General features: G+C 39.8%; 1 protein-coding gene and 1 long non-coding RNA gene across 2 annotated transcripts; one reads left to right on the forward strand and one right to left on the reverse strand.

The window, feature by feature from the left end:
• Window positions 1-30,668: 30,668 nt before the first annotated feature.
• On the reverse strand, window positions 30,669-32,005 carry LOC134295572 (uncharacterized). Its single transcript, XM_062968514.1, has one exon. The coding sequence runs from the start codon at window positions 31,843-31,845 to the stop codon at window positions 30,943-30,945; it is 903 nt and encodes a 300-aa protein (XP_062824584.1). The 5' UTR covers window positions 31,846-32,005; the 3' UTR covers window positions 30,669-30,942.
• A 5,329-nt stretch (window positions 32,006-37,334) lies between these two features.
• On the forward strand, window positions 37,335-56,186 carry LOC134299411 (uncharacterized). The gene is made up of 3 exons (XR_010006620.1): window positions 37,335-37,457; window positions 38,853-38,925; window positions 55,428-56,186. It is a non-coding gene; the product is annotated as an uncharacterized LOC134299411 (long non-coding RNA).
• The last annotated feature ends 15,903 nt before the right edge of the window (window positions 56,187-72,089 follow it).

The following is a 72,089-nucleotide window of genomic DNA, read 5'->3' on the forward strand; positions in this document are numbered from 1 at the left end:
TATACTTTATTTTACTGACTTTTGTCTGTAATGCTTTTTTACTATACTGAAAAAATGAACAGCACTATCAGCTGTGATAGTGTTCATCACTCATCACAGGGAGGAATCAAAAAACCTTTGAAAATCGATTTCCACAGATATCAAAGATCTGTTTGATAAGAGTTATGAGGATAGGAATGTACAGGATGGTGTGCTATTTAGTTAAATGACATTCAGCATGTTTTGGCTGAGGCTGCACACTTTGCATTTTTGGACCGGTTGAAAAATCTGCCCTGCAGGCCATAAGGGCCTTCTGACCATTCCATGGCATCCAAACAGTTCTCAAATCCCCCCACTTTCCTACTTCATTAAAAAAAATAGCAAAAAAGGCCAGTAGTGCCCCCTAAAATTCAGAGATAGGTAAAGGTAAAGGTTTTCTCCTCACATTAAGTCTTGTTGTGCCTGACTCTGGGGGCTGCTGCTTATTTCCATTTCTAAGCCAAAGAACCAACATTGTCCGTAGGCACTTCCAAGGTAATGTGGCCAGCATAACTGCATGGAACGCTATTACCTCCCCACCAGAGCAGTACCTATTGATCTACTCACATTTGCATGTTTTTGAACTGCTAGGTTGGCAGAAGCTGGGTCTAATAGCAAGAGCTCACCCCACTTCCTGGATTCAAACTGCTGAGCTTTTAGTCAGCAAGTTCAGGAACTCAGCAGTTTAGCCCACTGCTCCACCAGGGCTCCCGAGGTAGTTATAACTAAGAGATATAACTGGCTATTTTAGTCCATGTTTTTAAAGGATGGAACTTGTTTTAGCCTTTCCTTAAAGCAGAACCCAACCTGTCTCTCCTTTATGTTTTTTTTAAAAAGTTAACTATATTTATAAATTAAGTGATGAGGCCAAACGTTCAGCAAATGTTCTTGGAGATACTGGTGGAATTTGGGGAACTTATCTCCCCCCTCTCCAGTGGAATTTGAGTGTATTGTGAGTCTACCAGTGATATTTTGAAGAATATATCTCCCCCCCCCCCTTTGGATATTGCTTACCCATGTTTTATATACTTTTTTCACAGTAACAGGTAGCTACAATAGTTTGGAATATCTAATATACTTACAGTGGCTCCACTTGGACAGTGTCTTGTAGAAGTTGTTTATGCTCTGTTAACTTCTGGTTAACTGTCTTGGTTATTGCAATGCACTACACATGAATCTGATCTTGAAAGTGTTTCAGAATCTTAGGGCACATCTGCATGGACTACTTAGATCAGTGTGAAACTGTCAGAGAAAGAAGTGACTTCATTTTGCAAATGATGATATGTAAAGTCCTGAAACTGGTTCGAGGTCTGGATGGTGCTTATACACATCTCAGAGTCTGGCCATCACAGTCATGGAGGCCTTGGGCATTGTTGTCTTCCCCCCCCCCCCTCCGCAGTGCACATGTGTGAAGTACCAGAGCACTTGTCCCTTAATTACTTTTGTCATGCAGTGTGGTTTACACTAAAACATGGTGATACTAATTAAGGGCTCTGATTCAGAAGATCTCTGACTTTAGTTATCCCAGTTTAAAGTCTTCAGTGTATTTTTAAACATTGCACTCAGAAGTTACCTTCAAACTGCATTCAATAGTCAGTGTAGATGTGCCCTTAGATATAAGACACCTAGAATGATAATTTGGACTAGGTAATATGATCATGTACTCTCAGTACTTTGCTGTCTCCACTGGCTGTCTACTCATTTCCAGACCTGCTTTTTCTAACCCAATTCACTTCAAAGCCCCAGCAGCTTAAGGGCTAGGTTATCTGATGGAGCATAACCTTCCATATATCCATAATCAGTCCTGTAGTCATTTCAGACCCTCCTTTAGTGACTCACTAAAGGGGATGACACAAATGTATACGAAAGAGGACTTTTTCTGGATGTTAATTAAGTTCTTGAACATCTTTCTTCATGCCTATGTTTGCTTTGCACCAAGATATGACTTTTTCATTTGGTCAGATTCTTTTTAGAGAACTCCTTTGGTGCTATTAGACCTTAATATCCTTCTGCATTGTTTTATTTTATGTAGAAATGAGCAAAATATATGACTTTTGCTTTATTCCGTATTCACATTTTGGAAATTTGGTTAAATTTTAATGTTATGATGTAAAATAAAATTATTCTCCATCCTTATATGAAGCATGGTCTTACTCAGTAGAGGCTGATGCTACTTAAAATATTAACTCAATCTTAATTGCATAGAGTAGGCATGAGACATGCTGGTGAATGTTTGTGAGCTTATGGGATAGAGAGGTGTGCAGATATATTTTTGATTTTCACTTATAAGTGAACAGTCACTAATATAGTGGGGCGGGCAGCTTTAAAATTTCCTCCAAGGTCCAAAAAGTGGACAATAGTGGGGGGATTCACCAGGAAGCAGGCAGTGGGGGAAGATCATCACCCTATGCCACATCTCAGCACTTTCCCCATTCTACGGGGGAAAGAATCACTGCCCAGCTTACCTCTGCATTGGCCCCATTCTTGGGAATGAGAACATGGGAGACTTCCTAGGACGCTGGGAGGACAGAGCTCCACTGGAAGTAACTGTGAGTCATCTGATGGAATCCAGCAGGCTCTGTCCTCCCAGTGTCCTGGAAGCATCCTAGAATGCTGAAAAAATGGAATGTCATGACGTCCTATATTTTTTTTCACAGCAGCAAAATCAGTTGAGAAAGCATATGGTCCATGATGAGGGCATTACCTACTCTGATCTAGTACAGCTTCTTTCAGTCATTCTGGGGATGCCAAAATGATATTAATGTCATATCTGAAAGACACTTTTAGATGATCTCTCTGTCCCATCAGATAAGCTTTCCCTGAAACAGTACAGGTCTCACTTCCACTCAATAGTTATATAGATCAATCATTTTCCTTAGTGAAGCTGAGGCCCCTTCTACATTACCATATAAAATCCAGATTATCTACTTTGAACTGGGTTATAATGTGAATTATCTGATTTGATAATCTGGATTATATGGCAGTGTAGAGGGGGCCTGAGATTTTGATTAGAAAGTCACCCTGTTTCAGGATAATAAATATTTATCGACTGGTGAGATTGGTTGAGTTCTAGTTGAATAAAGCTGAGCATCCTTCTTTCTTTTGTTATTTTAGTTTACATGGTTACCTAAAACTGATCTTCTCAGTATTTACATCTGTGCTTTCCCACTGTCCATATGACTAATCCCGTAAGAGTGAATGGGCAGTTTTCAGTGTCCAGCATCAAAATATGTTCATTTTCCAGTGTTCAGTATCAATTTCCTGTGCCAGCAGTATGTTACTGGAATCATGTAGACTGATGAAAAATGCTAGTCTTTGTGGTGTAGGAATTGTTTTCTGCATATCGATCATTCTAAGTAGATTGGTGTGTGTGTTTATAACAAAGATCATCAAAAAGTCTAAATTTATTTTTGTGTGACCTTTTGTAGTATAAATGCATGTATATCAATGTGGAATAGTGGCCCATATTTTAATAAATCACTTAACAAAACAAACAGCAATTTACCAAGTTGACAAGAAATCACACTATAATGAACTTTCAGAAAGCAAATTCTCACTGAGAAGTAATTACATGCAATCCTTATATGGAATATTTAAATATATTAGTCAAACTTGAAATTAATCGGTTCTATTTAATAGACACCAGAGTTCTCTTTCTTTTTGTCTGAAAAAACCCCACCCAACATCATTAATTTTGCAGCTAATTATAATATATCATAACTCTAAAGCCGTTCACTAAATTTTACTTTCCTTTTTACTAATTTTAATTAAGTAAGCAGCTTAGAATATATCACTACTTTGTGAGAAAAGAACTTTAAAAGGCTCAGGAAATATAGCACCATATGACAACATTAGTGGAGACCTTAGAATGGGTTTGTCACAAAGCATGAATACACTCCCCCCCCCCCCCCGCCTCTTGTCAAAATGTCTTGCAGAAGAAACTAAATAAAATACAAATAAAATGCAGGAAAATATTTACAAATAATGTGCTATGTGACAGGAAGATTTAATTTAGGATTATTATATAAAAACATTGTTGAAATAATCCATCCAGCTCCTTAAATCAGACAATATTTGCTTGCCAACTTCTTAGCTTATTCATATCATTTCAAAAGACAGAATTTAACCTAATAAGAGCTAATGCAAACAGCTGTATATGTGTGTGTATAAAGTATAGGCCATTTTGGAAAGAATGCAAGTTGTTCTGGAATGCAAACAAAATAAGAAATGCCTCCACAAGTGTATACTAGACTAGACATCGGATGACACTAGAGAGGAACACTAACACTAGATGTGGCTACTAGATTAGGTGTCACTAGATGACAAGGCATTGGCATGATCATTAAGTAAAGAGTTTTATTAATTGGTTAACAGACAAACTGACTGGTTGTAGGAAAATAATTTGGATGCAGCACAAGATCACAGAAGAAGGCATGTTTGGTAGTCTTATAGAAAGAAAGGCCATGTTAATGCATGTCATGGTGCTGCTGAGTACAGAAAGTGTGTGCATGTGGAGCTAGTAGGATTTTATGCTCAAATTACTACTAACCCCTCAGTTGACCTATCCTTCCATCTCAGGCACTAAGTTCCATCTAGAGCTCCATCTACATTGACCATTTAATGCAATTCAAAGTTAGCTTCAAACTGTGGTAGCTAGAAAACAAACACATGAAAAGAAGCCCTTAATGTGCACCAGTGCTCTGTGGTTTGCGTAATCACAATCTAGGCCTCAAACCAGTTTCAGGATTTCCTATGTAATTAGCTGAATTATTTCTTTTAAACTGACTAGAAACCCATTATGTAGCACCCCAAGGCAGCGTAAGCACTGGAAACCAAACAGAGACCAATAATCATATAATATCTTTATTAAAACAATTATAAATTTAGGAAAGAATAAGTGGAAAGGAGGAGTGAGCAATAGTCTTTTATGATTTGGTATGAATTAGTCCAAAGAGTTGAAGAAATATGTCCAATATTATTGTCCAAAGTCCAGAAACCGAAACACGCTCAAAACTGTTGGAAAGTTCTTGAGCGGGGAAACAACAAGAAAGCAGGAGTGAATAACAAGGTCCAAAGTCACTAGGAAGTCTTTGATATCAAGGCAGGCAGAAGATGAAGCTAAAAGCAATCTGGATTCAGGAACAAGGCAAGGATGTGAATTTACTCCGGATTAAATTGGGAGTCGTGGCTCGGCCCAGCCGCCAGGAACAGGAGACTTGGCTTGGTGAAATCAGGGAACTGGAATCGGTGAAGTGTTCTCGGAAGTCGCTACATTGACACCACAAATTTTTCACAGTGTAAGACACTTTTATGGAACTTAGATCTAATCACAGCGAAGGGAAACCAACTCCCCAAAGGTTCCCAAGGGAATCTCCTATCCTGTATCCCCTCTAGATGCCAATCATTGACTCCTTCAAAGCTCCTGTTTTTCTGATCTCTGGCGATGCAAAAACTCCCTTCTGTTAAAGGATACATTCCCTGGGGAATTCGGGACATCTGGTTCTACCTCGGGAGTAAAGTTTTCAGTATCTCTCCCAATTAAGGAAGCATCGGAGCTATCCACAGCTGGGGTCTGTAATTGAAAGGAGATCGTAGAACTGGGTAAAAGGTCAGAATAAGCTTCATCCTGGTCAAAGTTCATTTCTGAATCAGGTTCAAAACCCAAAAGTGGCTGGGGTATAAGTCTTCCTGGGAATGCGAGTGATCTACAGATAAGACTTGCAAAGAATAAGGGCTGAAAACCTGAAGATAGGGGCTGCTACTCAGAGTTAAATACAGTAGAGTCTCACTTATCCAAGCCTCGCTTATCCAAGCTTCTGGATAATCCAAGACATTTTTGTAGTCCATGTTTTCAATATATCGCGATATTTTGGTGCTAAATTCGTAAATACAGTAATTACAACATAACATTACTGCGTATTGAACTACTTTTTCTGTCAAATTTGTTGTATAACATGATGTTTTGCTGCTTAATTTGTAAAATCATAACCTAATTTGATGTTTAATAGGCTTTTCCTTAATCCCTCCTTATTATCCAAGATATTCACTTATCCAAGCTTCTGCCGGCCCATTTAGCTTGGATAAGTGAGATTCTACTGTATGTGAATCAGCTGACTTACTCAATATGGATTCCTGTGTCTTGGCCATTCATTTTCTCTCTCTCTGCATACTTTCTTCATAAAACTTTTGGAAAGTTACTGCTAATTCTAATATATAGGTAAGTCCAATAATCTTTTGTGTCCCCTCTGTAACCCCGCAGCCCCTGAACATTAATGGTACAGTGAGTGGTACAGTGAGTTGCTTCAAGATTGTCAAGTCAGTCCTTTTTATAATGAAGCTTACTTATGTTTCCAATTTGGAAATGGTTCATTTTTGCAACTAGGCACAAGTGCTGTCAGCTGAAAAATAAAATGTCTATTCTTATTGAAAAGGTAGGCTTGGAATATATAAATATATATGAATGTCTCCTTTCTTATACATAGATAAGATATTTCTCCTCTTAGGATCTTTCTTACACAGATATAAGATGAGAAAAATAGCCCAGATAAAAATAACATCAGAAGAGAAAAGATACAGGGGAGGGGAGGGAGAAAAAGTTTGGTGTGTGAAATATCTGAATATTTGAAATCTGAATCCTATAAGATCCCTTTATACTCCTCATTTTATGGTTGTCAAAGGATAAGCTAAGGGCAGCAAATTCAGTGGTTTTATTTTAGTCCATCTGTACAACGCTACCCAAAGGGATCTTTAAACTTTTCTTTAAAACTGATATTAAATAAGATCCCATAAGCATATCTCAAGGTAAGCTTCAACCTCAATTTGCATACATTCTTTAAGAAGCATCTAAGCATGATTAATCAGGTTATAAAATTACAAGCAATTGAACATAGCTCAACTTGCAAAGCCAGGATTTAGCATTTGGTTTTAAGGAAATTCACATCTGTCATAGGCTTGAAGGCTTAAAGCCACCTGGTATGCAAAAATGGTATTCAGGATTGCAGCCATTTTCCAACTCCTGTACCTGCATTAGTGCTCTTTCATACATTAATCAGAAGAAGGAGAAGCAGAAATGCTTCTATTCCAGTGTGTTAAACGAGGATGTGAACTGCAGTTGAAATCCATAATTATACGGTTTTGAATACAAATTTAGTAAACTCCTTATGTTCACCTTTCAGTCATGAATCGCTGAACTCTGATTAGAGCACCCACAAATGCAAACTTCTTTTCCTTATACTTCCACTAACTTTTTTTATTCTCTTCCTACTGCACTGGTCGCTGTAGCACCAGGAAGAGAGAAGAAAGGAAAATCCCAGATTATTTATCAGGCCCTCTTGGAAACATGGTTTTCCAAGGGTCCCAAAATTAATATGGATACCACATGATGTGGAATGTGCTCAAAGTTCCCTGATGGAAGGGTGGGTACAAGGAGAGGGCCTTATTGACGACTGCTTCCAGACTTTGGAAGTCTTTCCCTATGGAGTATTGGGCCCCATCTACACTGCCATACAATAAAGTTCGAAACTGCATTATATGGTCAATGTACACTCTTATAATGTGCTGAACTGTTTTTTCTGTGTAACAGAGATCCATACCTAATTCTCATCTGTATACTTACCTGCCATCACCAGAAATGCCAGTGCTAGAGAAGGTGCTGCCATTGTGTACTTCGGAGCTAGAAAAAAAATCCTATATTCTTCTCCAAGCTCTACTGAAGAAAAAAAAAGGAAGGCACACTTCTGTGGGATGTTTACTTGAGTTTCAAGGAACTGTCAGATATTGGTGGGCCATGCTGAACTTATGGAGGCTTTGGGAATCTGTGCCCACTCTGCCATTCTTGACCCTAATATACTTTTTACAAGTAAAAATGGGATGTTGAAAACTTCCCCCAATGCTTTTTATGTGGTTTGAGGAGCAAGTCTTCCAGGAAGCTTTTTCTGACTACTTTAGGCCAAGAAAGAACTTAAATAGAAACCAATAGCAGTAAATGACTAGATCAATTTCCAGATACTTTTTTGTTAGAAAAAGTTATGTCTCCTGAGCTTGAAAAGTGATGGTGGGAATATGGTCATTAAAATGTAGGTTCTTCAGTCATGAATCGATGAACTCATTTTATCAAATATGTTCTTACTGCTAACTTCCATGTAACTCTAATTTTCTCTGATCCAATCCATCTCTGTTTCATCATCAGTATTTTCAGCCACCTCTTAGATAAAACAAACTTTATATGTGGTCATGACATCAAGTACTTGAAATAATAGTTGGCTGTTAATCTTACCTTTTTTTTAGATGAGAGATATGTCGAGAACTATAGCCTGCTTACTATTAAACAATATCCCAGAATACTAGTAAAATATGCAAACAAATGCAATATAATATGTGCAATAGAAGAAATATAATAACCATATAGCATATAGTAACATCATAATCCTCAGTACAAAGCTCAATACAATACAATTCAAAATACAATAGATAAGGAGCAACTGCTTTCAAATAGAAAATGCATTTTATTTATTTATTTATTTGCCCTATCTATACCTCGCCTTTTTCACCTCGAAGGGGACTCAAGCCAGCTTACACATGGCACAATTCGATGCCCCAAAAACATAAAAAATTAACACTTGAAGTATTAAAAAAATTTAAAAAATTAAAACATAAAAATTTAAGATGTTACAGTTGAAAATCATGCCATCCAAAAAATTATGGTCTAAAGCCATTCTGAGGTCATTATACATATTAGACATCTATTATTGCATTGTGCAGTTATCTGAAAGCTTGGTCCCAGAGCCAGGTCTTCACTTTCCTTCTGAAGGCCAGAAGGGAAGGGGCTGATCTTATATTGCTGGGAAGGAAATTCCACAGCGGAGGGGACACCACCAAGAAGGTCTTCTCTCTCGTCCCCCCCAGCCACGTCTACAAAGCAGGCGGGACCGAGAGCAGGGCCTCCCCAGATGATCTTAATCTACGAGGTGGTTCATAAGGGGAGATAAGTTCAGACAGGTAAGCTGGGCCAGAACCTTTTAGGGCTTTATAGACTAAAGCCAGCACTTTGAATTGTGCTTGGTAGCAGACTGGCAGCCAGTGGAGCTGGCATAACAGGAAAGTTGTGTGCTCCTTGTATGCTGCTCCGATGACCAACCTGGCTGCCACCCATTGGACCAATTGAAGCTTCCAAACAGTCTTCAAAGGCAGCCCCACGTAGAGCACGTTGCAGTAAAATATCTCAGACTTATCTCAGTCCCAATGTAAGGAAGCTTCAGGGGTCCAAATCCAATGAAAAAAGCCTCCAAAAGGGAGTGAAAGTTCACTGGCGGTCGCTTAGGTAGCTGCTATGCAAGATAGACAGAATAAAGATGGAGCACAGCTCTCAAAACCAAAAGTCTGTGACACCTCAGGCAGCGTGAGCACTGGGAATCAGACATGAAGGCCAATAAACAATCTAATATCTTTATTAAGGAAATAAAGGAGGCAATAAATAAGCAGATTATATAGTCCAGCAGTAGACCTTTCAGGAAAGGTCAAATATAGTCCAGTAATATGTAAGCAGATGTCCAGTATTAGAGTTCAAAGTTTTAAATCCATTAACCGAAACACACTCAAACCTGTAGGCTGTTTGAGTGGGGAATTAAGGCAAGATCTGTCCAGAGTTCCAGGGCTCAATCCGAGGCTAGGATGCAAAGCAAGGCAAAGTTAGTCATGGTAAAGCTGAATCGCTGTCCAGGCTTGACAGGAAGACGAGAGGCAGCCGGTCTACTCGAGAGTAGCGCGCTGCAGAACTAGAGTCGATGTGAATCCCTCAACTGACACGTTGAACACCGCAAGATCTATTTGGTGCCCAGAACTTTTATGGGACTTTGCTTTCCTCCTCAGCCAGGTGTCCGAGCTCTTTCCCAAGGGAAAATGACCAAAGACAACCACTTTGCCAGATGCAGTCCTCCCTGAAAACTCTCAAGGGAACCAGCCTAATTAACACTGGCTTTTTCTGCTAAACGAGCACTCCTTCTCAAAATCTGTTTTTCCGCACGCAAAGCCTCCCAAAATAATCAGCGGTCAAAACTAACATTCTCTGGAGAACCGGGCTGAGAGCCAAGGCCCTTTCTTGTGAACTGTGGGCTAGAACAGTCCACAGTGGGCACCTGGAAATGGACAGAATCAAGCGGAAATGGCGGAAACCCCATCTCTTCTTCGGTCTGCTCCGTAATAGCGACAGGGTCATAACTCGGGGGTCTCTGAGACACTACAAAGTCTCCCCAAATGAAGTCACTTGTGATTCAAAAGGGCTGTAAAGGTCCACATGGGATGAAAATCATCCAGTAAAAGGAGCTATTGGAATGAAACTTGCTACAATGGTTGAACACATTTACCACTTGTTGTCCATCAAGTTTATAATGTTTCACTTATCCACAGGTTTTTGGGGATATTTCAAAGTTTTTATATACAACACACACACACACACACACACAAAATGTACAAGATAACCAGGGCATCAATCTCCGGAATTTCAGAATGAGTCACACATCTACAGATTTTTGGGGATTCTTAAAAATTTAGACGAAAACAATTTATCCCCTCGAAAAGTGACAACAGCAATCCCCTTGAATGTCTGTCTGTCTTTATGACACACAACCACTTAACTTCAACTTAGCACAGATTTCCTTACTTTAGTCCTCTTTGTAGGTTCAATAATTGTATTATCATGAATCTAACTCTTAAAGGCGGCTGTAGCATTTGGGTCCTTCAGCCCTCATTTGGGTCCTGAGCAGAATTGCATTCTGAGAAATGTAGTTAATGGCGGGGCCTTTTGCATTACCAGCCATTGGGGGCCTCACTTTCCAAGATTTAAGATGGCTGTGTTCTCAATCTCCATTAAGTTTAGTCACGCCACAGCATTTTCCTTATGGTGATGATGGGGCAAAACTCCAAGGTAAAAGAATTGTTTTGAAGCACTTTATGTTATCTTGGCTTTACCAAAGTTGTGAAAATTTTAACTGCATCATAGCAACTTACAAAGGAATCAAAAACTTAAGAAATGAAGCAATGAAAAGGTTCAATTTCTTAATGTTTGGTGCTCAGCAAATGAGTGCATCAGAATACACATTGTAAGTATAAAACATACGACTTACATCCGAGTAACTCACACTTCCGATGCAGATGCACATGCCTACTGCTTACCATCATTAATGAAGATTTAAGTAAAGATTATCATTCTAGTTAAGTTCCAATACAAAAAGAGAAAAATAAAGGAACCACATCTCCCAATGGTTCTTCCTTTCTCAATATAAACATTTAATGTGTATAAAGATTTTTTGTGATCAAGAAGTTGATTTATACTCTGATCTTATTTCTGCCACCTCAAAATATTTTTTTCTTGATATCATAGTTCACATTAACATCACAACCTAAATAGTGTTAACTTTTGTGAAAGTGCTTTTATCCTGTGTAATGCTATTCGACATTATTTATATCTCTTGACTTCAAGTCATAGAAAGGAGGGACCAGTTATCTCTTTGGCACTGACTTGTCATCATATTACACCATACACCTTTACAACACTGTATAAATGATTCACAGTGGTTGTTAAACTATGAATTAAGAAGGCAATCAAACCAAAGGTGTTCCATGTATCAATTAGTCTACAATATTTCAAGAGGAAGTCTTTATTTCACGCAAGGATGCATAACTGGCAAACACACATTTCAGTAGAAATCAGGCAGCATGCATCTTCATTTTTTGTCCTCTCTTCCTCTTTCTTCTGCTTTCTCTAAAAAGTGCTTTGTATACTGAGGTTGTTGTTAAACATGTGTGTGAAGAAGTGTATAATTATATTTTGTTTATAGATGATATGTGTATTTGATTTTGTTTAAACAGTCAGGTTTGGCTAAGTTTAAAATGGTGAGTATTTCAGTTGACCATATGTATGGGGGAAGGTAGCCATCTTAGAATGCTAGAACAGGTTACCATAGCAACAGGGGCGGAGCCAACCGCCGCTTGGAAAGAAAAAGGGGAATGTTTTAAAACCCAGCAGTCTGTGATTTCCATCCACAGCGAAGGAACTGATTCTCAGGTAGAGAATCAGGGTGACTCAGAAGAATTTGAGTCAGGCCTAAAATAAAAGGATTTATTTTAGGAGTCGGTGATTTTCCAGTCACAGTGGTGGATCTGATTCTTGTGTGGAGAATCAGGCTGACTTAAATAGGAAGATTTGAGTCAGATTTAGGTTAGACCAGACTAGGCAAGTTAGGTGATTTGTCTAGGGTCAGTTGTAGAGTCTGTGGATTAGGGAACATTAATCCCAGGGGATCCAGTAGGATCAGGGTTTAGTGTAATCCAGAGAAAGAAGTATTTTTGAAAGTTTAACCACCTCATATTTGTTTGTAACCATTAAGCGAAGTGCCTTTACCAAGTTATCTGAAACCATCAAGCTCTGTACCTGCAATAAACTTGTTTTGATTTTATTCAAATCAAGCCTCTGTCATACTCTCATATTAAGTTAAGTAACATCAACACCTGAAGTGGAACAAATAGAGAAAGCTTATAAGAACCAGTACCATCTGCCTGACGTCTCCATTGGTGGCAGCGAAGAAGAAGATAATCAAACAAAACATTAATTAACATCATCTCTCACAAAACATCTTTATTAAGTGGTGGTATCTGTGTGTGTGCGTGTGTGGGATCAAAAGGGTTCCATCCCGGCCTCACATTCCTGTCAGACACCTCACCTCTGTACAATATTGGTGGCAAAGCTGAGGGATTCTAAAAGGATTCCATTCCCTGTCACCTCAGCATCTCTACATTAATTGGTGACAGCGGTGGGATCTGAAGGGATTCCATTCCTCTGCCCCATTAAGTCTCCACATTATTTGGTGGCAGCGGTGGGATTCAAAGGGGATTCCATCCTCTGCCACATAAGCTCCCTACATAAATTGGTGGCAGCGGTGGGATCAAAAAGATTCCATTCCCTGCCACATCATCCTCAGTTCTCCACAATGGGTTGTTAAAACTATGAATTATTTCCTACACCCTTGTTTATAATCTTGGCTACCTCTCTGTAGTGTTGTGTATGGTTTGATCTAGGGTTCTCCATTCCTTTGTAAGTGTAAAATTCTACATGTTATAAACAGACTGGCATCTATTTAATACAATGTCTACTTTAGCCCTCAGATGCTTAGACATATTGAGAAAAACAAAATAGAATTGAAAAACATTGTTCAGTTTGAAATGATTAGAATGTATATTTCTCAAGTTTAAGGAATATGGCCACTGTTTTTGCAATGCCTGTTTTGCTTCTGCCTACACTAGACTATTATAGCTATCTAGTTCGGAGTACATTCCATTAAAAGCATGGTGATGTGCTCTCAAGAAAGTGTAGAATACAGAGTTGTGGGAAATGGATAAAGCAAATGTAAGCTATACTGAAAAATGGAAACATCTAACTGGTGAAATAGAGAGACGAAAGCCTTGGGGGGTAATGAAGTGTGGTAAGAATTCCCTAGCTTAAATGGAACATATAATGAAGGCTCTAGCTTATGCTCACAGGGAGGAAAGAGGTGAACTTTAGCACTGAGTTCAAGCATGAAAGCATTCTCATCTTTTTATCAAAGAATTTCCATTAAGATGGATAACACTCTTTCTGTATCTTCTACAAGATGCAACAAAATTTCCTGTTTGTTTGGAGATTGCACAAGCTTCAGGTAATTCAAAAGATTAGTATTCTATCTTTATGGATCCTTTTGTGATAGAATCCATAGGAAATTTAGTTGTCTAAAAATTAAAGTTATTATTTGGAGAACTGGACAATGGAACAAATGTGCACTGAAGCGAGATCTGGGTTAGAAAAGAATGATTTTTGTTAACCTGTTCATTTTTGGTAGAAATCCCAGAGTGCTAGATTATTTTTAGAGGAGATAAAAATGAGTTTTCTCAGATTATTTTTGTCACCTGAAAAAGGTGATAAGATGCTTTGCTTGCTTGAATAGGCTTGTTCTGAATAGGCACCTGTGACATGAGCAGTTTTCTCACTATCCTAATGGGCTAGGATAACACATATGAGCAGTCTAGAAAACACTGAGCTCACTCTCATTTGGCTTCACTCAATTTCACTGACACGGCAGATGACTAATTTTGTCCTTAGGAAGCAATTAATAGATGTATTTTATTTCTTTTTTTTTTTTTTACATTTTCTTCCCACTGCATGAAAGTGTTCCGAATTTGCACGGTTTTCAAAGACTAGTCACCGTTCAGGATGTATCCTTCACAAAATTCTCATTTTATATTGCTCAGAAAACATTTTGTGCACAGGAAAAAGTATTCTACAAAGAATATTTCTGTAAAACCGTTTGGTTTCATTTTTTTGGCAAGGCTATCAGCATTTGTACTGAGGAAACACCTTTTTTGCATTACTTATGTGGAGAGACTTTCTTTTCTGCAAAGAAAGTGCTGCTTCCTACATTGGTGTTGTTTTCTATCTAAACTAAGAATGTGCAAACTATGTTGATCTTGAAGTCTGAAGAGTCTCATTGATACAGGATTCTCAATGTTAAACATTTTCTGGCATGAGGAAAGAATACTATTAAATATTCCATCCATATTTGTCTGCCTAGGGAAGCACTGTGACAAAATGGTAATACTGCTATTGGTTGGGATTACTTTGAGATGGAGAAGTTCAGCAGACATTGAAAAGTAATTATGAATATTTTATATTTTCTGCACATTCACTTTGGTCAAGACGCATCACTATGTATCGTCAGTAAAATAAATAATACATTTTTTAGGATAAAGCAAAATTATACAGCATTATTTATAAGAATGAATGTATCACTGCTTGTTGTAATTAATATGCTACTATGGAGGAGAGAGTATAACAAAAGGGAATCAATACATTTTAGGAAATTTCAACTAATTTCATGTAAAAATGCAGGTCTTATTTTTCCTGTTGTTTAAAATTTAGTGTTAATACTCTATAAATGCCACAGTAAGGATTGTAATGTTTGGGGAAGCCTCTTCGAGTTTAATAAATGAAACTAGTCCTCCCCTCCCTCCCCCCCAACAGCCGCACCATAAAGACTTTTCTTATTTGAGTTAAAGAACCTTATCCCATGTGGGGGGGGGGTGTTGTAGCATTATCTAACCATGGTGCTTAGTCCTGTAGCATTGCAAATCACTATGTTCCATTGCTTATCACATATTGTCTAAATTTGCTGGTATAACCGTTATTATGAGTTTTCATCCTTATCCCACGAGTGGGCTAGCCACCCTCCGTTGTGCCTGACTTCGATATTGCAAAGAATCAAACTCTAACATTAAAGGCAAAAAAATGTAGAGATCTCCTAAAGTAGCGAAATGTTTTATTTTTAATATAATATATATATATGGTGCAAGGATTGGGCAGTTATATTATTGTACCATGAGTCACTACTGGTTAGGAGACTGCCCATAAGACAGCCTGTTTGCCCACATCAACAATTTGATATAATGTGCTTGATTCTGATAGCTGCCATCCCATATGTTTTTTGTAGTTTTAAAATGGAATATCACAGATCCTAAACTTCGGAGACAATCTCAGGCTGTCTTCTCTCCTCCCCCTTTTTTAATGACTGTTTTTGATGTTTGACTGATCAATCAGACAGGAAGCCCCACTGTGTCATGTGATGACCTATGTCACTTTTCCTTAGCACAATAGATTAGAACTGTTTTAAAACTGATGAGGCAGTATAGGTTAAAGTTCAAAATGACAATGCATTTTATGCTTTGTGTGTGTGTGTGTGTGTGTGTGTGTGTGTGTGTGTGTGTGTGTGTGTTATTATATTGGTTGGTTGAATTTGTAATGTCTGCCAGATATTTAGTGTATTTTCTTTTATTAAAACTGAAATTGAGAGAAATTTTAATTGCATTCTTTTTTGCTAAAAATGTTACTGTATGCCAGTTGTTCTGCATAATCATATGCTACAAAGAATAAACATTGAAAAGCAAACAACAAACAAAATCTTTATATATTTCTTTCCTGACAGGCAATTCTAATGGTGTTCATGAGAAAGACTAATTAAAAATGAACTCTCTTCTCCCTAGTATCTGATATGTGTTTGTAGCCTGCATGTTTATCACACTGTAATGGATTACTGTTTCCCTCCTCTTTCCCCCAACCCATTTAGCTGACATTTAAAGCAGAAGCAATTTGCATTTATGCCAATTACCACTGCCAACCATGTGGAGATAAATTAGAGATACTGTTATTATTAGGCAGAATGAGTATGTTCATGTTAATATGTGTGAGCCATGGTACATAAGACTGCTGGTCTCTCACAAGAAAATGCTGAAAACAATCTTTTGTCAAGTTGATTGAGCAGAATCACGGGGAGGAGGAAAGAGGTTAACAAGGCTTCCAACTGCTAAAGGTAATTATCTGACCTATCCTCATGGACTGGGCTTAGCGGAAAGAGTGAAGCCAAGATTTTCTATTAACCATGCAGCTATGTAATCACCATAGTTAAATAGCTACATAATGTCTCCTGATCCAACCACCCTTGGTCTTCACTTACCAGGCAGCAGTAGCTGTGATCAACAGGGGTTGATTCCCCTGTTAATCAGGAAACAGTTTACTGACTTTTCTTTCTTGCCATGAGGGATTTCCATTGTGACATGCAAAAGCATGGTCCTTGTTAGAATTCTTCTTTGCAAGAAGAGAGGATCTATTGCACCAGGGGGGTGGGAGCATCAGTGAGCTACTTGCTAGTTGATGTTTTTGTGTGTTTTCAAGTCATTTTCAAGGCATAGCCACTCTATCAGAGGGCTTTCTTGGCACAGTGTGTTCAAAGTTGGCTTGCCTTACTTTGTGGCTGAGAAAGTATGGCTTGTCCAAGGTGATCCAGTTTCCATGACCACATAGGGATTTGAACCCTAATCTCCAGAGTCATAAACTAATGCTCAAACTACTACAGTATACTGGGTCTCAGGGAATACATAGGGATCATGAATGCAAACCTAAAACAAAGATGTAACTCTGGGTTATATGCATTCATAATCACCTTAATGAACATCACCCAGATTTTCAATGTGAAGACAATGGTTGCATGTTTATCAAGGATAAAATGAACTCCAGTACTACTGGAGTCACATGTAGTTGTGTGCAAGTGTAGAAATGGCTTCAGTACTCCTTTGTTCTTGATTATTATATTGTTAATACTACTACTACTACTACTACTACTACTACTACTACTAATAATAATAATAATAATAATAATTGTATTTCTTACCCGCCTCTCCCCATGGAATGAGGTGGGTCACAGCATGATTAAAAAACACCCAAATACTATAAACATTCTACAAACACACATTAAAATTCAGTTCCATAAAAGATACACATCAAAGCATTTCTGTAAAATACACATTAATCACACAGGACAGAAAATGTCTCTTCATTCATTCATTACTATTTGATATAGGTTTTTTTATGTCTTGCCTTTCTCCAAATATGGACTTCATGGTGGCTTACAATTTTATGTTATGCCCTGTATATTTCACTTGTATCTGCCATTCATTTGGAATGCTCTTCTGGTCTCCACCACTTCAGTGTTTTGAATGTAAATGACATACTTTTTAGGAGATACTATTATCCCTTTATGGTAATATCTCTGCCTAAAGTCAGTAAGTAAGGATAGAAATTCTTCATGGTACAAAAACTGCCAGTATATTCTAACTACTATCTAAACTGATTGTAGGTAGATTTAAAATTTGCAGAAACATAACCAAAATAATGCAAGGAAATGAGTTAAAAATCTGCAATGAAGTGGTTGGGAAGTTGAAACAGTCCCTTGTGGACCCTGTGAAACACCACCTACTAACACAGACAAGGAATCAAACTCTGTTAGTCTTACTGATGCTTGCACAAGTCCCATTTAATTTCTATTATAATTGGAGGGTTCAGACTAGAAACAATGGCTGGGTTGGACATTTCAACTGCAATGAGCTAGGTTAAAAAAGTAGAGTAGATCCATTGAAATTTAGTTCAGTGATGAGTCAACCTTAATATCATTGATTTCAATACATCTGCTTAGGGCATGATGAAGTGTGGATACAACAGAAAGTGGCTGGATGGTAGACAGGAGATTTATACTGTCTATTTCCCTTTCTGTTCTTTCTCCCCTTTACTGTAACCTCAAGCTGACCTCTTCTGGTTGCTGGGAGAAAGGAAAATGAATGAAATAAACACAGAGATGCCCATTCAGAAATCTTTGATTCATTTTCTGATGTTTTATCATATTTTACTTTGTTTGTATTAACTATTGTTAGTCATTCTGAGCACCATTCAGTGCGAAAAGGATACACATTTAGCAGATAAATGAAAGGAAACATATTAATTTTGCTTTCATCTTTTCATTGAATTACTAGTGAAATAGGTCATAGAGCATTAATTTTTCCTGCTTATAAAATGTATATATCCTTGTCAATGTATATATAACAATAACAACTTATGGAATTCAGAAAAAAATAAACCATAGATTTATCTAACCCAGTATTGTAGACGTTCATTTGTTAAGGCTCTAAGGATATTATCAGATGTAGCTGACAAATAATGGCATGTTTGGCTGGTACTTATGACATCATGTAAAACCTGTTGCTGCTTTGCATTCGATTTGTTAGTGTACTTTTTCATTGATGAATAAAACTCATTAACAGCTCTTGTTATCATTGTTGTTTTCTTAAGTCCCATGAGCTCCAGTTGCAATACATCAGCAGTTGTCCCACCTACAGCTAAGCAAAACTTAAGTCATGGGGGGGGGGGGGTTGAATGGCCCCATGAAGGAGCTAGACTTATATGGCATGCATGTGAGGGGGTGGAGCAACAAGTTGGAGGAGGCTACTCAATTCCCCTCTTTCAGTTTGCCTCATGCCAGTGTCACCCACCCTCCCCTATGGACAGTGTGAGTATAAACTGGTTGTGCAAGGGCCGGGTAGGAATTTCTCAGCCCCTGTTGTAGTTCAGCCTGTGTTACTTGTGTTAGTGCCTGATATCAGTGTGGTTTGATAAAATGGGCGATACCTTTGGGGCTGGATTGAGGGTTCTCACTCTTAAAAAACTGTGGTTTGGGAGATAGTACCTCAGGATTGTCTTCTAACTATGATCAGCTGATAGGTGCAGCCAAAAAAATTTGGTTGGCCTTCAGGATCCTTGGTGCATGCATGTCCTTGAAGGTGGTCAGAGGGCCCAGGGACAAGGCTCATTGGGTGGCCATTAACCCATGAGTTACATTTTATGTGTTTACAGATTTTCCCTTTACAGGTTATTACGGGTTCTTTCAATAAATAGGTCAGAAAATGGCTTTTTCAATCCATTTTCCTATATCTGGTCTCTTTATTTCATGGTGGGAGTTCAAATGTGGCATCAATATATGTGACTCTCCTCCTTTCCTCCTTGCCCCTTCCTTTCACTATTTAGAAGCAGACTTATTTCTGTTTTTTCCTCTTCCTAAATCAATTATGAAATTGCAGTAAAATAACAATGCCACATTGGGGTGGGGCATAGGGCAGGAAAGCAAAGAAAATGCAGGGCTATATTTTGCCAAATCAGCACCATGATGCTAATGCAGAAATGCACGATAATGACTGTACCTATCCTGGGATATCTCCATTCCCCAAGTAAAGTAATTGTGATGAGACAGCAGGCTGTTGTGACCAAGTCCTAAGACCAGAAACTCTAGAGGTGAAGACCAATGCAGAAGACCAACTATAACTAAATATGGAGTTTTGAAACAAAGAATGAGTGGAGAAAAGAAAATGTCTAAGTTGCATACCTGTGCCTAAGCTATATTCAACATTTGTTTGGCCATAGTATATTTTCTACATTGTTCTTGTTCATATTCAACATATAACTCCCTTGTTTCTTTGATTTCCTGGTAGCTGGTGATAAATATTAATTCTTCATGGTCTGTGTAGTCTTTAATATTCTATCAAATGATTCCAATAGTCCACTATATTGTCATAATGTCACTCTTTTCACTTCATACTGTAACTTGCTTTTCCTATTAGGACATCTTTTTTTCTAAAATCTTTTCTGGTTACAAAATGGATTAAGAACCTCTCCTATGATATTGTATGTAGGTTATTGCATCTCTTCATCTTTGCAAGTGGCAGGAATGTAATGATTTTCCATTTCTCCTTGTGACTATAGTAGCTTTTAAATCAAAGGTGTGCAATTGTATTCTTCCCCGTGTTTTTGGTTCAGAGCTCTCAGCAGCCTCTAGCCAGCACAGTCAATTGTGAGGGGCTATGGAAACCTTATTGGGTGTAAATCACCCCTGTTTTAGATACTTAGCAATAAAAAGAAGAAAACATATCTTTGTGGTTTCCATCAATAGTGCTTAATCCTTGAAAGCCAGATAGGAGAGATCAGTCTCATGCTAATTCCTCTAGGACCTGAGATTATGAGCAACAATGAAACAGAAAGAATCTGTGATTGTGATCCTATCCTTTTTGTGTTGAGCCTTTATATAAAACAAAAGCACTGAAGGGTAAAACTTAATGAACCCAGATCTTTGGTTGCAGTTTTTTAAACCAACCAAACACTTGTGTGCAGTGAAAATAAGCATATTGTCTCAAAAGATTTTATTTTCTTAATCACAGATGACAAAATGAAATTCAGTTTTTATTATTTTATATCATTTTAAACCTTTATTTTCTGTTTTGTATTATGCCCTGGGGTGAGTCCTGATCTGTTAAACAATAAGACACCATTAATCATGTTTGAAGCAAAGTTGGCCACAACTTTTATTGGTTACATCTGCAGACAGATTTAACATGCACATGTGTTCAGATCCAAACACCTAACAAGCTACATGTTAATTATGATCTGTAACCCGTAGCCCAAGAGCTGGATATCACCATCATGACAAGTCTGGGGCACACATGAATTTACATCATTTTGTAGTTTTCCAGCTTCCAGGGAGTATAGAGAAACCACTCTCTTCTGTGCAGAGCATGACTACAGCCCCTCCTGAATCCTTCAGGGGACTTCCTATTCCTTATTAATGACTGAGTAAACCCTATATACTTGTATGCTGGATCTATATCCTAGGCCAAACTACCTTAACAAGTTGTGACAAAGTACACACAAAGATAACATCCCACAAGGAGGGAAACCATAAATTCACTGTACAGTCAGTAGAGAGTGCGAAGGTTTTGAAGATCTGGACTGCTGGGGACCTTACTTTATGTACCAGAGTGAAGCTTGCCCAGAGGTCACTCTGGTGCTTAGTGAATTCAGACTGTGGTCTGGCAGATTCATTGGCTGGCAGGTTCTGCCCATACCTAAGACCTTGTGTAAGCTGCATATCATTGAGAAGATGTCTCCTTGCTACTGTTGCCCACTATATCTTGGCACTCCACTATAGTCCAGGTCACAAAGCTCCCACATGATAAGTCATACATATTGCATAACTCTTTTTAAAAACATTCTTAAACTGAGGCATTACAAGAGAAAAATGCTTAAGATTGTCTCTCCATAGAGTACAAGTGCTGCATAGCTCCTTTATCCTGAAACATCATCATTTCCTGATGGAGATCAGAGTAAGGACTTCATCAGATAGGGTACTTTTCAATGGCTTGTGCTGGTTCCTTTTGCAACAGAGCCCACTGGATCCCATCTGATGATTTAGGACTACTTCGTAAAACTATAGAGGAAGCAGCGCATGCTGCCGTGTTGCATTGGATCAATGGGAGAAAGCTGTGCGGTGAATGCTCCCCCCCCCCCCCCACAAACAGGATGAGGTGGGGGGGAAGCCAGGTGATGCAGTTCCCCATGCCAGACTTTGCCAGATTTGCCATGATGCGTAGCGATTCTGGCAGCACATCTGATGAAGTTGCGAGATAGAAATAAGTATGTTTGAGGTTACAAGCATTTTACATTGCCTACAATTCATCAGAAATATGAAAGTTAAGGACATATATGTATGTACTTTCTAAAATGTTTCACTATTAAGGCAAAGTGCAGTGCATGGAAATCATTTCTTTTTACCCCCAACATCCCACATCAAGTTAAATTGTATGGAAGGAATGGTTACCACCTTCCTTTTATTCGAATACCCCTCTTTTCTGCATGATCCTTCTAAGCCGAGCTTTCATTTCCCATCACAAGTAAGATGAAAACAAAAATGGATAACAACTTGTAGCAACAAATTGTTCACCTTTAGCATGTTCATGTGAAGATGAATCACTGTTGTACACATAACAGGTTGAAATGAAGCAAACAGCTGTTTAATGAAGTTTGCTTTGCAGCAACTGTCACAGAAACCTCAAAGTAAATGGCAAAATTGGCCTAATGGCTTTGTTTATCACCCATTTTTCAACTATTTATACTTGTCTTGAAAATAATGAACTAACAACTAGCAACTAAGACTATTTAGAATGGTAATCTAGCTACAAAGACATTAATTGTAGGACTAAAATACTGGCCAAATATGTTTTATCTTCTTGGACAGGGAAACTTGTTCCTTTTTGCCTAGACACAAGATATATTAAGCTCATTAGAACTGAATACATCCATTTTCCTTAACAATGGGATATTTTAAGCAGTAACATCAATGAAGAGATGTTTTCATGAGCAGCCTCCACCTAAAATGAGATGAAACCTTGCAATTGGTCTCATTTTTCATCATTCCCCAAATCAGTTGGGAAGCAACCTCCAGTTTAATGGCTATGAGCTGGAGGTTGAAAGAAGGAAGCCTCAGTTTAAAAAATCACCCTGGTTTTGCCACCCTGACAACAGCTGAGCCTCAAAAATAGCCATTAGACCTTTATCTTAGTGAACAGGTTTTTTCCTTACGACTATCCATTTAGTGAGTAGATAATTTTAGGAGTCCATTGGAAAATTATTCTTTCATTGATGTCATGCTACAATGGCTTGAATTCAGAATGGACAAAAAGGACAATTTCTTTGCATATAAGTCGCAGATTGCATTGTCACAAAGTGAGGGTCACAATCTTAGTGGTTTAAATGGAGGAAATGTCTACCAGTTATTAAAAGTTTTGCAGTTTCTGTGATAACTCTAAATGTGTAGATTGCATGCTTCTGCACACTAGTTTTTGATGAACAATAGCAAAATATTGCACTGCTGTTCTGATTGCGAAAAAAGATACTCTACTATGCAGTCCTTTTCACTGTTTGGGAAATCTAACCTACTTTGGGAGCTACAATTCTCAAACTTTCTTATCCAGCTAGGTTGCACTGAGGGCTATGTTTTAAAAAGTCCTTTCTTCCAAGCTTTGGTCCTTTGGTCTGAACAAGTTGGGCTCTTGTAATCTTCTGTAGCATTTCATACAATTTGCAAACCCTGAATCATGATCAAACCTTCAACTCAAATCACAGAGTTTGAAAGATGAATTTGGCATTAAAAAGACATGTAAAACAGCCCTTAACATGATGAGGTTTTCAGAATATTGATTTATAGCAGAAATTTCTCTTTTTTTCCCCTTTCCCTTTTTCTTTTTGCATTATAGAGCATTATTTATTGCACACCGCTTTGAGTTTCTCGGTAAAACATAGGATGGAAGACATTTTCTAATTACAAAGAACACCAAAAACAAATAATTGAAACACCAGCCAAGAGCAGTGATGTGAGCATGTTTGGCTTTGTGTGAAAAGGAAAGAGAAAGGTTGAATTCACTAAGCTCAGTTACCTTACACAGTTCATACAACTGGCAGCAGTGGAGTGAGGAAAGGATTTGGCATTCCTTGCAGGGACAACCTGCAAAGATCCAACTTTCCATGATCATAGGAACCACTTTATCTTGCAGACAGCTTTGGCATACATTTTAAAAACACAAGCAATTTCCTTCCCAGAAACTGAACAGACAAATTTGTGATTGAACATATGTCATATATGTGATCTGAACCAGACACAGTTGCTTTGTTCATCAAATAAGGTTGATTAGATCTGATCCCATCTTCTTGCCCAGGTTTATTTTGTTGCCATGTTTTGTTTTGTGTGTATGTGTGTGTGTGTGTGTGTATACACACACACACACACACACCTTACAATCCCTTCATTTCCAACATGGAAACTGCATAAAAATTATGTCTCTCTTGGACAAAGTATTCACCGTGTTACCAGTCCTTTAAGTCCCTGCTATGCCTGCATTTTCTCACAAGTTCTCTGACACTTAAGCGTAGTCTTCTTCATTGTACATAATTACGGGATGCAGAAAAACATCTGCTCATAATGAGATTTCCACAGGTGATGCAAAATTAAATTGTATTTTAAAACTTGCTGCACTAATACTATAGGGGGAAAGACTCATTATTTTATTCTAAAATGTATTTTCTTTCTATTGTGTAAGGGTATAATAATTTTTGCAATAAGGAAGATTTAATGAGACATCAAATGAATGCTCAAATCAGGTAATGGACTTTTGTGGAGGCAGAACATGTGTGAGATTTGTTACAAGGTGATTTTTATTAATCAATAGTTCTGAATAACAATATATATATATGTTAATATCTGATTAGATCTCATTAAGGCACTGATGGGTTTTCGCATTTCATCCTTTAAAAGTCAAACCTAGTTAATCAAACAAGGTCAGCAAATGTGTTTGATCTTTCACCAGTTCAGAATATTGCTCTTTTCTTCCACATCAGTGTTACTTGTAGTAACCATCATATGGAACAGAGCTGTGCTTTGAAGCCCAGGGAGGGCCAGGTAGGAAAACAGATTCTTCTAGATTAGAACTTGCCTTTCCCAGGATAAAATAAAATGTTCCCTATTCCAATATAGCATTATCTATTTATTCCTTTCACTGATTTCTTTTCTACTTGCTGCTTTTGCTTCCCATATATAGCTCACATTAAAGTGCTTCAGGACAGAGCAGAGACTGAAAACACTCATGTAAAGGAAAGCTTTGTTGGAATGAAGTTATACATTGTGGCTGGATTCCAAAATGTGGAAAAGATGCCATACCTGAAAGTCTACTTTGTTTTTAACTAGCATGACACAGTCTACCAACCAGTGCCAAATCAATATTGTCCAAAAAGGCAGAGACATACCTGCTGAAAGGCTCCTGGGCACATATGTAGCTCAGGGATGTGTTTTCAGTACCAGAATTTTCAGACACAAATATATTTCTATTTTTCCTTATTTTAGCAGGTGAGCTTAAAATAAAAACTTTTTTGTCAATTTCATAAAGCATTTAGAGTCAGCAGCTCTTGCCAATTGACTGCAACTTGCTCAGAGAGCTTCAGATAGATCCAAAATTACTTTCTGCTTGTCTCTATTCATTTACAATGCTAAATGAAATATCTGCTATCTTGGCACCTCACTTTGTAGCTCTTGTGGTCATGGTGGCTAATGGCTATGGTAGATAGCTCACACATAAAGGCATATGGAATGGATGGATGTAGTGTTGCTATGTATTGCTTTGTCCTATTTATTACTTTGATCTAATTATTTTCCATCTCTGTGTCATTTATGTTTGTCTGCTATTTTCTATTTCATTTCTTCCTTTCTTCTTCTCCAAGTCATCTTTCACCACCGTTCCGCCTAGAAAAGACTTTTTCCTCTTTTTAAAAAACAGTCATAGGTTGCTTTCCAACTTATTTGGAGTGGGCCCTTGGTATCTTATGAGGATTGGTTTCAGGTACTCCTGCATCCTGGATATTCAGGTCCTAATATATGCAATTGCATAGTTCAGTGCAGCCTCTTATATAAAAAGTTGAAATCATTACTATTTTCAGTGGTTGAATATATGGATACTTAACCCAGGATACAGAAGCAAGTGTACAGGTGGGCTGCACTTACTGAAATCAAGATAATATTTGGTCATTCTCCTGATTAATTCCCATTAATTTTATTGGGCCTCCTCTAATATTAAATCCAACTGCAGATCTTTGGTTTCAGATCCCAACTGAAAGTGCACTTCAAATATTAGTAAAGCATTGTCACCTCACCCCCCCCCCCACCCCCTGAATTCATTCTCCTTTTTTAGTCTGGGCTAGTTTGTCCATAACTACAAAATATATGTGGTTGTGTAAACTCAAACAAATCATAAAACAAACCAACTTCCAATGGAAATACTCCCAATGCACCTCAATTATTATAATGTTTGCCTGGATATTTCCGTCCATCCAAATGCAGATAGTTTCACTGTGATATCTTCTGTAAAATGTACAAAACGAGCAGTGAGGGACCACAGGGAAAAAAATTCCTTGTATAAATATCTGCTTAAGATCAAGCTCAATTACTACTGGTTATCTCATCTAAGGAGATTGACTGAAGCTACACTATTAATATAAGAATCGATAACAATTCACATTGTACAATATGAAATTGACAGGCTTAGCTGATAGATGTAAGAGGAACTTTTTTGTAATTTTCATCCACTTCAGAGTGTGCAGAAGTGGACCTCATATAACTCTTCAAGCAAAAACATTTATGAGTTGAAATGGAGTTTTCTCTTGTAAAACTAGCATACTCCTTTTGTTGCATATATGTAGTATTTCCACCACACTTAGGAAATATATGACATGGCATTAACAACCCAATTGGTATTGTTACAGGCAAATAGTTGGGGAGGCATAAAAAGACAAATGTTTTTCATTGTTCACCAATGGATAATGTAAAGCATATTTGTCACAGACAGTAGGTCCCTAGGTTTTAATACGAGGACAGATTATTATGCTTTGCTTTAAATGGAAATGGTGAAGTTATTTACAAAAAGCTAAAACCTGTAATACTTTAAAATACTGCAAAGATTTACCAAGGAAAATGCTTAGACATAGATACTTCATTTTATCTTAGCATTGCAAGACTTAAATGTTCTCTATATTTAAAGAGGAAAAAACTTCCAATTCTGCAAAAACACCTAATCTTATTGGTAAAACACTAGTGTAGTCCATCCTATATGGACATATAAATCATGCATGTATATTAACTTTTTAAAATGACTCCAGTTCTAAGTTTAATTGAAGAGATTCTAAAAAGATTACTTGTACTGTAATGTAATTTGAAATTTAGTCAAATTGTTATATTATAGCTGTATGATTTTTCAATATTGTGGCATATGCAATAGATTTGACCAAACTTTGAAGTCCAAGATGAATTTGATCTCTTTAAATCAGTTTGAAGGACTTTCCCCCAAAATGCTAAAAGAAACAATCTTGAATCATGTCAACATGCATCAGACCTCGAATTTTGAAAAGACAGATAATCTGGTGGCAAAAATTACAGCTTTCTTTATATAACTTTCAAGAAGGGATAAAGTGACAGTTCCATATCTCATCAGATGTAAACGACTGTTGAGGTTAGGGAGCTGTATTCTGCCATCAACACCTTTGTTTCCCTTGAGGATTGTATTTCTGCAGCAACATCACACTTTTTAAATATTTATTTATTACAGTATTTATATTCCACCCTTCTCACCCCAAAGGGGACTCAGGGCGGATCACATTATATACATATAGGGCAAACATTCAATGCCCATACACATAGAACCGAGACAGACACAAACACAGAGGCAATTTAACCTTCTCCTGAGGGGATGTTCAATTCTGGCCACAGGGAGGAGCAGCTGCTTCATCATGCACTGTGACGGTACTTCCTCATTCCACATCGTAAATTAGTTAAATTTGCCTCCCCACTTTTTATATGTGGTACCTTATTTCCTACTTGATAGATGCAACTATATTTCGGGTTGCTAGGTCAGCAACGAGCAGGGGTTATTTTTTATTTTTTTAATTGACGGGTGCTCACCCCGCCACGGGCTGGCCTCGAACTCACGACCTCATGGTCAGAGTGATTTATTGCAGCAGGCTGCTCACCAGCCTGCGTCACAGCCCGGCCCCTAAATACTATTAGATACATGTGAGCATCATTGTATATTTTGGGGCCTCTGTGGGACATTTTAGCCCTTTGGAGGGTCATTATTTCCCAGAGTATTGCCTGTTAGGGAAAAATATTTTTTTCTGAATAAAATGGCCCTTGAGCAGACAAAATATGATAAAATTGTTTCCATACACACTGAGGATGTCCAACATGGTGTAGTAGTTTGAGCATTGGAATAGGACAGCATCTATACTGTACAATTAATGCAGTTTGACCCCACTTTAACTGCCATGACTCAATGCTATGGAATTGTTGATGTTATAGTTTGGTGAGGTACCAGCATTCTTTGGCAAAGAAAGCTAAAGACTTTTTAAAACTATAACTCGCATGATTCCATAACATTGAGTCATTGAAGTTAAATTGCATTAATTTTAAAATGTAGATGTATTCATAGTTATGCCATTAGTTAATTCCAACACAAGTCCACAGTGCTCCTATGGGGGAAATGCCACTACACAGGTGAAACACAGCAAACACAGCTTTTACATCATTTTAGGATATGTCTGTATGAGAATTAAGAAACTTAGTATCATCCCATGGATATATTTCTGGGAGAAATAAAGCTACCTAAGGAGAGTTTTTTGGCTATAGATACTAGTCAAGTGCATTTGGACCAAAAGGCATGCTGCTTTCGGATTCATTTTGGTTTGACCCCTCATTTTATTTACCAGAAAGTTACCCAAAAGGGGAGGGATATTTTCCATTTCATTAGGCAGAGATTTGGCCCATTGACTATAATGGAAAATTTTAAAGGCTCAATCCTCAGCCATTATAAGGCCTATCTGCATGAAACCTACCTCAGTTGTAGACCCTATTTACAACTGCAGGTCTGCCAAGTTTTGAAACAATTCATCAATCTACGGATTTTTTAAAGAATTGTTTTTTTAAAGTAAGACAAACCATAAGAGAGAGTTCTGAATTGTAGTTGCCGATTGTGTCCATTCTCAGCCAATCGGAGCATGGACACCACCAGGCTTTTAAACTGGCGGAGAGATACACAGAGATGAAAAAACTTCAACCCCCATTATGCTCTGAGAGGAACTTTCAATGGCCACCATATGCTAGTGTCACTGGGAAAGCAAATTCTAAGGGCCCTCTCTGGAGGAGGAGGTAACTTTCCAAGAGAAAAAATGGAGAAGGCTTCTTCTGCTGGGGAGAAAAAAAAGATGCCAGAGATCCCTCTGCCTCAAGTATTTTATGGACTTAACTCTTTCCAAAAATATTGTTTCTCTGAATTAATTTCACTAGTTTTTTCATCTCTCTCTTCCCCTTTCTATTTTTGGAAATTACACAAAAACTACAAATCTTTTCATTAACAGCAATTTGGGCCCAACTCTAAGAGATAACATAGATCAAATAAATGAATAGATTATTTCAAACATGACAAACTATATGTATGAATCATAGTGGGGAAAACTAGAAAAATCTGTAGTTCACTTGAATTTCATTAAAAGGAAGGGATAAATTTGAGTCATAGGTCATGATATCTTGGTTTGTTTGTTTCCTTAGTTGAATAAATTTGTATATATCCATAACTTCACAACTGTTATCAACAGTCTTCTGTTTGGAAGACTGCTTGGGATACTTCCAGTTACATGTGGTACTGCAGGCCCCACCTGCTATTTATAGCAGTTTGTGGTTTTTATACAGTAATTTAGGATGACTAGATTCAAAATGGCAGATGAGTATTGTTTTAGATATTAATTTGAAAAAGCTTTCTGGCAAAAATCAGCAGCTCTACACTAGAAATGACATACTGCTGAAAATTCTCAACACATATGAAAACATAACCCAATCTGTTCATGCTTCTTCCAAAAATGCTGATTATATTTTCAATATGATATCTAAAACCTTGTAGGAGTATTTTTATCACGCTACATAGAACTTTTCATATATATCTTTCATATTACTAATGAGTTCATCTTATAGTCAACTTTCTGCAATGTGCATATACAACAGCTTCCTTGCAAAAAGAGAAGAAAAGTGCATATTTGGTTTTTTGCAGTGGTATAATATAGGTTGGATTCATATCCATGGTAGAATATGTGCTGCATTGAGTTCTTATCCATAATGTCTGGAGACAGAAAGGTTCTGTATTTTGGATCTTAAAATACAGTATAGGTACCTGTGTATAAATTGTTATAGTCCATCATGGAAGGAGGCAGTAAGCCCTAGCCATAAGGCACACATTCCTTGGACTTCCCCACCTCCAGGTAGAGGAGAAGAGTGAATGGAGGGAGATGGCATGCCAGAATTAACAGCCCAATTTTGCAATAGCAATAGTTGCAATGGTAAATGCTGCTGCTGTTCCTCCACTGCCACCCCAGCAAAAATGAGGTCTAGAGTAGGATGCAGCAGTGGTAGTTCTTGGTGAGCATATCCAGGCTTGGCCTGGAGGAGAATCCCATGCCAACCACACTCTGCACTCCTTTCTTCTTCCATTACCTGACTTCAAATCCCAGTCAATGCTTATCCAACCCTAGTCGTCAGATAGGAATGCAGTAATTTCAGACAACTCTGGTGGTGTTACAACATCTGAGGTACTCTTGCCTCTTCATTTAGCTGGAAAGAGTCATGAGGATCTGTGAAATGGCAAAAGTCTTGGATTCCCAACATTTCACAGATCCTGATGTCAAGAGTCAGATGCCAGTTAGTTAGGTAAATTCAGTTTATTTAGTAATAACTCAAAAAAGCTCAACAAAAGGTCCTGGGAGCTTGCAACACTTTAACTTCAATGTGATTAAACAGTCTGAAACAAAGAAACCCCAAAAACGCAAACCGGAGTATTTATTTATTAATTTAATTTATATACCGCTCTTCTCCCCCAGGGGGACCCAGAGCGGTCTTACATAATGGCAAGATTAATGCCACATATAATACAAAATATAGTAAAACAAACAATCGTAAAAACACACTTAAAAACCAATATTATACCCCATTTAAAACAGTAAAGCACTGTGTGGCCATTACAACAGGGCCAGTAGCATTGGGCCAAAAGTCAGAGCCAGTCTGTATTCAATTACACATTAATCCAGCGAATACATCAGATTATATCGACCGTATCTTAGGATGGGCCAAAAGCTTGGTCCCACGTCCAGGTCTTCAGCTGCTTCCTAAAAGACATGAGTGAAGGGGCTTCCCTAATCTCCCTTGGCAAGGAGTTCCACAGCCGCGGAGCCACCACCGAAAAAGCCCTGTCCCTCGTTCCAGCCAAATGCACCTGTGACAGTGGCGGGACTGAGAGCAGGGCCTCACTGGAAGATCTTAATCTGCGGGGCGGCTCATAGGGGGAGATACGTTCGGAGAGGTAAGTTGGACCAAAGCCGTTTAAGGTTTTGTAGGCCAAAGCCAGCACTTTAAATTGTGCCCGGAAGCTAACAGGCAGCCAGTGAAGCTGCTTCAACAGAGGAGTTGTATGCTCCCTGTACGGCGCTCCAGTTAATAACCTGGCTGCGGAACGTTGGACTAGTTCCAGCTTCCAAACAGTCTTTGAAGGCAACCCCACGTAGAGCGCATTGCAATAGTCCAAACGAGATGTAACCAGAGCGTGGACCACCGTGGCCATGTCAGGCTTCCCAAGGTATGGGCGCAGTTGGCGCACAAGTTTGAGCTGTGCGAAGGCCCCCCTGGCCACCGCCGAAACCTGGGGTTCCAGGCTCAGCGATGAGTCCAGGAGGACACCCAAACTGCGAACCTGCGCCTTCAGGGGGAGTGCGACCCCATCCAGCACAGGCTGTAACCCTATACCCTGTTCGGCCTTACGACTGACCAGGAGGACCTCTGTCTTGTCTGGATTCAACTTCAATTTGTTCGCCCTCATCCAGTCCGACACAGCAGCCAGGCACCGGTTCAGGATCTGGACGGCCTCCTTGGAAGCTGGAGAAAAGGAGTGATAGAGTTGGACATCATCTGCGTACAGATGACACCGAACTCCAAAACTCCGGATGATCTCACCCAGCGGCTTCATGTAGATGTTAAACAACAAAGGGGACAGTACTGAACCCTGTGGGACTCCACAAGACAACGGTTGTGGAGCCGAACAGCTGTCCCCTATCAACACCTTCTGGGTACGGTCCTCAAGGAAGGACTGGAGCCACTGCAATGCAGTACCCCCAAGTGGGGTCAAGTGATGGCTTCTTCAACAGCGGTTTTATTACGGCTTGTTTGAGGCCGGCTGGAAGTCTGCCTTCCCGGAGGGAGGCGTTCACCACCACTCTTACCCACTCGACCAACCCCCCTCTGGTTTCTTTAACCAGCCAGGATGGGCAGGGGTCTAGGATGCATGTGGTCGCTCTCGCTTCTCCAAGGACCTTGTCCACATCATCGGGTTGCACAGATTGAAATGAATCCATCAAAATAGGACAAGCAGGTGCTCTTGCTACATCTTCGGAGATTGCATCAACTGTGGCGTCAAGCTCGGAACGAATCAAAGCGATTTTCTTTGAAAAGAACTGGGAAAAAGCTTCATATTTCTCTGCCACATCATCTGTGGGCGCAGTTTGAGGGGTGTTGTTAAGCAGCCCTCTGACAGTTTTAAGAAGCTCGGCAGGACCGTTTTTGGCTGCCTCAATTCTAGAACTATAATAGGTTTTTTTTACAGCAGCCATTGCTTTGCAATATGTTTTCCTTTGGGCTTTAACCCGTTCTAAATTTGATTCGCTCCGTCGCTTTCGCCACACACGCTCTAGACGCCTCGTCTCGCGCTTCATCGCTGCCAACTCCCCGGAGAACCAGGGCGCTAGTTTAGCTCTGCGCATTGCGAGGGGCCGCTCTGGAGCGATCGTGTCTATTGCCCTGGCCATCTCCCCATTGTAGAGAGTGACCAGAGAATCAACAGAATCACCTACCGAGGAGGCGGGAACATCTCCAAGAGCCATCAGGAATCCATCTGGATCCATAAGCCTCCTGGGGCGGACCATCTTAATGGGTCCACCACCCCCGCAGAGGTTAGGGGTTGCAGTAATTCTAAACTTGACCAAGTGGTGGTCAGTCCATGACAGTGGGACTAACGAGAGCTCTTCCACACCACCACCATTCTCCCATCCCTGGCAAAATACCAAGTCCAATGTATGTCCAGCACAGTGGGTAGGGCCAGAAATCACTTGGGACAGTCCCATGGTTGCCATGGTATCCATGAAAACCTGAGCCGCTCCCGACAGGGTGGTCTCTGCGTGTATGTTGAAGTCTCCCAGCACAAGAAGCCGCTGAGACTCCAACACCAAGCTCGAGATCACCCTGGCTAGCTCAGTCAGGGAGTTTGTAGTGTTGTGGGGTGGACGGTACACTACAAATATCCCTATACTGTCCCGGTCTCCTACCCGCAGGTGGACGCTTTCAAATGAGGTAGATTGCGGGATGAGGCATCTGGTCACGGGGATAGAATCCCTATAGATTATTGCAACCCCACCTCCCCTCCCTCCGGATCTTGGCTGGTGCTGAACAGAGTAACCTGGAGGACAGAGCTGAGTGAGGTTAGGCCCACCCGACTCGTCCAACCAGGTTTCTGTTATACAAGCCAGGTCTGCTCGCTCTTCTAATATCAGATCACTTATAGTGGTTGTTTTCCCATTAACTGATCTGGCATTCAACAGCACCAGCTTTAATCCATCAGGTCCGCCATCCTGGATACCCAGACTCACCTTGTCAGGAGACCCTTTTGGAATACGTTTTGGAACTAATAATGATCTCTGAAAGTCCCTAGGCCCAATTAACACATTTGGTCTCCTTTTCCCGTACCTCCCTTTTCCTATAACCGTCCCAATGGCGACTCCATGGCTGGCAGAACTCCCCCCATCCTCTGCACATCCCCCACTCTCCTCCCCTGACCATTGTTTAGCTGGGTCAGCCTGACTGGGCCAATTGAACAAGCCAGATGGTGGCACTTCCCACACTCTTCCCACCCCCCTTACATAGTCTCCAAAACCCTCCAACACTCCCCCCTCCCCTTTTACATTCACATCCACGTTCCAATTACTGAAAGTGACCTGTGCAGAGGAATGGGAGATATTGTAAAAGCAGAATCCTAGTAACAGTTGGAGGCTATAAAGTGCACAGTACATGAGTAACAATAAAACTAAGGGGCTGGAGGAGCCAATCCTATATCTAAAGTGCCTATCTGTTAAATACATTGAATAAATTTCTATTGCCAAAAAACCAATCTGGTTCCGGGGGGCAGTCCCGATCAGTGATTACAACACCACCACATTTTAACATTAGGTTAGCAGCCACACAGGATTTTTAGCAGCTATACAGTACTGCTCTCAACTTCCCAGTCACAAGAGGATTGACGGCTCAGTTTAACAAAGACAAATTAACCCCCCGTCTTCCCAGGTCCAACCAAATTTAGATTAAATTCTGGCAATGGGTCCAACCTCAGAAGTCAGCCAGTGGTGGTAATAGCTATGGTATGGGCCCAGCCCAGAAATTCCCAAAGTCTCAACCCCTTGACAGGCTGCCAGATGCAAAAAGATGTGATAAGATGTGAACAGCTGAAAATGAGCCCAAGGACAAACCAGTAGGCCACGCTTCGTAGCAGGCCGAGGGGCAGAGGGAACGGTAGGACTGAGAACGCGAATATTTTAAAGCCGGCTGCTCTGCCTTCTTCTCCAGAATGTTTATGGAGTTTTTAAAGTTTTCCCCTCTCTCTTTCCTCCTTACACCAGCAGAAGCAGGGCTGGGGGTGTGCTGGCAAGCAGCGATGGTAACAGCAAGAAGTGAGCAGCAGGCAGGTGTTTTAAGGCCTCCTCCTCCACCACCCTCTTCTTTTCCTCCTTTCCTCCTCACACGAGCAGAAGCAGGGCTGGGGGTGTGGCAGCAGGACTCACTTCTTGTGTGCTGGTAGCAACGATGGTAACAACAAGAAGTGAGCAGCAGGCAGGTGTTTTAAGGCCTCCTCCACCACCACCCTCTTCTTTTCCTCCTTTCCTCTTCACAGGAGCAGAAGCAGGGCTGGGGGTGTGGCAGCAGGACTCACTTCTTGTGTGCTGGTAGCAACGATGGTAACAACAAGAAGTGAGCAGCAGGCAGGTGTTTTAAGGCCTCCTCCACAACCACCCTCTTCTTTTCCTCCTTTCCTCCTCACAGGAGCAGAAGCAGGGCTGGGGGTGTGGCAGCAGGACTCACTTCTTGTGTGCTGGTAGCAGCGATGGTAACAACAAGAAGTGAGCAGCAGGCAGGTGTTTTAAGGCCTCCTCCTCCACCACCCTCTTCTTTTCCTCCTTTCCTCCTCACATGAGCAGAAGCAGGGCTGGGGGTGTGGCAGCAGGACTCACTTCTTGTGTGCTGGTAGCAACGATGGTAACAACAAGAAGTGAGCAGCAGGCAGGTGTTTTAAGGCCTCCTCCACCACCACCCTCTTCTTTTCCTCCTTTCCTCCTCACACGAGCAGAAGCAGGGCTGGGGGTGTGGCAGCAGGACTCACTTCTTGTGTGCTGGTAGCAGCAATGGTAACAGCCCAGAGATATCCAGAGATATAATCCGGATTAAAACTAGGTTGCTTAAATTCAGCTCAAAATTGCAGCACAGGGTTAAAATAGCAAAACAAACACAGGACAAAGCGCCCTGAAGTTCCAAAATGTTCTGAAACCCAAAATATACAGAAAGGGTCCCAAAACTGAAAGGAAGCCCAAACCGGGCTAGAATCAACCGCTAAAAGCAGTGTAAACAAACCAAAGCCAAAAACCGCTGAGAAGAAAGTGAAGAGTCGGAAGCCGGGCCAGTGGTCAAAGGAACGGACCATAGTCAAAGTAGTCGTAAGCCGGTCCGGAGTCAGGGCAGAAGAGTAACGTCGGGGTCAGAGACAAAGCCAACGGTCAGCACAGGAAGCAGCCACAGAGACGGGAATGAAGCGAAGCCAAATTCGGGAGCGAAGAGATACACCAGATCGTAGTCCAGTCCAGGGTCCAAGGAATGAAGTCATCACAGTAAGGTCCACGTCACAGGGTAACACAAAGAGCCAAAACGACAGAGGCGAGCAGCAGATCGGTTGCAAAGTCCCAAGCCAGTCTTCGGAGTCACGTATAGGAAACCCAATGGCGCCCAACAACACCTTGCCACACACAAAGAACAATGGTCAAAAATCCCCAATTTATTTAGGTTTCCTTGAGCATCCAAACAACCAACGCCTTAGGATCAGGTGTCCCAAGCTCCTCATCAGAGTCCGAGCTCCAAACAGCAAACGCCTTAGGATCAGGCATCCCAAGTTCCTCATTAGAGCCAGAATCACCCTACCCACGCCCAACCCTGTCCCCACCTGCGGAATTGCCCTCATTCCTCTAGACAAACCATGTGGGGTCTGCTTCTGAAGAACCCCAAGCGTCTCCTGCGTCCTCAGCATCCATGGGCCCAGTTTCCTCCCCAAGATCCTCCAGAGTCCGTGCCCAGTCTATGCCAACTCCTTCCGCCACCACCGGGTCCTCAACAGACATTTCCACCTCAGGATCCCCTTCCAAATCCCCAAATGAATCCTCATCTGAGGATTCCTCAAGTATCTCCCTGACCCTTTTCCTGTGTAAGTCTTCCAATGAGCCCTCCTCGTGAAGAGTCTTCCTTCCCTTCCTGATCCTACCATTGTCACTAACAGCTTTGGAAGATTCATTCACAACACCTGACTTCTCTCTCCAGTTTTATCTCTCTCAAGTATATATCTCTTCAGCCTAGCAAATTTATTACAGGTACATATATGGTGTAACTTCTATAGTTTGGATCATTTCAGATTTCTGAAATCCAGATAAGGTATAGTCAGCTTACACTAAAAATATTCTGGAATGTATCAAACCATTCTTTTGTTCACTTTTTCTATAAGATGAGATTTATGTACAGTTTAAGTGTCATAGGATCTTTTAAAGTAACAGCATCCTCAGTGTGATTATATAGTGAGTGGTTAAAAGCTGATGTAATATCCAGTTTCATATCCAGTCTTGTTAGTCAGCTAGGGGGAAATGGTGATAAGAAAATCACTGATCATGTAAATGCCAGTGGGTGCCTTTTTGAGCTACTCTGCCTCACACTGTGAGCACCTGTCATCCCATTTACTGCAATCTCCTTGCCTATGGCCATTCCTTATCACACCTCAGTACCTTCACCTCTGTCTGAAACCTAACTGTCAAATTGAATTACTAACTTTTCCTCTGATATTCCATGTCAACCTTTTCCTGAGTTACCTACATTAATGTCCCTGTCCTCTTCTACCTCTTTGTTGTTGCTTTAAAGGCACCCAGTGGCATTATCCCACTCATATTTTAAGTCTGGTTATGTACTATGTAAGATCACTTTTCTGAAAACCAGTGTTCTGTCCTTCATTGCGGCCTCTTGTGCCTGGAATCCTGTCTCAGAAAATAAATGTCTTGTCATCTCTCTCTCCCTCCCTCCCTCCCTCCCTTTCTCTCATCCTTTCAATCTCTTCTCACAGCATTTCTTTTACAATTTACTTTGATTTCTTTTTTTCTCCCCCCCCCCCCCACATAGATTATGACAACACAGGAAGCCTCTCATGTTGCCGTGGCGGCATGCCGATTCTACCCTCCTTCACCCACAGAGGTGGCACACTGTGTGCCGTCAATTCCAGCCCCATATGATGAGGTATTTATTTATTTTATTTATTTCCAATATTTCTATCCTGCCCTTCTCACCTGAAGGGACTCAGGGCAGTGTACAATTGGCAACAATTCAATGCCGACACATCAATAAAACAAACAGCATATAAAATCTATTACATACAGTTAAATACAGTATAAAATATAAAACATATGGTTAAAATCCGTTCATCCAATATCCTCGTGCTTTATCCATACATCAGTCTGGGTGGTCTTTGTCGTTTATTCGTTAAAAGCCTGAGCACATAGCCATGTTTTTAAGGCTTTTCTAAAACTCAAAAGGGTTGGGGCTTGCCGTATATCTTTGGGGAGGGTGTTCCACAGCCGGGGAGCCACCACCGAGAAGGCCCTGTCCCTTGTTCCCACCAGCCGCGCTTGTGAGGCAGGCGGGACAGAGAGCAGGGCCTCAGCAGATGACCTTAGGGATCTTCCTGGCTCATAGGAAGAGATACGTTCGGACAAGTAGATTGGGCCAGAACCGTTTAGGGCTTTATAGGTCAAAACCAGTACTTTGAATTGGGCTCGGTAGCATGTCGGCAGCCAGTGGAGCTGGCTTAGCAGAAGGGTGGTGCGTTCCCTGTATGCCGCCTCAGTTATTAATCTGGCTGCCGTCCGTTGTACTAATTGGAGCTTCCGGGCCGTCTTCAAAGGCAACCCCACGTAGAGAGCATTGCAGTAGTCCAGACGGGATGTAACCAGAGCGTGGACCACTGTGGCCAAGTCAGACTTCCCAAGGAACGGGCGCAGCTGGTGCACAAGTCTGAATTGTGCGAAGGCTCCCCTGGCCACCACCGAAACCTGGGGCTCCAAGCTCAGCGATGAGTGCAAGAGAACCCCCAGACTGCAAACCTGTGTCTTCAGGGGGAGTGCGACCCCGTCCAACACAGGCTGTAACCCTATTCGGCCCTACGACTGACCAGGAGGACCTCTGTCTTGTCTGGATTCAATTTCAATTTGTTAGTAGTAATAAGTATCTCATAAAATGTCATCTTATTTATATTAATGAAGTAAGACGTATGATACAGATGTGTTGCTTTAACAGTTACAGTTTACAATCAGTTGTGAGCTTGTGTGAACATGGAGTACAGGTACCTTAAACAGAACACATGAAACTGGAATCTCTCATTGTTCTTGATTCTGAAATCTGTAAATATGTAGTGATCAAGGCAGTAACAGATATTATAATAATAGAGATTCGTCCCTTTACCTCTTCGAGGATTTTAATAATAAATGGATACCAAGACTTTGAGGTTCACCCTTTTACCCCTCCAAGAGTTTTAACAAAAAATGGATAGAAACTTTTAAAAAATGTGTAGTATAATAAAATGGCATGATACTTTTCTGCTGAAAATAATTTTCATCTTAAATCTCTTGCATTCAGCTGGGAAAAGAGCAGACAGCCTTGTCACTCTGTCTCACTTCTGGAGAGTACCACTGCCCAGAACAAAGTTAAGGTCAAATTCTTTTTTGCTCTTGTTAAATTGATCAGTGTGTCCAAGTGAGGACTTTTAAATAGAGGAAATAATTGAATTTTACTCTCTATAGAACCATTTGGCTCAAAGGCTATTTTGCGTATTGAAGATTTAAAAAAATAGCAGCTAGTGACAAGGAATATGACAATGTCTGAAGTATAACCTTCTAACCAGACTAGCTGTCACTATGTTCTTTTGTTCCCTTTCTTGCTGACATTTCAATGCATGCTGAACACCACCTACATCCAGTACCTTTTAAAAAGTCACAAAAGGGGCAGATTCTGCCCTTCTGTATATTATAAAGCTCACAATGGCTTCATTGATGCTTATATGGACTTAACTATAAGACTCTATGAGAGATTATAAACTATTTTATTTTTGCCAAAGACTTAATTTTGCTGAGAAAAATTGACACAATTGATAATAATATTAGAATATAATAATAAAACTTTATTTGTATATTGCTCTATCTCCCTGAAGGGACTCAAGGTGGGTTCCAGCATAGGTAAAGCTTTCAATTACCAACACAGAAACATGGAGAGTGGGGAAGATAATACAGTTCAAATATTTGCCACAAAAATAGTGTGTGCAGATTTGATAAATGTGGATTTGGCATGTGTGGATTTGAATGAACTGTATGGAAGGAATGAATGAGAGCTAATAATTTCAGAGACACCATTCAAAGATATTAAGGCCTGCAATGACTAACTGTCTGCTTGCTGAATTGTAAATAAAACCGACTAATGAGAGCTGAAAAAGTTGACCTTCCTGGTAAACTGTGATAAGAACTGTGACAGTGATAAGAGAAATGTTTACATCTGTCAACATTTGCTGACTTGATGAACTTTTGAGGCAGAGACAATTGTTCTTTCAAATTAAGGAAATGTTTACAACTGTTAAGAAGAAAGTCAACACTAGGCCAACACCAATCAGGAAGACTCACCATCAGGTCCAGGTAAATGAGATGGAGCCAGGATGGAAGATGTCTATCATTCATTTACAATTTTGGGACAACATCAGAAAATATTGCTATATAAGTTACCTTATGAGTCCAGAAATTGTGACAGACAGCCACACTGTTCACCTGCCATGCTCAGTGGAGATGGTGTATGGCATTGGCAGACAAGGGCGGTTCAACCGGTAGGCAAACTACGTGGTTTCTGAAGGTGCCATCCTCTGGAGGGCGCGGTTGAGGCACCCCCAAGTTCCCTAAGGCTAATGAGCAGCTTCTTTTTGTCTTTTTTTTTCTTTTTTACCCTCCCCACTGGGAGGGGGCATGTCCTCTGAGTGCGCTTCGCCTTCCCCCTCCCGTGTGCATGCATGCATGCATGCATGCACACCCCTGCCTCCTCCTCCCAGGCTCGCGTAATGGTCAGAGACGCCGAGAGGAGGAGGAGGCGGAATAGGCAGAGGTGGTGAGGACAAAGCAGTGAAAGGAGAGGAAGGCCATGCCTGGGCCTCCCTCCTGGTCCTCCTCCTACAGCGTGGCCTTCCTCTCCTTCCGTTGCTTTGTCCCCGTCGCCTCCGTGGCCGCGGCCTGGCCTGCCTCCATGGCCGCAGCCTGGCCTGCCTCTGCGGCCACGGCCTGGCCTTTGCCTCCTCGAGGCCAGATCTCTGGGCTGCCTGGCCATGTTCCAGAAGCTTTCTCTCCTGATGGTTAACTCCACCTATGGCAGGCATCCTCAGAGGTTGTGAGGTCTGTTGGAATTGAGGTAAGTGAGGTTTATATATTTGTGGAATGATGTTCGGGGTGGGAGAAAGGAAGAACTCTTGTCTGCCGGAGACAGGTGTGGATTATGCCATTGGCCATTTTGATTAGCATGCAATGGCCTTGCAGCTTCAAAGCCTGGTTGCTTCCTCCCTGGGGTCATGCTTGGTTGGGAGGTGTTAGCTGGCCCTGATTGTTTCCGGTCTGGATTTCCCCTGTTTTCAGAGTGTTGTTCTTCATTTATTGTCCTGATTTTAGAGTTTTTTTAAATACCGGGGGCCGGATTCCCTTTTGGTGGCCTTTTAATTCCTATGGATTCCTAAGAACCCTCAGGACTCTTCCAATTCCTATGGATTCCTAAGAACCCTCAGGACTCTTCTATATAATCTAATTCAAAGCAGATAATGTGGATTATCTGCCTTGATATTCTGGGTTATATGGCTGTGTGGAAGGACCCTCAGTGCTTTTCCACACAGCCATATAACCCAGAATATCCCACAATATCTGCCTGGATCTGGGTTATCTGAGTACACACTTCTATATAATCCAGTTCAAAGCAACTATTGTGGATTATCTGCCTTGATATTCTGGGTTATACGGCTGTGTAGAAGGACCCTCAGTGCTCTTCCACACAGCCATATAACTCAGAATATCAAAGCAGAATAACCCACAATAACTGCCTTTATCTGGGTTATCTGAGTCCACACTTCTATATAATCCAGTTCAAAGCAGTTATTGTGGATTATCTGCCTTGATATTCTGGGTTATACGGCTGTGTGGAAAGACCCTAAGGTCTTTTCCACACAGCTGTATAACCCAGAATATCAAAGCAGAACAACCCACAATATCTGCTTTGAACTGGGTTATCTGAGTCCACACTGCCATATAATCCAGTTCAAAGCAGATAATGTGGATTATCTGCCTTGATATTCTGGGTTATATGGCTGTGTGGAAGGACCCTCAGGTCTCTTGCACACAGCCATATAACCCAGAATATCAAAGCAGAATAACCCACAATATCTGCTTTGAACTGGGTTGTCTGAGTCCACACTGTCCTATATCACAGTTCAATGTTTGGTGCTAAATTTGCAAATATAGTAATTACCATGCATCGAACTGCTTTTTCTGTTGATTTGTTGTAGAACAGGATGTTTTGGTGTTTAATTTGTAAAATAATAATGTAATTTGATGTTTAATAGGCTTTTCCGTAATCCCTCCTTATTATCCAACATTTTTGCTTATCCAACGCTTTTATTTTTCAGTGATTAGTTTGGAGGGGGGTGCGCCAAAATTCTGTTCACTTACAATTGAAAATTACCTAGGGCCAGCCCTGGTGGCAGATAATGCAATGGAACACAGAGTCTAGTCACTTTGGTTCTTCTTTTTTCAAAGGAAGAGGAAGGAGTGCATATTGGAGTCATGATAATGTATCACTTCTGCTGTATGGAAACAGGGGTCTGATCCTTGGTGTTGTTCTTAGGAAGAAAAGATGCATTTGCAGTTTTGAAGTTTTGGCATTTTGACATTTTGGAACTATGTGTTGGCAGACTGCAGAGAAAGCAGGGCCTGGCCTAAGCAGGTGCTTCTCCAAGGAGAGGGGGGATATAGTAATATTTGGATGTGTGTATGAGGATGAATGCATGAACATGTGTGTGAATGCTGAGTAAAAATGTAATCCCTCCATCTGTTTGTTGTTATTCAACTGTAGGGTGTTTCTGAATCCAATGTAGTTGCATAGAATCTGTATATGTCTATATGTCCAATGTCATTCTTTGTTGTTCTGTGAAAGTTCTGATATACCTCTTACACTGAAATTGCAAAAAAGAACCTATGCTTTAAATTATTGAAAAGTTACTCTTAACATATTCATGTATTTCATGTATTCTACAATCACCCTGCAACAATTTATTTAAATATTTTCTCATGTATAACTAGATGTCACTCAATGAAGTCACATTAAAATAATCCAAAATAATTTGAATAAACTATTTAAAACAATATCATAAGATCAAAAACCAAACTGTTACCTCAATAGGAGTAAGATTCCCAGATAGAGAGACATCAAAACAAAGGCCATGTCAGTATTTCCACAGGAAAAGAATTACATAGTGTATGAAAGTTGAGAAAAGTTTTACCCATGGTTTCATGTATGTAGTATGCTGTTTCTAGTGTTGTGACACAAATGAACAATCTGTCAGTGTAAGATTCCTACATTCAGCTTATTTCATGATCCATGCTAGTCTGTATATGTGCCATACAACCAAACTTCAGCTGAAAATGCTGAAGACTATCAAAGGTAATCTCACAACGTTCTTCTAAAAAGCATAGGGATCAACTTTTCATCTCTCTTCCCTTTCAATTAGAGATAAAAAAATTTGCATTAATCAAGGGTTTTAATGTATGCATGTATCCAAAGCATGATCTTTGAGTTTATTAACATAAAAAAAAATACGTTTCAGATTTCTATTCTTGTGATCACAGAGAATGGGCAAGAAGATGAAAGGGGGCTTGAATGGCTTTTAATCGAAACCAGACAGTTCTAACAAGTGCTAAACGGCCAATTAGGGTCAGAGCAGATATCTTCAACACTACAATTATACTAGCAATGTTATATGCACCTGAAACATGGGAAGCAACAAAGTTAGAGGAGGAAAAACAGGCAGTGACTCAGAGAGCAATGGAAAGAAGGATGTGTGGCATGACAATAAGAGAAAAATTCAGTAACAAAGAACTGTGTCAAAGAACCAGGGTACTTGACATGGTCAATGAGATCTATGAGGCATAAAGATAATGGGCAGGGCATATAGCATAAACAAATGACAGCTGATGGACACGTCAACTAACGAATTTGATACCAAGAGACCACAAGTGGCCCTTTGGCAGATCTTGTATTCGATGGGATAAACCAATGGTTTATTCAGCCAGAAATGGGGAAAAAAGCAGAGGATTATATATTTTGGCAAATAGTAGATTTGCATGAAGCCTAAAGGAGTGGACCAACAACAATCAGATTGAATAGAATAGCTCATAGGCAACTGCAAGTGACAGGTTCTTTTTTATAATTTTGAAAAATACACATAGGTTCATTTTAGCCACTGTGGGAAAACACAAAGGTTGAGAAAAATGTGTTAATAAGGATACTGTAGGAATAGGATGTGCCTAAATATGCCCAAATTTCTGTGAAGGAACAAAATTACCACAATATGAAAAAGCACAGGCACAAGGTTTAGATTTTATTTGTTTATTGCATCATAAGCAAATTGAGAATACAGTTATAATGTATAAAAATCTCAAACAATGGATTCAGATGTGAAATGGAAAAACACAACACACTCAGGAATGAGATTTTCATATCCTCAGATGCCATAGAAAAAAATAGTTGAATTTATGGTTTTACAATTGATTAGAATAAATATCCTATCCTCAGCAGAGTTGCTACCAGTGACAATTTTTAATATACAGATAAAAACCTTTTCCCAGACTGCAGAGAAAGCCCACCCTACGTTTGCTGGTGTTTGATTCCTCAGCAGAAATCAATAAGTTGATGGGTACATGGTGCCAGTGCCATATCAGATCCTGGTCTAATGATGAATGGCACAGCACTGTTAGTCTATTACAGACAAGAAGGTGCACTCTCATTTTTAACCGGTTTCTGTGGAGATGACACCTTTACAATCCCTTATCACTTTCATGTTTGCTTTGGCAATGTCAGACACTTATTTCTTAGGCAGAAATTGGCTTTAAAAAGAGGGTTCACAGTACTATGAGTATGTATTCACAACCAAACTGTCAGGTAAATATCCCAGCAAGATGAACAATTGATTCAAGCTCATGCTCCAAATGACAGGGTGCAAGAGGGTGGGATAATTTTAAGCAAATGACAAGTACCTTTTTTCACTTCCAAAGTAACCAAAACAATGTTGTCAGAGACCTGTCAAAAAAGGTAAAGGGAGCAGGTCACCCTAAGTTTTGAGATCTTTTTCCAAAGCTACTCACATTGGCATCATTCCCTCCTGTCATCTTACTCTGTTTCCTTAGTATGTCTACAATGGGAAGATACAATTCTGATCTACATTAATGGGTGGTTGGAAGTATTCCTTAGAATATGTTAGTGGAAAACATACTGTAAAGGCACTACACAAATTCAAAGTGTTATGGTTTTGGATGAAAAGTGAGATACAGTGTCGGTATATAAAACAAGCAGTAAATGCAACACAAGGCCAGACAAAATAACTTTCTTGTTCAAAGAGATTGTTATTCTCTTGAAAAAGAAAAAAACTCAATTTGACAAAGTATTCCCCATTTTTACAATTAGTACAGTTTAAGATTCTGCTGTATTTGGATATTGTACCACCTTACCCCGTATATTAACTATTTCATGTTAAGTCAGTTCACTTCCTGAGAACTATACTTCACCTTCACTCTCCTACCATAAATGCTTTTTTAAATGTAGAAATATTTGTAGATCACCATTATTTTTCCAGTATTACTCAATATAGGAGCTAAACAGGGAAATTTGTTTTTGTCTACCTGCTAGGGGTTGTTGTTGTTGTTGTTGTTGTTGTTGTTAAATTATGCCAAAAGAAAGAAAAGGAAAATAATGCAAGTAATGGCTTCAAACAAAAGAAAATTGTGGTGATTGTTTGTATCAGAAAATATTTGAACTAACCATTATGATTCATGCCCCCCGTCGTCGCCCCCCCCCCCAAAAAAGCTTTATACTGATAACACAAAGCTAATATCCACCTAATATCACTACAGCCGGGCACTTACAATACTCTAGCAATGTCACAGCAGTGTGTTTACTACTTTCACTTTTTCCCCACATTTGAAAAAATGTGATAGAAGGCAAAGTTGCAGTCTGCCTTGGTAGAAGGGAGAAAAGGTCTGGGGCACAATATATCAGAGTATCAATTGGTTTGTTTGTTGGAGAAGGCAACATTAATTATATAGAAGCTGTGTTAATCCTGGAAGTCCGATGCACATAGAGCTCCATCAGAGCAGGCTCAAGGATACTCAAGAAGAAACTGAACTAGTTTTATGAAAGAATAACACAATGTGTATTGATTACAGCACTAGAAAGTGGATACAGCTTATCAATGATAAAAGCCAAATATAGCTTCCAAACATCCTTCAGTGTCATTGCAGAAACCTTCTGGAGTGCTTTTACATTACACAGCATTATGAATTGAATTCATCTAGGCCAGGTTTGGGACTCTGGCTGGCTTGCCCTTATGGGATCCTGCAGCAGGCTGGACCTGCAGGTCATTGATCAACAGATATTGATTCTCTAGCCAGTGTGAAATTTCTGTTAGAATCTAAATGGCTGAATAGGATGAATGAGTGTAGAGCAGACTGAACTTTGACATTTGAGGAACAGAGCTGCAGCATCTAAATACACTGATACATATGTCAGTCAAAATAATAGAGCAATGCAGGAAGCAGGTTTTGAGAAGGGTCATTGATCAGACCCCAGAGAACCAAAAAGAGACTTGTATGTAGATAAGGGGAAAATACTTTCATGATGGAGTGACTCAAATAGGTATCCCTCAGTGTTTTAAGTGTGTGGTTCAAAAGGACTTAAACAAGGAACACATTTCTTTTGTCTCAGTGCTTGCTTTCAACCAGCCAACTAGACGAATACTACATAGGAGGTTGCTCTATAGCCACTTCCCAAATTACTAGCAATATTGATACAGATCTTCTGTTTTGTGCAACATTGAGTGCATCTTTTTAAAAAAACAAATTATAGACACAAGTAGAGTAATACAAATCTCGATAACGAAATTCTACTTACATTTTCACTCAACATCATGTATCTTATTTACTTAACCTTACCAATCCCAAATTCATTCTTATCCACCACTTGTGTCCAGCAGTTTTTCTCCCCCACCCCTTTCAAACCCCACCCACTGGGAACAGATGTATCTTCAATTTGAGTATTATTTGGATCAATCGTGAAGAAAGTGTGATTTAATTATTTGTATTTTCTTTTTCCTTTTGCTCTATCAGAGTTCCCCAATTCAAGTCCCAATTCTTCTTACAAGAGCTTGTTGAATGTTTCATCCTCCTTTAAAAAATATAATCCTGGAGCATATCATCTGCTAAATATTCAAACCATTTTTAATTCCCATTTTTCCTGCTCTTTCCAGCCCAAGGCTACTGTTGTTTGGGCCTCTTATATCATATGTTTTATGATATCTGCCCATTTGTTAGTGCTACTCTTGCCTTCAATTTTCTGAATAAAAAAATCTTTTATTCAGCTGTACCTTTGCCCTAATAGTTCTTCCATCTCTTTATTTTATTATATTTTTGGGTCTTCTCACAGTTCCACCACATATGCCAAATTTCGCCACATTTTTGCCAACATAGCTTTACAATAATTTAGTCATATGGGCTAATTTAATTGGGGATCTGTACTATTTGGTCAATATTTTCTGTTGTGTTTCTCTGGTCCTAATATGTTAAATTTTTTAGATTGAATTAATCCAGAGTTCAGTGTCTGACTTGTTGCATTTTAAATCCTCTTTCCATATCTAAACTAATGTTTGTTTCAGCTTATATTATTTTTCAACTATTTTCTTATAATTGAAATTTATCAAGCCTTTCTCCTTCTTTAATTTCCATTTTAATATCTGATCAAAATCTGTTTCTGAACTTTCCCTTTTCCTCCACTCTGTAATCCTTTGTTTCAAATCACTCCATAACAGCCAATTGCTTTGTCCACACTTATCATTATCATATCCCAATATTTAATTGTCCCATCTGTGTTTAAGAGATGCAACATTAAGTGCACCTACACTGTAAAAGTAATGTAGTTTGATACCACATGGACTTCTAGGGTTCAGTGCTATAGATTCTTGGGATTTGTAGTTTGGTAGGTCACCAGCACTCTCTAGCTGGGAAGGTAAAAGATGTTGCACAATCACAGCTCTCATGATTCCTGGAAATTAAACTGCATTAATTCTACAGTATAGATTTCCTGAAAGTTGCACCATGACTTAATTCCATCATATTTGTGTAATATTATTGTGTGAGGTGTGAAAATCACCATGCTATTAGGTTGCATCACTGTCCAGTTAAAAAATAAAGAAAAAAATAGATTAACACAATAATGGTGTGTGATTTTAAAAAATAACCAGATAACTAGATTAAACTGTGTAGTGGAGTTCAATATAGAACTTCTGACTCTTAACCAAAGTCTTATCATGTGTTGATCAATGAAATTCACATTACTTGTTTGATATCATGAGGTACAGAGAAAGGGAAAGTTGTTTAGTCATACAAAATCCCCAAAGATGTTTGAAAGACTTAAAACTCATACAAAAAAACTCATACAAAAAAACTTATCATGTGTTGATCAATGAAATTCACATTACTTGTTTGATATCATGAGGTACAGAGAAAGGGAAAGTTGTTTAGTCATACAAAATCCCCAAAGATGTTTGAAAGACTTAAAACTCATACAAAAAAACCCAATTTTTACTTACTTGTATTTAAACCAACAAGGAAAAAAAAGGGGGTTTTCCAATATTCTGGGCATCTTTGATGCAAATTGCCAACAACTGAGGAGCAGATAAAAGAACATCTTGGTCAAACTAACCCCAAAGTAAAAGACCATACTTGGAAACAGCTGTGGTTTGTTATTATAAATCACAATTATTATCTCAGTTCTTGTAGGTAAGACCAAGGAAAAACTCACAAAAGGCCACTAGCTATTTAATTGCCTATTCTTCTGAAGAAACCATTTTCCCAATTTTTTTCAAAATACCGCCTGAGTTGCGCTAACAGATAAAATGGGAGGGTTATCTGAAGGCCCACATTCTCCTATATGAGTCCACCTTGTCTTTGAGATTGGAGGATACTTTTCTCTCATCCCTACCACTAATGTAGTTCACCTGGGAGAATACTATGGCACTCTCCTTATAGAAAAGCTACAAACTCCTCCCCGGCAATGATGTTATAATCATAGAATCATATATCTTTCCACCATGTCTCCTTTACCATCAGATGGGAGCACCCCCCCCCTCCAAGGTCTAACTGCCATTCTGGAGCAGAATGAAGAAGACGGGGCCAGGAAGACATCTTTTCACCATGTCTCCTGTATCAATTTAATGATATAATAATATATAATAATATTATACTATACTAATATTATAATACATTGTATATACATGTAATATTAATAATAATATTATGATGTAATACAATGTAATAATAATTATAATTCACTATTATAATTGTATATTTATATTACGTGCAATATTACTAATAATATTGCAATATAGTTGTATAATATAATAGATTGTATGTATATATACTTGTAAACTGCCCTGAGTCCCCTTCGGGGTGAGTGTCACGACCCAGGCTGCAGAGCACCAATAACCATACACAGAGGCCAGAATCTATCTAATATCTTTATTAAGGAAATATGTAAAATCAATAAAAATAAGTGTAGAATATAGTTCAGAAGAAGACCTTTCAGGAAAGGTCAATTATAGTCCAGGAAAACAATGTCCAATACAAAATATTAAGGTCCAAAGTTGTAATCCAATAACCGAAACACTCACTTTGCCAAGCAAGGTGAGGGGAGATGACAAGGTTCTTAGTCCAAGGAACTTGATGCAAGGCTAGGAAGTAAACTTGATTCTTGAAACACAAGGCTTGATACGAGGCAACAAGGAACGAGGATCAGGGACAAAATCCGTGGTAAATACTTGGCAAGGTCCTGGAAAGCAAGGCTGAGTCCTAGGAAGCAAGGCAAGGTCCGTGGAGCAAAACAAGGCTGGAAACGGGAAAGAAGGCTTGGAAGCGGGAACGAATGCTTGGAAGCGGGAGTAGCGCTGTCCACACACAACCTACTCCAGTTGCTGACGAATTGACTCCGCAAGATTCCTACAGGGCAAAGAACCTAAATAGGGTCTCGTTTTCCCACCAAAGAACACTTCTCTGGGGAAACAGAACCGAAAGTCAATCCCTGTGTCCAGATGCATAACTCCCTAAAGTTTCTCATGAAAGCAGGCTTAATCAGCTGAATGCCTGGCTGCGATTCTCAGGCTTCTGCGATTAGCCTGTTGAACTCCTTTTTGTTGTTGATAATAATTACGGCGAGAAAATGGGGGAGATTTTGACTCAGGGCTTGTTTGGCAGATTTCTGGAAGACAAACCTCCTGCAGGTGCAAGGGCTCCAATTCAGGCTGGGAAAGTTTCAATTCTGGCTGAAACGGTGGAAAACCCAAGTTTTCCTCTTCATCTGTCACAACAGCGCTAGGAACGGGACTACATGGCCCATGAGTCATCACAGTGAGAAGGACGGTATATAAATGTTGCAAATAAATAAAATAAATAATATATGTTGTTGAAGGCTTTCATGGCCGGGATCACAGGGTTGTTGTATGTTTTCCGAGCTGTATGGCCATGTTCCAGAAGTTTTCCCCACATCTATGGCAGGCATCCTCAGAGGATCCTCACAACCTCTGAGGATGCCTGCCATAGATGTGGGCGAAATGTCAGGAGAGAATACTTCTGGAACATGGCCATACAACCTGAAAAACATACAACAACCCATAGAATCATATAGTTGGAGGAGACTGAGAGGGCTACCCAGTCCATCAAATTTTATTCCAAAAGGATAGATTCTTTTGGAACTGACCTTTATAGGGAAAGTTCTCTGTATTCTCTGCATTGTTGTTTATATTTCTTGATGTTTAATGAATATATTGTTTAGATTGCTTTATATTATAGCGATCATTCAATTACTTGAGAATTCTTGTGTAATTTCAAATTGCTGCAAGATTTTATCTTTTATAATTTGTATCCCATCCCTCTATACCCATGTGGAAAAGTGCCTGTGAAAAAGATTGACATTAATGAATTGTGAAAAGAATATTGAAGGCTTTTAACATTTTCCCATTGTTACCAAGAAATTGATCTGACCACCACCACAATAATTTTAATTAAGCATATGGAGCATGTTATGAATATATTTACTGACTCATACAAGTAGATCATACAAGCAGATCTTGGTTGGGTTTCAAGCAACTCAGTCAAGCCAAGGCATTCCTGAAAGGATTAACTCAATCATGTACCAAGGCCAAAACCCTGTGGAGATGGAAGAGAAATGTTCTTCAAGACAATGGGATAATCCCCAGCCCTCTCAACCAGAGGGTTTCATCATAACTAAACACTCTGAATTTTCCCATTGAGTTGTCTACATTTGTATAAGCCTCTTCGTTGTCTCTGAGGCTAACTCCTTTTGTATATTCATATAATTCCATTCTAGACTGTTTGAATATTGCCTCAGACCATTTGCCGAGTCTCACCATTTCCTCCCTGGGAGGATCCTCCATCCAACTCCAGCTTCAAAAGGACTAATGACAGCTCTACATTTTCCTGCCACAAGGGAGACTCTTTCCACTTCTGACATCACAGGAAGTCTCCAGCCAATGAAAACCCAGATTCTGACTTGACTATTTCTGAGCCGATCAGGAGAGGGAGTGGATTTTTTTGAATGGCCGTCAAAGGGGGGTAAAATGTCTTACATTGTATTGCATGGCTATGTCTGATTCCTTTTGAGCAGAGACTTTGTATCAGACATCCTTTCGGGCCTGTAAGTTTTTAAACTGGGCAACAAATCCACACTGTTCCTTAAGCAGTTCGCTGAATTTTGGTATCGCCATGATTGCGTCTACACTGTAGAATTTATCCACTTTGCCCCTGCCTTATGGAATGCCTTGCCGCCCTATATGAGAGCCATGCATGAGTTAGGGCCTTTTACCCTAGCACTCAAGACCTGGCTCAAGACTCAAGAGCTTTAAATCTATGTTAGTTTTATCAATATTTGTATGTATGTATTTTTATCCTTTACAATTTTATCTTGTAAATCGCCTAGAGCATCTTGGATGGAGGGCGATTAATAAGTAATTAATGATGATGATGATGATGATGATGATGATGATGATGATGATGATGATGATGATGATGATGATTTGAAGCAACTTCACCTGCTATGGCTCAATGCAATGGGATTCTGGAATTTGTCATTTGGTGAGACACCAGTAATAATTGACAGAGAAGGCTAAAGATCATATAAACTACAACTCCCAGGATTTCATATCATTTATCCATGGCAATTTCAAATTATAATTAATTTTCATGACTAATTTGTACTTACATTTACCACATAACCACTACTTTAGAGGATACATAACAACCAAGAAAATGTCCTAGTCATCAGTCAATGTAAGCAACAGGTTCTATTTCCCTATCAACTGAGGAGAAGCTGACTGACATTCGCACAAGCCTTGTCCAGCAAGCAACACTCAGCACATGGGGGAAATTTCACAGAGATCCTGTTTCCAACTTCTGCACTAAAATCACGTATGTGATGGAACGATAATGAGATGCAGCTCCTTCACACTGATGAAAATGCACCATTGACATTCACACTGGGGGAGCCCTCGGTGGCACATTGGGTTAAACCCTTGTGCCAGCAAGACTGATGATCTGAAGGTTGCATTGCTGGTCCAAATCCAATCAGAAAGAGCATGGATGAGCTCCCTCAATTAGCTCCAGCTCCATACGAGAACATGAGAGAAGCCTCCCACAAGGATGGTAAAAACATTGAATACATCTGGGTGTCCCCTGGGTAACGTCCTTGCAGACAGCCAATTCTCTCACACCAGAAGTGACTTGCAGTTCCTCAATTTGCTCCTGGCATGAAAAAAAATCACAGTGGGAATGGGAGGGATGTCTGCCTAGGAAACACTAATAATTATGTAACTAAAGTGGTTACATAGTTAATAGGTGATACAGAATTATGAATATTATTCCTACAACATCAACAGCATTTGGCATATGGAATATGTCAAGAACATCACCCTTCTATCAGTTACATTAATGGTACAGTAGGCGCTTGGTGTTGTGGCTCAGCCATCTCGGCCTATATTTCATCAGGAGTTGGATTTGGAAACAGACTATGCTACGGATCCAGGAGACATTCCTGGCCCGGAACGGGGCCCCTTGGTCTTGCAGCTGCCTGATGTTATAACGCCAGAGGATCCACTAATTGGAGAACATTCCGATGCCTCGTCAATCTTGCCTACACCAAATGGTGTTGTTTTGAGCGAAGATGGGCTTTTCAATCAGAGGGAGTGTTTTACAACAGATAGAAGCAAAAAGGAGGGGGTTAGCTCTTAGGCTCAATAATGCAAGAGGTTAGTTCTTAGGCTCAATAATGACTAACTGTTCCCGTGTGAAGTTTTTTGGGTCCTGCACTCCCTTAATCTTGCAACCTTGGGATCTCCTTAAAGGTGTTCCTCTTTGTGTTCTCATTGCAGTTTCAACTTTGCCTCTCCTTGGAAGAGGTTCCAGTATCTTGTGTCTTGTCTGGAAACCACGCCAGGTTCCCAGTTCTGTGATGCCTAGGGCACCTTTGACCCTGGACCCTGTGCCCTTTCCTGACCAGGATGAAGAAAATTTGGGTTTTCTCCCAAGTCAGCAAGATTCAACACCCTTCCAGATGCCTCATGTTGACAATTCCAAGCCAGAGCCAATTAAGAATGCCCTTGAGACAATGCCGGCTCGCCCAGATTCGACAGAAAACTTGGTGTTTGATCGTAGGGCATTTGTACATACAGACAGATCAACCAGACAAAGCTATGGCTAAGCCCAGTTCTCTTGGGAAGAATTGGGGAGTTAGACACCTGGTGTAATAACTGTAACAAGCTCAGTTCTCTTGGGAAGTTTTAGGGAATTAGGCACCTGGTTTGGGGGAGTTTATGAACTTCAATAAAAGTGTTGTGTTGAGAACTTGCCTTTGTGGTGACAACTTTACTTCTCACTGAGAAACATCATTGTCTCCAGCTCCTGGATTCCAAGAGGCCTGATGGTGCGCTTACTCTTGAGTAGACCAGGTGTTGGTCTACCTCCTTGCCAAGTTTGGACTGCGTTTCAGCTCCTGAACATCTAGCTTCTGCCTTGCCCTGAAATCCTGTATTGGACATTTATTCTAGAGGACTCTTTTTGCTACTTGCTGTTTTCCCCACTCAAAACTCAGGCGGAGATTTGAATGTGTTTCGGTTTCTGGATTTTAAACTCTAATACTGGACATAAGACTTTTTCATATTGGACTAAATTTGATATTTTCTGGGAGGTCAGTTACCTATTCAACTTTGCTGCTTATTTCCTTTTGGAACTTTACTTGCTTTAATAAAGATATTATATTGTTATTGGTCTTTGTGTTGGTTTTCGGTGCTCCAGCTGCCTAGGGCATAACAAGTTCCATGCAAGCTGCGCCATGCCGTGACTCCCGAGTAGACCTCACCTTGTTACCTTGCTTTCCCTGTTCCTGAGTCGAGACTGACTTTGCCTTGTTTACATCGCTTTCCTTGTTTGGTAACGGGACTCTCCAAGTGGATTATTGTTGCAGTTTGCAGAGCTTGGTTCTTGGCTCTTTCTGAAGGACTATTCTTGACTTTGCTGTGAAAATATCGAGTTTCACTGGTGGATTATAAAAAGGACATTGCTGAACTTGTTTTGAATTGCTAAAGACTTCATATTAAGGACTAATACTTTTACTGACTTATTTTGCTAACTGTGCGCATAGATATATATATGCTTCAATAAACCACTTGTGTGTTATACTGGCTCCTGTCTGGTTTTCAGGGTGCTCCTGCAGCCTTGGGGTGTGACACTTGGCATCCACTGGAGCTTGTTTTCAGAACCTCACATAGATACCAAAATCCATGCATTCTCAAGTTCCATTATATACAATGGCAGGTAATTTGGTGTCCCTTATAAAATGCCAAAATTAAGGCTTGCTTTTCACTAAAAAAAACAAAAAGAAAAAGAAAATCCAAGCCACTGATAGCTGAATTCATGGATATAGACTCTGGATACATAGGAGCAGCTATACAGTTTTGTTTTCTGTTGTACTCTGGTTCATTGTTCTATTGCTTCTGAGGAAAGATTTGTGTGTATTAATTTCTGCATTCCTATGCATATATAATGAGATTTTTGTTCTTTTTAGTAAGATTTGCTCGTAGATAAGTGTGCACAGGACAATACCACATGCTGTATGAGCCATATTTCATTTTGTATAATTATCTGTGCAGGAATCAAAGAATCTATTTGTGCAACTAGTTTACTGTAGACTGCCCACTTGATCATTTTTCTTCTTCTGTACAGTGCCTAGCATATTGTTCTCGATATATAATGCTAAGTGCTAAAACAAGAAAAGCATTACATGTACAACATTCTGTGCCATGTTTTAAACAATTACTTTGCATAGCCATTGACAAGCTTAAAGCTTCATGTGTTGCCCCATGTTAGAAAAACTGGTACATGCTGTTGAAAAAAGTGTGATCAGCAACTGGTGGGAGAAATTATGCTAATCTACATGAATGTTCCACTTTAATTTTAAACACACCATTGAAAATCAAATTGAATACATATGGCTTTCGTATTTTTTTCCTGCTGAGAAACTATTTTCACTGCCTCTGTGTGTTCTTAAAAACATTTATTTGGTACATTTCTCTTTATAGGCCCATTGTACAATATGTTAATTCTGAGAACCCCTTTTCCACTGGAAACTAAAATATTTAAACAATTTCACATTGTATATAATGAAAATAATTAACATTGCAAAATCCATTATTGCACGCTTAGAGTTAATAAATGCTGTGTAATCAGAATATCAATAATCTTCAGCATTAAAAGCAAAATGGAAAATCTATAGCATTTTAATGGGTGTTGTTTGCTTTTGTTTGTATTCCAGGAAAATGAAATTGAACATGTTGGCTTGACAGCATAAAAGGGTTGAAAATGAATTCACTAGTGGAAGGAGTAAAGACTTCAGGCTTACTGGCTCACAAGAATATTGATGCACAGAATGCTGTTAAAATGTTCCATGTTTGTGCGTTTTTAAAAAATGGCTTCCAGCTAATTTAAGGGGTACAACAGCAGGAACTTCATCCTAGCTTCCTCAACCATCATGACAGCTGAATATTATTCTGTCCTTGCAAATTCTGTTGACATCGAAAAAACCTCAGAGGCTGTTCATGTCTTTCAATAGATTATACCACCAACTGCAACTGATGTAGAATGCTCTATGCATTTAGGAATTGTGCCTGTGAGGAAGGCAGAAAATTCTAGCACCATTTAGATTATTTTAAATTTGACATTTAAAGGAAGAAATGCATTCAAAACCAACAGTGAAATGCATTTAAAATAGCTATGAACATGAAGTCTGCATATTGTTACAAAACATCTGAAAAATAGAAGTGAACACATAAATGAGAAATGGCAAATAGGGACCCATAGACAGAACACATTGCTTTGCATGCCATTCATGATCTCCATAGCTCTTAATGGGAATGAAAAAGTTTTGTGATAAAACTATTCCTAATTTTCAAATGATAATTTGAGAATGCTGTCACAAATTTTGGTGGTAGAACAATTGGGAAGATGGCAATTTCACTCATTCATTTTGACTTTTCTTCCAAAATTTATAAAGTTTCACACTGTTTTAAAAAGAAATACAGTTTGAATGTTACTTATTCAAAATGCTTGGGACTGAAAGTGTTTTGAATTTCTGTCTACTGATTTTTTTAAAAAACCAATTTAAGCACATGGGATTAATCTATACTGAGATTTTAATGTAGGCAGTCCTGTTCTTCTGATATGAGCAGAATTCTGGGAAATGTAGTTTAGGGTGAGGCCTTTTGAATATTCTGCTACAAGGGTCCCAGCCTTCCCAAACTACATTTCCCAGAATTCTGCTTGCGCCAGAAGGACAGGATTGCAGTTTTAAGAAAACAAAGGGGAAGGTAAGGGCTATAAAGTTTGGGAAGGGACCAGGAATTTGGAAAATATAAGGTTTGGGTGAGCTACACAAATGCTGGGGGGGGGGGTTGACAATGAGAAGAAAGGGGCTACTAGGCCTCGCTCCGTCCCTCCTCCCACCTCCCACCCACCAAAAATTATTTCTCTCAGCCAAATCCATTAACTCCTGTTGCCCATTTTTACCTCAGACAGGAGCTTTGGCCTCAGTTCTGGGAGAAACCACCAATTGAGGAGGAGGCGGTGTGGTCCTTCATTCGCCTCAGGAAGTGGGAACAATTACCAGCAGTATCAGCCTAGCTCCGAAACAATAAATCTTTATTAGTCTCTCCAAAAGTTTTGGAGGCTGATGTTTCTATTTGTAAATGCTTTGGAAGATCCCTTTCCGATTAGTAATTTGGAGATTCATATTAACGAATCTGAAGTATGACACAGAGGTCCGAAGCTTTGCACACCCCTAACACGTACATAATGAGATATCTTGGAGATGGGATTCAAGTCTATATAGAAGTCGTTAATGTTTTATGTTTAATACATATATCCCATATTGAATTTATACAATATTTTTGAAAATTTTGTGCACATAAGAAGTTAGTGTACATTGAACCATCAGCAAACAAAGGTGTCATTTTCTCAGTCACCAATTTGGATAATTCTTGGGTTTGGAATGTTTCAAATTTCAGAATTCTATATAAGGGGTTTTCAACCTCTACTTTCATATCTGAGCCATTTTAGTGGATTGAGAGGGGAGAATCTCAATAACGCACTATAACAGTGGCCACATTTTTCTGTAGTTAATACCTATAAAGCTCTAAACGGTTTGGGACCTGCCTATCTTTGTGACCGTGCCGTCCCCTATGAACCTACGCGCTCTTTGAGATCTTCCGGGGAGTCCCTCCTCTCGCTTCTGCCTTCCTCACAGTTACGTTTGGTGGGGACGCAAGAGAGGGCCTTCTCGGCTGTGGCCCCTTGGCTCTGGAACTCCCTCCCTAGGGAGATTAGGTTGACGTCCTCCCTACCATCCTTTAAGAAACAATTGAAAACCTGGATGTTTGGGCTGGCCTTTGGAGAGACAGCTATTGGATGACCAGCCTCATTATAATTCTATTCTGAATGTTATTAGGTTCCTTTCATTGGGGTATTTTAATCTAATGATTTTATCTTATATTGCTGCTATAGTCCCCCCCACCCACCCACCTTTGAAGTTGACTGAATTGCATTGGTGGTTGTTTGATATTATTACTGTTGTATAAACCTTTGTTTTAACTTCTGTTTTATCATCTTCTTGTGTTTTAAACTGTGTATATTGTTAATGTATTTGCACTGTTACTTTTGTAACATTGTGAGCAGCCATGAGTCCCCACGGGGAGATAGTGGTGGGGTATAAATAAAGTTTTATTATTATTATTAGTTGCAGAGATGCAGTGAAGACAAACATAACCTGCCAACTCTGTGAAATTCAACCATTCCCTTTTCCACACTGAACTTATCCTGGCATGATGCATAAATAGAAATCCTACCAGAGGCTCCAATCTTCAGTTAAAACATGTGAAATGGAGGTTAAGAGTGGTATTAATAAATAGATTATCACTGGTACATATTTGGGTGGGGATATTTGAGTTCTGTGTAGACCCTAGCATCCTTTTGGTGAATGGTGGTGCTCCGAAACAACTTCTTAATATCCTGGGACCCAGAGAGGGAGGAAGAATTCTTGGGGCTAACCTACGCATTTCCTTCCTCTAATAGAGTCCTGGATCTTGGGAGGGACTACTTGTTCAGTGTGATGCAAAATGGAGGCGTCCTCAAACTGCCAGACAGCTGAGACTGGAAGAAACTTCCCCTCCTTTCCCTTTCATGACTCCCAAAAACTTTGAGCACACAATTTATCCTGCTCTCTATCTGTTGTAGTAGAGCCTGTGAGTAACATTACAAACAGTAGTATGGGTGCCAGAAAGGGGAAAAGGGTTACTCGGGAGCAGAAATCTGATGATGAGCAGCAGAGAAAAAGGATCCAGGACACACTTACAGCATCTACAGATGAGGAGTCGTTTGAGGGATTCTCTGGGGATGATAATGTTGCAGACATTAGTATGGGTGTCAGAAGGGGTAAAAAGGTTACTCGGGAGCAGGAATCTGATGATGAGCAGCAGAGAATGATGATCCGGGACATACTTACAGCATCTACAGATGAAGAGTCGTTTGAGGGATTCTCTGGGGATGATGGGTCAATGAGTGAAGGAGAAGAAGGAGACACCATGGATTGGACTAAGATAAGAGAAGTGCAAGCTATTTGTGAGGCAGCAACAACTAGTGATACCTTTATGGGGTTCTCTGGGAGTGAAGATTGGCAATCAGGGGATCCAACTGATTCTTGGGGGGATCTAAATCTTGTCAGGAGATGGAGGAATTGGAGGGAGAGTCAAGGGAATTCACGTGAAGAGCTGGGAGCAGCTGCGGGGGATAGTGATGGGGTGGTGGTCAGTTCATCTTCTGATGGTGATTTGTAGATAAAAGTGGGTCCAGGGATGAGGAGTCTTTGCAGAAGGCAAGGTGTTGATGTGCGTTCGTGTGCTGTCTATTGGGAAAGTTTCTTGTAGTCTTGCTGCTGCCTGTTTCATGTTCGGCATTGGACTTGGATCTGCAGTTTGGACCTGAACCGGTTTGGCTAAAGACGCTGCTTCTGCGGACACTGGAGCAACGCTGTTTTGGATTCCTCCTGCTTCGACCTTGGACTTCGGCTGACAGCGCTTCTCTTCTTGCAACTCCCTTTGTTAACCATTTGTGTACTGTGCCTTTTGTTTTGCCTTAGAGCACTTTGTTTGACTTGCTGCTCTTCACATCCAGTTGATCTGGATTACATTTCTGTTTACCTTTTGGACCAGGTCTGGTTTGGATTTTTGAGTTTTGACCAGTGGAAATGTATTTAAGTATCCCTGCGTTCTTTTCCTTTTGTTTCAATAAATTCTGTTTTGAACTCACTTTTAAGTCTGGCCCTTTTAGGCATCTGTGATTCCAACACTATCTGTACTGGCTCATCAATAAATCAAACTGTAACCCTTAAGTTGAGCTCAGCTGAGCGGCTAATTTCTTTATTTACACATAGCACATATACAAGGGTTACTCACAGCATGAGGTCGTAGTGAAAGAGAAACTTCATCATCATCATCATTTAATTACTTATTAATCACCCTCCATCCACGATGCTCTAGGCGATTTACAAGATAAAATTGTAAAGGATAAAAATACATACATACAAATATTGATAAAATTAAGATAGATTAAAAGCTCTAGTAAAGAGCCAGGTCTTGAGTGCTAGGGTAAAACTAGGCATGCATATGCATATTTATAACTTCCCTTACCAAGTTTTCCCAACCTATGGATACCAATCAGCTTGACCAGAAGGTCCTACTCTAAGGATTACATATCTATGGATTAACCCCTTCAAATCTGGTTTACCTAGCACATGCTTATGAATGGATTTTTTTTTCTATTTGTACATATATAACCAACACTGCTCTGAGTCAGTCTTTCAATAATCAACCAGCCAAGAGAACATTGTATACTGAAAAGGGAAACAGAACACTGTATATTTAAAAGGGAATGTAACTAAAAGTAGAAAAGTTTAGATGCTGCCAAATGAGATCTCCCCATATTTTCAATTCAGCACCCCTTCGAACTGTTACAATCTGTATTTCCAATCTGTACTTTTTATTCTAGACAGTTCTGCAATTGTCTCAAGAGCCTTAGTAATGCTGAGAGTCTTTTAACATTTGTTCTGTACTTGAAAGTCCTAGAAGCTGTTTCATTGAAGAACACCAGTCTAAAGTGCTGGCTTTAGCCTATAAAGCTCTAAATGATTCCGGCCCAGCTTACTTGTCCGAACATGTCTCCCGCTATGACCTACCATGTAATTTAAGATCTTCAGGGCAGGCCCTGGTCTCAGTCCCGCCAGCCTCACAGGTGTGGCTGGCGAGGACGAGAGACAGGGCCTTCTCAGTGGTGGCTCCTCAGTTGTGAAACTCCCTCCCTAGTGACATCCGGCAGGCTCCATCCCTTTTGAGTTTTAGAAAGAAAGTGAAGACCTGGCTATCTAGCAAGTGTTCAAAGAATAAGTTTTGTTGGCATTGACTCGGTCTGGTCTAAGGTTTATGTACAAGGGTCTGTGGATGAATGGCTCAAGTATTTTTTATTGTTTTAAATCTGTATTTAACTGCTTATGTTTTTATTCTTTTGTATTGTTGTGTATTGGCATTGAATTCTGCCAGTTTTGTAAGCCGCCCTGAGTCCCTTCGGGTGAGAAGGGCGGGATAGAAATGATGGAAATAAATAAATAAATAAATAAATAAATCACAAAAAACTTTCCCATGTAAGTAGGAATTTGGAATAAAATCTATTAGCAAATTCCCAAAAAATGTTATAGGTTTTCTCAGAAGGCTTAAATATGCTTTACTACATCTACACAGTAAAATACGACATGCTTAGTATTTATGTCTACACCATAATAAGTCAATTGTATTTAATACTGTAATACTAACTGAGCCATGATGTACAGATGTGAGTAGAGATAACAAAAAGTTGAGAAACAACAATCACATGATCATAAAGTTGATGTTAAAATGCTTTCAAATTCAACAGTAACTACTAATATAAAATATTCTACATATTGCTACTGGAGCATGACCTAAATAAGATATAAAGGCATGATTCTGGCTCAAGATATGTTTTGAAAATACCACAGAACTATTCATTTGCCATATTTGTACAGTCCAAGCAGATTGTATACTCAGATTGTATCATACATTATGTCATGAAAATACCCCACCTCCACAAAAGTACATAATAAAGTTTAATTCAGCTGATCATCTCAAAGTTGAAAAAGTATAAATCTGGAGGAGGAATCAAATCCAACTGCATCACAACAGCAACAAGAACTGTAATTTTATTGTTAAGCAAAGTAGCTGTTGATGGCATACCTTCACTTTCAGCTAAAATTAATGTTATTTTGACACACAAGAACCTAGGAAACAATGATGTGTCCCCAGGGTTTTCAGTCAGTAGAAAAGCCAGCATTGATCTAGCTTGCCATATGGCAAGCCTGAATATACAGATTTTGAAACATTACAAAATGAAGCTATTTCCTCAGGAAAAAAAAGAGATGCATCTATAGTCCCCAAATCCCAACATCAATTATCCTGTTTGTTCATTGCCATTAGCAAGCATTGCATATTGTGTAATTTCCATTTTAATTTATGTGCTGTAGGTTAGTTACTGCAGTGTGTATGAACAATTGATATGAGATACTTGCTAATGCAGATATTACTGTTAATATTATCATTGTCTTACATTCTGAGTAGTTTCAAATTGCCTTGTAATATGTAATGGACAGGAAATCTAATCTAAATTTAGATATGCAATTTCCTATATTCAAATTTGGATATTCAGCTAATCTTACATTTCTCAGCAATTTTGCATTACAAACGACCTAACAAAAGTCATCAGCATTAAATCTAAATGAATATACATTGAATTCAAAGGCATGCATGTTTTTTGATTTAGTAGACCAGTGCCATACATTCTTGTCCAAACTCCTCAAAGTGTATCAAACAGATTGCAGAACCCTTTATTTAAGATGAAAAGTGCATGTAATTTGAATACAAATGTTCAGAATATATTTCATTTCAACTAAAGCAGATAATGCAATTCAATATCTTTTTGATGATAGAATGAGAATGGTAGGGAAATTATTCTGTTTTGAGTAGTTCAGCAATCTGGACTTGACATTTTTAGAAACCTATTATGTTGTTAACCAATCATGGAATAATGAGACAAGACACAGGGCTCTTCTACAGATGGCTATAAACCCGGAAGTAACCGGGTTTAAAGGGGTAGTGGTGGTGGTTCAACAATGTGTAGCCAAAGTGGAGGCGGAATTGGGTTAACAATTGAAAAGCACCTGCTAAAAATGTGCACTTGACATTTGATTCTGCCTGAGAAATGCACACCTTTGAATGACTGTATATCCCTGCAGTCATGCAAAACATGTGCTTGCCTTCTCTCCCTCTGTGCACACTTCCCCAGTACATGTGCATTTGTTAAAAGTTTGAAACAGCTGATCAGCCACCCAGGCTGTGAAAACATGGAGCAGCGGACATAAAAATGGCTTAAGGGAAGCACAAGTGGAAAGCAATTAGAAGTCTATGAAACTCTTTCTTTTTAACTTTATAATGTTAAACTGAGATTGAGTTCCCTTTGGGATGAGAAGAGCAGGGTATAAATATAACAAATAAATAAATTAACAATTGGGTGTAGAGATAAGAAATCTGCTTATGTTTACATGTGTGCATATGAGGTCCAGCACATAACTGAGTTAATGTCTGCCGGATGTCCCCTGAACGCCCTCTATCTTGATCCATTTCAAAGGAAGGTGTGAGGATGGTGAGGGACCATTTCCCAGGACTGACAGATCTGTGTGTGGACCTGCTGTTAGGTCCCAAGATTTTTTGCCCATTTTAAAACAGACATTTTGGAATTTTCTGGAACTACTCACAGAGAAACTGGGTTGGAAAAGGGGCAAATTATTTAACCTACAACTTATTTACATTTTGGCTATTCTTGAAAGGAGCAAGGAGGGTGAACATTGTAGGCATCAGCTGTGGAAGATGTCACTCTTCAACTTCCCTGTCAACCTTCTCCTGAGCAAACCACCTGAATCTTGAGAGCATTCTCAGACCTGTGGTTGCCCCATATGGCCATCAACTGGAAGGGAAACCCAAGAAACCATACCCCTGAGTTGTAAGATTTAAAGTGAGGACAAAACTGCAAGCTAACCCCAATTGTAGGTTCCTTCCTAATAAAATAATAATAATAATAATAATAATAATAATAATAATAATAATAATAATAATAATTTATTTATATACTGCCCTATCTCCCGGATGGGACTCAGGGCGGTTTACAGTCATAAAAGCAACACAAACATTACATAACAACATAATACACATTATTAAACAAAGTAAAATAATACAATTATAACAATAAATCACACTTACATGACCAGATCAAGGGGACGGGAACCATAAACCCAATATATTAAAATGTATTTTTAGGCTAGGGAAATCTTGTGCAATATATTCAGGCTCAGAAATCAGCGGTAGTCCAATATAATTACTCAAAAACCTGCCGACACCACCAGGTCTTCAGTTCCTTACGGAAATTGGATAATGTAGGGGATTGCCTGATCTCTTTTGGCAGTGCATTCCAGAACCGGGGGGCCACTGCCGAGAAGGCTCATTCCCTCATCCCCACCAGCCACACTTGAGACGGTGGTGGGAGCGCGAGAAGAGCCTCCCCGGAAGATCTCAAGGTCCGCACTGGCTCATAGGAGGAGATGCGATCACGGAGATAGGTAGGGCCCGAGCCGTATAGGGCTTTATAGGTCAAAACCTGCACCTTGAATTGGGCCCGGCAGTTTATCGGCAGCCAGTGGAGCTGCTTTAATAGGGGCATTGTGTGTTCCCTATAGCCGGCTCCCGTTAGAAATCTGGCTGCCGATGAGGCCAATCCACTCACCTCTCCCTCATGTAATGAATGCTAAGGTTCACCAGTTCTGTTTTTCGCTCCCCCCCCCATTATCTCCCATAGTCAAGGGCAAATGTTTATTATTTAATCCCTTTCCTCCATTAATCTGGTGGCTAATACAACCCTTTTTGCAAATCCACCGGAAACAACACATCACCTTCCTCTGCCAAATGCACATAATCTATATAGTTCTATATTGTCCCCCATTTTGTTTAACATCTACATGAAGCCACTGGGAGAGATCATCCGGAGTTTCAGGGTATGGTGTCTGTGCCGTCACGCCTGGGGCTATAACTCTTAGTGAAAGAGGCATGGACGTGACATCTTTCCCCAAGGGATTGCTTCTTGCCCTCCTTTAGGGAAACTGGAACTCCCAAGGACCAAAACACTGTAGATAACTCAAAAACTGGTTTTATTGTTCACAAAAGGTTATCTGGAAGTTCCAAAGGGGTAAAGGAAAATATACATTACAGTCTTTGGTTGTTTTAAGTCCGTGGAGCTTTGTAGCTGAGAAGCTTTTCCAGGTCCCTTTTTTTCAATGGCTGTGGATGCCGGAGCAAACTCAGCCTCAGTCCAATGACCTATGTTTGAAGACACAGTCTTCCTCTGTTGCCAAAGGACTGATTTGAAGCTGCTTGAGACTCCTCAACATCGTTCAGGTTGGCCCTGAACATAAAGCGTAGGTCCCAAGGGTAAGAACCTCAGAATTGGTGCTGAGAGGTAACTTAATCAAGGGGTTTTAGAGCCAAGTCTCTCTCTCACGTCCATCTGGTAGAGAGCTTGCTGGTGGAATGAAAGGAGGAAACACTGTCCTACTCCAGGAAGAGGTGGAGCCAAACAGTTGAGCTGAGTGAGCAATATAACAGGTGCAAACAACATTGATTGACAGATATAAATAACCAATCCAACTACATTTACAGGGTAAGGGCAAAATCAGGCATGATACAACAATTCAAATCTTGCAACGTATAGTTTGACATATAGATGGCGCCACTCACACCGTCACAGTGTCACCTTTATGCAGATGATGTCCAACTCTGTTACTCCTTTTCACCTGCTACTAAGGAGGCTATTGAGGTCCTGAACTGGTGCTTGGCCACTGTGACAGTCTGGATGAGGGCAAACAAATTGAAATTGAATCCAGACAAGACAGAGGTACTCCTGGTCAGTCACCAGGCCGAACAGGGCATAGGGTTTTAGCCTGTGTTGGACGGGGTTACACTCCCCCTGAAGATGCAGGTCCGCAGCTTGGGGGTTCTCCTGGATTCATCACTGAGCCTAGAACCCCAGGTCTCGGCAGTGGCTAGGAGAACTTTTGCACAATTAAAACTTGTGTGTCAGCTGCGCCTGTACCTTGAGAAGTCTGACTTGGCTATGGTAGTCCATGCTCTGGTTAAATCCCGAATAGATTACTGCAATGTACTCTACATAGGGTTGCCTTTGAAGACTGTTCAGAAGCTGCAATTGGTCCAACGGACTGCAGCCAGATTGCTCACTGGAGCTGCGTATAGGGAGCACACAACCTCCTTGTTGCACCAGCTCCACTGGCTGGCAGTTTGCTACAGAACACAATTCAAAATGCTGGTTTTAGCCTTTAAAGCCCTAAACAGTTCTGGCCCAGTTTACCTGTCCAAACTATCTCCTCCTATCAACCATCTCGGAGTTTAAAATCATCCGAAGAGGCCCTGCTCTCGATCCTGCCTGCTTCGCAAGCGTGACTGGTGGGGATGAGAGGCACTCTTTTGCCAGGAACTCTTTTGCCAGGGAGATCAGATCAGCCCCCTCCCTCTTGATCTTCCACAAGAAAGTGACGACATGGCTCTTTCACCAAGCTTTTGAAAATCTGGTGCAGCAATAGACATGAAAGACTTTGAATTTGACCAATCGAATGGCCTGGACCTTGCTCTTGGATCATGTGTTGCTGATGGTTTTAATTGTGTTTTATTGTAAATTAATGTGTATTTTGTTTTAAAAGGCATTGAATTATTGCCATGTTGTAAGCCGCCCTGAGTCCCCTTCGGGGTAAGAAGGATGGGGTAAAAGTATAGTAAATAAATAATCAGCTCTGTAGATCTCAGGCTACAGTAAAACCATAGTGGGGATGGAAAAAAGTGGCCCAACCCCATATTCAAAACACATTGAATCTCTGTTGAATGTTTTTTCTCAGCTTTCTTGACTAATTTCTTCTGTCTAATGACAGGGCTGCATGTCATTAGACTGGTTCTTGCCCTAAAAATAATACTATTTTATCACTTGAACTCTGCTGACTGCCAGATCATCTTCTATATTTGAAATGGTGAAGGGGACAGTATCTTTTTCATCATCTCAGGAAGCAGAATGGTTTGGGTGGGCCCGAAATGTCAAATCAGTTCTGATTGAATTTCCTTAAAAGATTACTTTTCTTTTAATTTGACAGATGTTAAAATATGATGAACAAGAGAGGCAATAAATTTAAGAATCTGCTCTAGTTGGGATCAACCAAAAGAATGCCAGTCATGTTTTTTTCCCACTGAAAATGGCATTTTTGCACATAACTGTTATTTTTATGTGAAAAAGTAATTTTTCTACATAGCAAAATTGGACAAAAAACCGCTAAAGTGGAAGTCATCCTTGAAAAAGATTGTTTTCGGTGATGGAAAAAACAGTTACATTATCTATTCTTTCTAATAAGAACAAAATGTACAAAAATCTACATCCATATTGAAATGACTGAAAACCAAGGTCCACCACTTATTGCCTCTCCAATTGGAAATGTATCAAAGCAGGAAGTACTTTATCTTTATAGGCTGTGCATATCTCAGGCTCGAGTGTTTTTCTTTCAGATCCTTCATGCATTAACCCCATTTTAGTTTTTTTATCATGTTGAGATGCTTCATGTTTTCTTACTACATTAACATCTGCAAATTTTTCCCATCTTTCTTTATTTGCGTATCTATTTTATAGTTGAACCGATTTACATGTTACTCCACTATTTAAAGCAGACTTTCCCCCTAATTATGCACTATTTAACAATTTGTGTTTTTATGTACATTGTTTGAAACACATTTCATTCTTCAAGTCTGTTCAAATGGCAGGCTGCTCAGCACAAGGTATGAATTTTCTCACATCAAGTTTCAAGAAGTGACATAGAGACTGTCAAGCCCAACAAAATTTCTTACCATCCCTAAGGCTATCAGTTTAATTTGGTGCATCCTTCCTTATTTATTGCATTCAGCACATACCTTTCCTCTGCCTTGAATCTCAATATGATATACAAGCAGTGATCAAACCTCAATCTGCTTATCTTCAGCAAAATTCCATCCATTTTCAGACCATATCCAGTGGCTTCTCATTTCATATTGTCTTTTTCTTGATTCTTTCTTCACAAGCTAGTTCCATTTGTTGTTTCTAGCCAGAGTAGACTTGCTTCATACATTGCTGTATGGTAAATTAATCCTTCTGTAAATTTCTTTGATTAAATAGATCTTTTTAAATTGGAATTAACAATTGAATTAAAGACCAAATGAAATAGAAGTGGAGGGTTCTGGTACAGTGAAATTCTCCATAAAAAATAAACAAACTTAGGGTCTCTTTAAATACAGTGGTATTATCATAATTCTATGCTATATTTTCTCTCTAAGATCTTTTCATTTTTTCCATTTTGAAAAGAGTGCTTAAGTGAAGAGTCTTCTGCTTCTAGCAGCCTTCTAGAAAAGACTAATTAATGTCTGTAGGCGAAGGTAACTTTAGTATCAACCAGTTTCATAAAATGCCAAGGCTATTAAAATTCATTAAAGTATGCATTTGGTAAGTACAGGTGGAATGAATATTCATTTGTATTCATTTTCTAACAGAAATAAAGCTTTCTTGATACTTAAGAGGCCCAATTGAGAAGAACAGAAGAGCTACAATATCCTTCACAGTTCAGGAGTTTTTACTTATTTATTTATTTATTTGCAGTATTTATATTCCACTCTTCTCACCCCAAAGGGGACTCAGGGCAGATAACATTGCACATATAAGGCAAACATTCAATGCCATAACATAGAACAGAGACAGAGACAGACGCAGGCACGGGCGGGCCTCGAACTCATGACCTCTTGGTCAGAGTGATTTGTTGCAGCTGGCTGCTAACCACAGCCCGGCCTACAGATTTTCTAGAAAATCTGTTTGCATCACAATAAGTGTGTTTCATTCAGCATATTTGTGTGGTGTGTACATGATCTACACACCACACAAATATGCACACAAAGATACAACAAGACTGCCAGATTACACCAGCAATGCAAGCCCTGCTTCTTTAATAGTGAGTAAGTCTAAGGCCAGATGAATGTAGTATGAAGTTCTGCAAGGTAGGGAGTTTTGCAAGGTGGGGAGTATCTACACTGACCATTTATTACAGTTTGAAAGCAGCTTGACAGCAGAACACACATTGCAGCCAGTTTTAAGGGTTTTAAAATGAATTAAGCAAAGTCAGGGGGCACTCCATAGAGCCTCTGATGTGCTTCACTGCACTCTAGTGTAAAACAGATTGCAAAGTGAAAGTGACTCTGCAGAATGTGAACTGCTGTACAGATACCTGAAGCACTCTGCTGATCTCCACATGTTCATTCCAGAGGATAGAGTTGAAAAAATCTGTATTCTCCATGGCTGTCAAGCTTCAGATAATGCAGATCCTGGAACCAGTTCAAGGCCAGCCTCCATGGGTTATGTAAGCACCATCTAGGCCTCAACTGGTTCCTGGGCTTTAAGTGAAATCATCCACACACTGAAACCATTTCCTTCTATGCTGGTTTCACACCAACCTAAGTGATCAGATGTGCCCTATGTGAAATACTTTCCAACATTGCTACCAAAGCCACCAAAGCTACCACTAATCTTTTGCATTCCTTTCTTGGCATGTCCATTTTATGACTGATGGAGAAAGGGGAATGTAGGAATATCCTTCTCTGTTCCTGTAGCTGATGTACAGGACTAATACCATAGTACCCATAATGTTGGACTCTATACCTTATAGAAATATCTTTTTAAAATATTTTTATTATCTTAACAAGATGGTGATGACAATTATTATTATGTTTATTTATACCCCACTTTTTCCCTCCATAAGGCAACTCACAGATGTTCATGTACTGTATCTCTAAATGCAATACCTAAGATATTGGGTATTGGATGGGCATTACAGGTAGCCCAATGACATTGAATATGTATTAACATGCACCATTTCAGTTCTTGTTATTTGCACCTATTTCTCCAGGGAAAAGTAAGAAAACAAGAATAAAGAAACAAGTATAATAAAGAAAAAGAATAAAAAAAATGGAATGCAAAGATACAGAATACAAGGATACAACATGGAGTGAACGAAGGACTAAGGGAAATCCAACCCTAAATAGGGAAACAAGCTATCCAGGAGTACCTGGCTGCTCCAAACGAATTCAAGTCCCCAGGCCCAGATCAGCTACATTCAAGAGCATGGAAGGAACTAGCAGAAGTTATTTCAGAACCACTGGCAATCATCTTTGAGAGTTCTTGGAGAATGGGAGACATTCCGGCAGATTGGAGGAGGGCAAATGTGGTCCCTCTCTTCAAGAAGGGAAAAAAGGACAACCCAAATGATTACCGTCCAGTCAGCCTCACATCGATACCAGGCAAGATTGTAGAAAAGATTGTTTATTTATTTATTTATTTATTACATCATTTCTACCCCGCCCTTCTCACCCATCAGGGGACTCAGGGCGGCTTACAATATACATCACAAACACAGTTTACATCAAATTAAAAGTCATCCAAGATTAAAAATTACAATAAAAATTAAAATATAAATTAAAAACAGCATAATTATACATCTAAATATACATTTCAGGCGCATTTTTCATGTCCAGGTGGGGTTCTGTCAATGAGTCATATATTCATATTGCAACTCTGCTGTTACTCATGCTCAAATGCCTGCTCCCATAACCACGTTTTTGTTCTTTTTCGGAAGGACAGGAGGGAGGGAGCTTCCCTAATTTCGTTTGGGAGGGCGTTCCATAGGCGGGGGGCCACCACTGAAAAGGCCCTGTCCCTCGTCCCCGCCAGCCGCACCTGTGGATCCTCCTCCCCGGAGGATCTCAAATTCCGTGAGGAACTGGTCTGAAAATACTTAGAAATGAATGCGGTCATCGCTAATAGTCAACACAAATTTATAAAATACAAGTTGTGCCAGACAAATCTGATCTCTTTTTTCCATAGAGTTACAAGCTGGGTCGATGCAAGGAACGCCGTGGATGGAGCGTATCTGGATTTCAGTAAGGCCTTCAACAAGGTCCTCCATGACCTTCTGGCAAACAAACTAGTCAAAAGTGGGCTAGGCAAAACTATGGTTAGGTGGATCTGTAATTGGTTAAGCGGATGAACCCAAAGGGTGCTCACCGATGCATCTTCTTCATCCTGGAAAGAAGTGATGAGTGGAGTGCCACAGGGTTCCACCCTGGGCCCGGTTCTGTTCAACATCTTTATTAATGACTTAAATGAAGGGTTAGCAGATGACACCAAATTGGGAAGGATAGCCAATATTCCAGAAGACAGGAGCAGAATTCAAAATGATCTTGACAGACTAGAGAGATGGGCCAAAATTATCAAAATGAAATTCAACAGGGACAAATGCAAGATACTCCACTTAGGCAGAAAAAAAATGAAATGCAAAGATACAGTATGGGGGATGCCTGGCTTGACAGCAGTACGTGTGAAAAAGATCTTGGAGTCCTCGTGGAAAACAAGTTAAACATGAGCCAACAATGTGATGTGGTGGCTAAAAAAGCCAATGGGATTTTGGCCTGCATAAATAGGAGTATAGTGTCTAGATCTAGTGAAGACATGCTCCCCCTCTATTCTGCCTTGGTCAGACCACACCTGGAATACTGTGTCCAATTCTGGGCACCACAGTTGAAGGGAGATATTGACAAGCTGGAATGTGTCCAGAGGAGAGCTAATAAAATGATCAAAGGTCTGGAGAACAAGCCCTATGAGGAGCGGCTTAAAGAGCTGGGCATGTTTAGCCTGCAGAAGAGAAAGCTGAGAGGAGGCATGATATCCATGCATAAATATGTGAGGGGAAGTCATAGGGAGGAGGGAGTAACTTGTTTTCTGCTGCCCTGGAAACTAGTACACAGAAAAATGGCTTCAAATTACAGGAAAGGAGATTCCAGCATTCCTGTTAAGACTGGTTGGGTGAACAACCAAAATAGTTTGGATTGCCCCTCAGGATTGAGTTGCTGCCCCAGGGTGATCTGTGGAGTTAGTCAGTGAAGTGACACCAGTCCCTCGACTATACCCATCAGGGGGATTTAATCCCCCTTCTTTCCTGCCAAATGTAGAAGTTAAATAAATAAATAGGTCATATAATAGCCCCTTTATACCATATGTTTGTTGTCTGGCCTTTTTATTTCATGGTTCAAATGCATGGGGAAAAAACCCCCACAAGAGATGTATTTGAGTTAAAATGAAATTTGGAGTAAAAAAATCAACAACAGAGCAAGTTAATTTCCCCCCTTTTAACATTCCTACCTTCTCACCAATGTGAAATTTCAAAAATTGTGGTTCAGTGGCCTATCTGAATTTCCCCTTTTAAGCTTTCTTTTTAAGACTAGCTGTGAGTAGTGCTTCCTCAGTGATACAATAATGACAGCTTGACTAGTAGTTTCAGTGCTGTCAACAGCAATGATAAAGAGACAGATATTAACAATAATCTTTTAATTCGTACTGTTAACCTTTATAATAATATTAAACTGCACAGTAACTAACTGGATACATTTATAGAAATATTTATAAAAACATTTACACTTTTTTTCAGAAGTACTTGGAAAGAAGGACTTGGGAAGATCAATCCAAATAGCCATTAGACATATGGCATCTTACCCTTAGGGGATATATGATCCATCCATAAAATATTGAAAAAGTTACCAAACATTCTGACTAGTATTGAAATATGGGAAAACAGAAGAATGATACAAATATTTATATCAGTTATTGAAAAGCTGTAGACCACTGGTTTTTCACATGA

Source organism: Anolis carolinensis, chromosome 1 (assembly GCF_035594765.1).
Source record: "Anolis carolinensis isolate JA03-04 chromosome 1, rAnoCar3.1.pri, whole genome shotgun sequence".
NCBI lineage: Eukaryota > Metazoa > Chordata > Lepidosauria > Squamata > Dactyloidae > Anolis > Anolis carolinensis.

Excerpts from the sequence above, each read along its gene's own strand:
- LOC134295572 (XM_062968514.1), bottom strand. The coding sequence starts at position 31,845 with ATGAAGCCGCTGGGTGAGATCATCCGGAGTTTTGGAGTTCGGTGTCAT.